Source organism: Cajanus cajan, chromosome 11 (assembly GCF_000230855.2).
Source record: "Cajanus cajan strain Asha chromosome 11, NIPB_CcT2T_4, whole genome shotgun sequence".
NCBI lineage: Eukaryota > Viridiplantae > Streptophyta > Magnoliopsida > Fabales > Fabaceae > Cajanus > Cajanus cajan.
The window spans coordinates 18,969,763-19,041,851 of NC_138527.1; the positions used below are offsets into that span (position 1 = coordinate 18,969,763).

At 34.7% G+C, this 72,089-nt stretch overlaps 5 protein-coding genes across 6 annotated transcripts; 2 read left to right on the top strand and 3 right to left on the bottom strand.

The window, feature by feature from the left end:
* Positions 1-7,402: 7,402 nt before the first annotated feature.
* Positions 7,403-7,882, bottom strand: LOC109793645 (secreted RxLR effector protein 161-like). The gene has a single exon (XM_020353105.1). The coding sequence runs from the start codon at positions 7,880-7,882 to the stop codon at positions 7,403-7,405; it is 480 nt and encodes a 159-aa protein (XP_020208694.1).
* A 2,695-nt stretch (positions 7,883-10,577) lies between these two features.
* Positions 10,578-11,693, bottom strand: LOC145953413 (uncharacterized). The gene has a single exon (XM_083067363.1). The coding sequence runs from the start codon at positions 11,691-11,693 to the stop codon at positions 10,578-10,580; it is 1,116 nt and encodes a 371-aa protein (XP_082923489.1).
* A 17,839-nt stretch (positions 11,694-29,532) lies between these two features.
* On the top strand, positions 29,533-32,917 carry LOC109793112 (Regulator of Vps4 activity in the MVB pathway protein). 2 transcript variants are annotated; one of them, XR_003803534.2, is made up of 6 exons: positions 29,533-30,047; positions 30,430-30,533; positions 30,619-30,790; positions 31,187-31,306; positions 31,403-32,129; positions 32,301-32,917. XR_003803534.2 is itself a non-coding variant. In XM_020352583.3 (5 exons), exons 1-5 carry the CDS (start codon positions 29,862-29,864, stop codon positions 32,057-32,059), a joined length of 1,239 nt encoding a protein of 412 aa, XP_020208172.1. In that variant the 5' UTR covers positions 29,534-29,861; the 3' UTR covers positions 32,060-32,254. The 2 variants fall into 2 exon arrangements, 1 of the variants encoding a protein (XP_020208172.1); XM_020352583.3 differs by lacking the exon at positions 32,301-32,917 and having other exon boundaries at positions 29,534-30,047; positions 31,403-32,254.
* LOC145953050 (uncharacterized) lies at positions 32,313-34,097 on the top strand. The gene is made up of 3 exons (XM_083066581.1): positions 32,313-32,446; positions 33,247-33,419; positions 33,521-34,097. Exons 1-3 carry the CDS (start codon positions 32,314-32,316, stop codon positions 33,587-33,589), a joined length of 375 nt encoding a protein of 124 aa, XP_082922707.1. The 5' UTR covers position 32,313; the 3' UTR covers positions 33,590-34,097.
* Positions 34,098-64,146: 30,049 nt separating this feature from the next.
* On the bottom strand, positions 64,147-67,154 carry AHP2 (Tat-binding protein 1(Tbp-1)-interacting protein (TBPIP)). The gene is made up of 6 exons (XM_020353466.3): positions 67,022-67,154; positions 66,898-66,923; positions 66,545-66,812; positions 64,848-64,918; positions 64,549-64,737; positions 64,147-64,458 (listed from the first exon to the last, which is right to left on the bottom strand). The coding sequence occupies exons 1-6, from the start codon at positions 67,047-67,049 to the stop codon at positions 64,360-64,362; spliced, it is 681 nt and encodes a 226-aa protein (XP_020209055.1). The 5' UTR covers positions 67,050-67,154; the 3' UTR covers positions 64,147-64,359.
* Positions 67,155-72,089: the final 4,935 nt, after the last annotated feature.

Here is a 72,089-nt window from a genome sequence, read left to right on the forward strand (position 1 = left end):
CATGGACGAAATTCACAAGCCAAATGCACACCAAATAAAATGCAAATGAACCCTAGATGCAACTTGGTGGCCAAGGATGGAATCTTTGGGATTAGTTAGGCTACATCTAGGTGCATGATAAGACCATGCAACCTTTGCCCTCCACTTGGGCCTAAGCCTTTCTAACACCAAAAATAGGTCCAAGAGCCACAAAAAATATGTCTAGGTTTTGTTCCCACCCTAATCAAATACCTTAGCCCAAAAATAAAAACCTATGATCTAAAGCACCCCATAATACAAGGGTAAAATGGGAAATATAAAAGAAAATAAATCCTATGACTAAAATACCCCAAAATACAAGGGTAAAATTGGAAATACAAGTAAAATAGATCCTATGTCTAAGATACCCCAAAATACAAGGGTAAAAATGGAAAATCAAAGACAAGGGCAAAATAGGCATAAAGATAAATTCTAGGCTATCAAAGCTTAGGAGAGTGATTAGTGTATTTTAATCTTGAGAAGCATGTCTTCTAAGGTTTTGACTTCCCTATCCTCTTCCTCTCTCCTAGCCATTGGCTTAGTGATGGGTCTCACATGAAGCTCCATGGATGGTCCTCCATCAAGTAATACTATACCTCAACCCTTCCTGGCCATTGTGTTATTTCATTATTTTATATATTGAAAATGGAACATGCATAAAAATTTAAATACATTGCAATTATCTTAAAATTATAGGAAATAAGGTGAATCTTTAGTCCACTCTAACAAGGATAAAAAAAACCAATTATTGATTAAAGCATAAATGACGTGGCCATAGTGCACGACATTGTTAGTATACTTTCAAGAGATACAAAAAACTTAATAGACTTGCTTAGGTTTCTCATTGAGTCTTAGGATACAAATAACTATAAAGGCGTCAAAAAACAAAAAGTAAACAAATAAGGAAAAATTTAGTCAAACATCTCACATAACACTTACATTATCTAAATAATTATTTTCTAACTATTAGTATTGCATCATATATTTTGGGTTATAACACCCATTGCATTTGATATTTAGGGTTATCACACCCATTGCATTTCAATTCTAGGTTAAAACACCCATCACATTTTGGGCTACTACACCAATCACATTTTATATTTTGGGTTACGACACCCATTACATTTTGTATTTTACATATCAGGTTAGGACACCCACTGCATTTTGCATTCTGGATTCAGGTTTTGACAATTATTGCATTTGACATTTAGGGTTACTACACCCATTACATTTTACATTATGGGTTATGACATACATCACACTTTACATTTTGGGTTACTACACCCATTGCATTTTACATTTTGGGTTATGACACCCATCACATTTTACATTCATGGTTACTACACCCATTGCATTTTATATTTTGGGTATGACACTTACTACATGCCACATTCTGGGTTACAACACGCAGTTTACTACATTATGGGTTACGACACTCATTGCATTTTACATTCCGGTTATGATACCTATTGTATTTCACATTTTGGGTTCCCACACTCGCTACATTTTACATTTTTGGTGATGACACCCACTGAATGTTTTATTGAGTTATGACTACTTGTTTACAATTAGTGTCTTCATGCTCATGGTTTTTCTGTTGTGGATCTTTTGCATTTGGATTTTGCATTCAATGTTTCCATTAGGTTCTCACACCAAATTGTAGTTGGTCTTTGTGTTTCATCTAAACTTATTTCTTGACTTATGTACTAATTATCTTCCTTTTTCAGGCTAAAGTTTAAGTTCACAGCGTTTCTTTAATCTAAATTAAGGTTTTATGACGCAATTTGTGATAAATTGATGTTTTAAAATCCTTTTCAAAAGCAAACTTTCTCAGCCTAATAGAATAATTCTTATCTTTTCAACATTAGTTTACTTGTAAGTCGTGGAACAACATTGAGGTTCATATCTTTACTTACATTTTATTACGATAATATGAAAACTTTAGTTTTTCATATTATATAGTAAAATTAAGTAAAAAGAGGGGTAATTGTGAACACTCAATTTCGTCCAACTCATATATCTAATAAATATTTAAATTACAATAAATCAAAGTTATTAATATGTGTAATGTGAAGTTAGGTGAAAAACACACAGAAGAGGAGGGGGCGGAGGTTGAATGTGTGTGAACAAAGGGTTTTTAAAACGTTTTCGCAAAGGTGTTATTTTCCGTTGGAAAATAATATTTCAATTGTGTAAGGAAAGTGCAAGATTTATTGAAAAGAACTTTGCGTCTGAAGATCTATCATCTGTTCAAAAATGGTTTTCTCAGTCAAACAAATGAAAGTTCATCCAAATATTGTTTTAGAAAACAAGTAGTAGTAGACGAAGTTTTCCAGTGTAAATGTGAGTAAGGTAGTATTTCTAAATCAAATAATGATACACAGAGTTTTTATACTGGTTCACTCATTCTGCACTATGTCCAGTCTCCTTCAACTGAAGGGTTCCACTAATCACAACAGATTACAAGTATTCTTAACCACTTCTGGTTCGTCAACCTCACTTGTTGACGCAAGTATTCTTAAACCACTTCTGGTTTTCCAAGTGTTCTCAACCACTCCTGGTTCGTCAACTTTACTTGTTGACGCTAGTATTCTTAAACCACTTTTGGTTCTCGAAGTATTCTTTTGCTAGCCTCTTCAGGCTTTACAGACGATGAGTGTTTTGAGTGTGTTTGTAACTCTCACAGAGAGGATGGAATGGTTTCAACACTCAATAAGGTTTTCAACCTTAGTTTTACAAAGATGTGTTTAGAGTGTGTATGTGACTCTCACAGAGAGAATAAAATGTTTTCTACACTCACTAAGATAAATTATCTTAGTTTTACATAGATATTCAATTTTTGGACAAGAAGAGAGGTGAGATTGTTTTCGACGCTTCTTCTTGTTTATTGCATGTTGCTTCTCTCTTCTACTTCTTTTCTTCTCGGAACTTGCTCTTTATAGCCTTGTGATGGATCTGGCCATTATTTGAATTTGAATATGTCCGTTGAGGCGGAGCTTTCTGTTGGTGCAGATGAACGTTTGTTTATGGCTACTCATATCTTGTTCATTTAATGCGTTTGATTTTGCATTAAATGTTTTTCTTTCTCAATCTATATTGTGTGTGAAGTCTTTTGCATAAATTGTTCCCTTTTCTTTCTGACTTCAATCATGACCTAGGTATGTTTGTCCTTTTTCCGTCATTGTAGCTAAGGATGGGTTGCCTTTTTCTGAAAAGCAGTTGTACTTGTCCTGACACACATAGCTTTGACTTGCGGATTTGCCCTCTTGTATTTTTCTTCTTTCTTTTCATAACTTTGATAACTTCGTGCGCTTTTCTTATAAATAAAGATGATGTATGATCTTCCTCGTTGTGACTAGTAGACTCTAGAAGCTTTTCATTATGCATCGTTTGCGTTTGAAAGATTGAGTCTTCGTCTAAGAATTAGACTTTGACATTTTCATCTTGTCTGATCAGTCTTGAGGATGAATAACTTTTATTCCGTCTAGAATATTTCTTTGTCTTGTGTTATCCAGCGACTGATGATTGTCTTGTTGACTTAGATATATATACTTGATCCTTGAACTTCGTCTGATGTTTATTTGGTGCTTGAGCAAACTTTGTCTTGATCTTGCTTTGCTTTGTTTCTGATCTCATATATTGTGCTCTGGATTGTTCTTGGCGTATCTTCGTTTTGATATTCATTATCATCAGATACGCAAGGCATGATCTTTCTATTATTTGGCTTGTTTTGTTGGATCCTTGCTTTGCTCGACCCTGCTTCATGCTTTGGTTTTGCCTATTCTTATACATATTTGAAACACTACTACACAAATTAGTAATAACAATATGTATTATATTTTTCATATTCAAAACCTTGCTGGTAATTGCTTCGTCTGACTTAACAATTGAAGTTAGCAGAAAAACACATAGAAGGGGGGGTTGAATATGTGTGTATTAGTACGAAGAAGTTTTAGAAACGTTTTCACAAGAGTAATGCTCTTCGTCTAATGCACTTTCGAATGTCGGACGGTTACACAGAATTTGGTTAACATACTATCATTGCATTTGAAGAATTCATGGTCTACTGAGAAAAATGTTTTATAATGATAATTATTGAAGTTCTAACATTTTCCTTTTCAAGATAGTTTCATTTGAAGACAAGTAGAGGATAAGGCGTGTTTGTTAAAAAAAAATTTGCGTCTTCGTCTGAAAACGGTTTTAATGAAGAATAGATAGTAGACGAATATTTTTTGTGATTTGACAATTGAAAATAATCTGCGTTTGAAATATAGATAGAGTAGTGCAATCACTTTTATACTGGTTCGCTCATCTGAGCTACGTCTAGTCTCCTTCAACTTGAAGGGTTCCACTAGATATGAAATGAAGTACACAAGTATTGTTGACCACTTCTGGCCCGTTGACTTCACTCATCAATGCTAGTATATTCTTCTCAGCTTCTTCAGACTAGCAGTGAATATTATGAACCCCCCAGGTTAGAACCACTCCTAGTCCAAGTATTCTCGACCACTCTTGGCCCGTCGGCTTCACTCACCAACGCTAGTATTTTTAAACCACTTTTAGTTCAAGTATTATCAACCACTTCTGGCCCGCTAGCTTCACTCACCAATACTAGTATTCTTAAACCACTTCTAGTTCTCCAAGTATTCTCAACCACTCCTGGCCCGTCGGCTTCACTCACCAACGCTAGTATTTTCTTATCAGCCACTTCTAGCTAGCAGTGAGTATTCTTTGACAAGCCCCTCTGGGCTTTACAAGTATTCTTTCCCTAGCCTCTTCAGGCTTTACAACTGATAAATGTAGAGTCAGATTTGAGTGTTTTGGGTTACTCTCACTAAGAGGATATATATATGATCTACACTCACTAAGGTTTTACTCTAAGATGTACACATTCAGAATTCCTTAGTTTACAGAGAGAATTACACTATGATACATTTGACTCTATTTACTTTGTCTCTGATCTTGTTCCTATATGGGCTGAATATAGCTTTTCTTCATGCTCGCACCAATTTTTGGACAGGAACAACCAACTTTTAAGGTTTGAAGTTGATGGAATCATGCCTAGGAAGGCAAGAGGTGACATATTGAAGGAGCCAAGAGGAGTTGGCTAGACATGAAGGTTTGGGCCAGTCAGGGCCCAATGGGCCTGGGAAGGCCCAAGTTGAACTTTTCATGGGCCATATTTTGTTATAGCTATTTTCATATGTTTTGTATACATCATGTTAGTATAGGTATCATATATTTTGGTCTTGTATTTTGGACCACATAGAGTATCATTTTAGGTTTTAGGCTTGTTGGGCCTAGTTTTGGGCTTCATGGGCCTTTGGGCTTTTGGTACCCAATATTGGGCTCATTTTCATTCTTGTAATTTTTCCTTTCCATTGTATTTGTTTGACCATTGTATTTAGGTCATTAGATTAGGAATATACAAGAATTACTTAAATAGGTAAAATGGGTTAAACTAGGTTTAATTTGGAAGTCATTTAAGTTACATTTGAGTCACATGTTTAGCACCATGGGTGGCTGAACATGTGCCACTCAAATTAACCCTAAATAACTCTCAAATCAAACCTAAATGCATCTAGGCACCTAAATTTTCGGACTAGCACATGGGAGCCAAAATTTGAATTCAAATTTCAAGTTTGAATTCAAATTTTGGGCGCCACATGTAGCCTTGGATTTAGGCGCCCAAAGTTGCACACTTGGAACCCTACTTAAGTGATTATTCCACTCTTTGTATTCACTTTTGAGAATAATGAAATTTGAGAGCTTATTCAGCCAAATTTCGTTCAAGAGTCACCATGAGAGAAAGCTTCACCTTAGGAACCCTTCTAGGATTTCCTCCTCTTTGAAGTGAGCTTTCCCTTGCACCTTAAGCTTGGATGCTTCCATCCAAGGCTTAAGCCTTCTTCCTATCCGAGAATCTCCTCCATCTAGTGTTCATCACGTTGGTTTCTATTTCCTTGAAGAAGATCCATGCATAAGGAGAGCTAAGGAGAAGAACATTCATCACTCCTCCTTACCATTTCTATCAGAAGTTGAGGCTTATATAGTCTTGTGATTTCTGCTCGTTGTAGTTTCTCGTTGAAGCAAATCTAGTCGTCCATGACTAGTTTGATCTTCGCATTTAATGCTCAGATTTTTTGCATTAAATGCGGCTTCCCGTTTATAGACAATGCGTGAAGTTTTCTCGCTCAGTTAGTAGCTGTATCTGATTATAGCAGAGTCCTAAGAAACTTCTGTTCTTTTCTGACCCTATAATTGTGGAGCTTTTGCCTTGCCTGAAAAAGTGATGTACTTTTTCTGACATATGCATGTTTTAGGGTTTGAGCATGTTCTTCTTCTTTCTTTTTTTCTTCTAATAATTTAAATTACTTCGTGTGTTCTTCTGTGAGTGTAGATGATATTCAAATTCTCCTTTGAGGATTGATTTCTCAGATGATTGCGTGACATTCTTCGTCTGCGTCTGGTAGTCGCTATTTAGTTTAATACTTCGACCTTTGTTTGATCATCAGTGTTTTGACTTTTCCTTTTGTCTTGGTCAGCCTTGTATATGGTCAGACTTTCCATTTCTTTTGGAGTTTCTTCTTGGTCGTTTGACCATCTTCCGCTGAGTCTTTATGTGTTGCCTTAGATTGTGCTTGACATGGTTTTGTTCCTGATTTGACTTGTTGACCTTTCATTTTGTAGCATCTGATGCTTACGCCTCTTCATCATTTTACTTGTTCTTAGGTCTTTCTGAAACACTAACTCACTTGTTAGGGATAACAACATGTATTGTATTTGTCTCACTCAAAACCTTTTTGGGAATTTCTTCGTCTGACTTATCAACAATCTCCCCCTTTTTGATGATGACAAATATAATCTATCAACTCGTTTCAGATATAATATAGTTTCAAGCAGTTTATGCAATTCATACATTAGTTTGACATCTAAGTTTTCTAAATGATCAAGACAAGGGTAGTGTACTAAGGCTCTCCCCTTTAGTATGTACTCTCCCCCTTACTAGATTATTCCAATTTCTTTCTTAGTAAGGTTTTGATAGACTCATTCCTACTTCTCCCTTTTTGTAATCATCAAAAGGAACAAGGGTTTCCAAACATCAAATTTATTGTTCACCTATCAGTTCCATTCCTAGCCTATCTCTTAGCCAGATATATCTATCTTCTTGAAGAGGTTTGGTAAAAATGTCAGCTAGTTGTTCCTCTTTTTTAACATATACTAGATCGAAGGTTCCTTTTTGCACATGAACTCTAATGAAATGATGTTTAATCTCAATATGTTTAGTCCTAGAATGCAAAATAGGGTTTTTAGATATATTAATTGCAGTAGTGTTATCACAGAGTACAAGAATACTACTTTCATAAATGTCGTAGTCTTCCAGCTAATGTTTGATCCAAAGAAGCTGCGCAAGGCATTGTCCTGCAACAATGTACTCAGCTTCGCAAGTTGATAATGCAATCGTGCTTTGCCTTTTTCTAGTCCATGAAACTAAGCAGCGACCAAGAAAGTGACATCCTCCGTTAGTGCTTTTTCTCTTCCATTTGTCTCGTGCGTAATCTGCATCACAATATCCTGATAGAGAGAAATTCTGGCTTCTATAGAAGTTGATTCCTAGGTTAACTGTTCCTTTAAGATATCTTGGAATATGTTTAACAGCTTGTAAATGTACCTCCTTAGGTCTTACTTGAAATTTGGCACAGACGCAGACGCTAAACATGATGTCAGGTCTGGATGTCGTTAGGTACAAGAGTGAGCCTACCATTCCTTGGTACATGGTGCTATCTACGTCTGGTGAGTCTTCATCCAGACCCAAAGTTGTAGATGGATGCATTGAAGTCTTCATTGATTTTGCATCATCCATCTTATACTTCTTTAGTAGTTCTTTTGGGTATTTCGTCTGATGAATTTTGATTCCTTCGTCTGACTAGACCATTTGGAGTCCTAGAAAGAACTTCAGTTCTCCCATCATGCTCATCTCAAATTCATCATGCATAAGCTTAGAGAACTCTTGACAGAGATTATCATTAATAGCTCCAAATATTATGTCATCTACATAAATTTGAACTATTATGAAATCATCTTTTTGTTCTTTCCTAAACAGGGTGCTTTCAATTTTTCCTCTTATGAAATTATTGCTTGTTAGAAAATAGCTTATTTTTTCATACCACGCTCGTGGTGCTTGTTTAAGTCCATACAAAGCTTTGTTTAATTTGAAAACATAAGATGGAAGTAAATTGTTCCATTTAGAAATGCGCTTTTAACATCCATTTGATACAATTTCATGCCAGTACATGCAACAAAAGCAAGTAATATTCTAACAGCTTCTATTCTAGCAACATTAGCAAAGGTTTCAGTAAAGACTATACCTTCCTATTGTGAGTATCCTTTTGCAACTAACCTTGCATTGTTTCTTACCACATTTCCGGATTCGTCTAGTTTGTTTTTGTATACCCATTTTGTGCCGATAATTGACCTATCTTTTGGTGCTTGCACAAGCTTCCAGACGTCATTCTTTTGGAACTAGGTGAGTTCCTCTTGCATACCTTGGACTCAGGTTTCTTCTGATAAGGCTTTGTTAGTGGTTTTTGGTTCAATTTGAGATAATAGTGCAATTTGTGCTTGGGTTTTGAATGAACTTCTCGTTCTTACTGCATCTTTTTTTTTGCCAATGATCTGTTCTTGAGGATGATGTGCCTTCATCTGCCAGTTTCAATTTACAAGCTCTCTTTCCTCTTTATCGTCTTCAGTTTCTCCAGACACATCTTCTTTCGACTGATTTTTATTTACCTGCATATTTTCAAAGAAGGTTCCTAGCTTTGATATTTCTTTATCAGGCTTGTTTTCGTCAAACTTAACGTGAATGGCTTCTTCAACAATTTTAGTTCTGTTGTTGAAGACTCCGTGGGCTCTTGACCTTTCAGAGTATCCAAGTAGAAAACCCTTATCGGTTTTTGAGTCAAATTTGCCTAGATTATCTTTAGTGTTTAAGATGAAACATTTGCAACCAAATGGATGAAAGTATGATATGATGGGTGCTCATCCTTTCCACAATTCATAGGGATTTTTCTTAAAAATAGGTCTAAGATATATTCTATTTTGTATATAGCAGGAAGTATTAATTGCTTCTGCCCAGAAGTGCTTAGGAGTTAAAAAATCATTTAATAAAGTTCTTGTCATTTCTTGTAAAGACCGATTCTTTCTTTCTACAACTCCATTTTGTTGTGGGGTTCTAAGAGTTAAAAAATTGTGTTTGATTCCATTTTCTTCACAAAAATCTTGAAATTGATCATTTTCAAATTCCCCCCCATGATCACTTTTTATAGATGCAATTGATATTCCTTTTTCATTTTGAACTCTTTTACAGAATACATGGAATACCTTGAAAGACTCATCCTTGTGGGTTATGAACATCACCCATGTCCATCTAGTATAGTCATCAACTATGACTAGTCCGTATCTCTTACCACTAACAGATGTAGTTCTAGTGGGACCAAATAGATCTATGTGGAGCAGTTCAAGAGGTCTTGAGGTGGAAACATGATTTTTACTTTCAAACAAACTTTTAACTTGCTTCCCCTTTTGACATGCTTCACATAGGCTATTTGACTGGTATACAAGACTTGGTAGACCTATTACGAGGTTATGCTTTTTCAGTTTTGAGATTAATCTCAAACTTGCATGACCAAGCTTCTTGTGCCACAACCAGTGGTTTTCATAAGATACTAGACAATCAATATTTTGATTCTCTAGTTAATTAAGCATTATTTTGTATAAGTTATTGCATTTATTAGCTATAAATAATATAGACGAATCGATTTGACTGATAGTACATTTATTTTTGTTGAAGGAAACTTCGCAACCGCTGTCGCATAATTGACTTATACTCAATAGGTTATGTGTTAATTCGTTAACGTATAGGACGTTATTAATGGTGATAGAGGAATTTATACCGATTTTACCTATTCTCATGATTTGTCCTTTCTGTCTTCCTCCGAATGTGACTAGGCCTCCTTTCTTGGACCTGAGGTCTAGGAACATAGACTTTTTTCCCATCATGTATCGCGAGTAGCCATTGTCTAGGTACCATGACTGGACACTTCTTTTTCTTGTTGAACAAATCTGCAACAGGTATTATCTCAGTCTTTGGTACCCAAATGGATTTGGGTCCATAAATGTTAGTGTTCGAGGTTTTGGAATGCCCCTTCTTGTGCAGGTGACTGCATTTAGACGTGAAATGTCCAGTATATGTGGGATATGCAGATGTACTTGTTTTTTTTGCTGATTTAGAATCAACATACCCTAATATAGACTTATCATTTTTACTCTTCGAGTATTTCAAGAGATTTTCAAGGTTTTTAGTTCCTAGAGTAAATTTTGATAAATCAGTTTTTAATATTTCAATTTCTTTAAGCCCTTTTTTCTGATTCTTCTGATAGTTTTGCACTTTCATTCTTGAGAAAAGGATTTTCTTCAAGTAGTTCAAAAAAAAATTTCTTTTGTTCCTTATATGTAGTAGAGATCTTAGTAGAGTCAATTAGAAGCTGATTATATGCATGTTAAAGATCTTTGAAATTAGATTCACTTACCTCTTCATCATCAAATTCAGCTAATGAGTCTGCATCTGCCATTAGACATATGTTCGCCTGTTCATCATCTTCAGATGATGTCATGTCTTGATCTTCCCAAGTGGCCATCATGGCTTTCTTCTTGTGGGGAGTTGACTTCTTCTTTTCTTTCTCCTTTTCTTTCTCTAACTCTGGACATTCTATTTTGTAGTGTCTAGGTTTCTTGCATTCATAGCATAGTGGTTGTGCCTTTTCTCTTGGGGTTCTGTTGTATTTTCTCCAACGTGATCCTCCCTTTTTCTTCATCATAGAATATATTTTTCTAGACAATAGAGATATCTCATCGTCTAAGTCACACGTCTCTTCGTCACAGCTTTCGTCAGATGCTTCTTCTGCCTTTAATGCTTTTGACGATGATGATATAGGTTTATTCTTTTGCACACTTAGTGCAATGGACTTTTGTTTTCGTCCTGCTTCATCTTGTTGTAGCTCCATCTCATGGACTTTGAGTAGTCCAACTAGTTCTTCTAGTGAGAGCTTTTCAAGATCCTTGGATGCTCTCAAGGCAGTGACTTGGGGTCTCCACTTCCTGGGTAGACTACGAAGTAATTTGTCAATGTGATCAAAATTATCATAAGTCCTACCTAGAAAAGAGAGTTCATTTACAATAGTTTGAAATCTTCCAAACATAGTTTGGATAGATTCGTTTTCTTCCATTTCTAAGAGTTCATACTTACAGACCAAAAAGCTTAACTCGTTGCATTTTACCTCCAAGGATCCCTCATAAGTTATGGCTAGGGTATCCCACATTTGTTTGGTGCTCCTAAAGCTGTGTACTTTGGTATATTCTTCTTCTGTTAGAGCACACATGAGTGCGTTTATGGCTTTGGAGTTTAGCATAAATCGTTGCTTTTGATTTTCATTCCAACGTCCTTTTGGTATCTCCCTACCAGCATCATGAAGTGGAATGTAATCTCCTTGTTCTACAACCTCCCACATGTCTATATGACAAGCATCAAAGAACACAATCATTTTTTGTCTCCAGTAGTCGTAGTTGGTTCCTCTGAAGAGCGATGGGTGATTTACCGCCTGTCCTTCATTTTCCATGATCGTTCCCCTGCAGTGTTAGATGCTCGACCCTAGGGGTCAGGCTCTAATACCAATTGAAGTTAGGTGAAAAACACATAGAAGGGGGGGTTGAATGTGTGTGAACAAAGGGTTTTTAAAACGTTTTCGCAAAGGTGCTACTTTTCGTTGGAAAATAATATTTCAACTGCATAAGGAAAATGCAAGATTTATTGAAAAGAACTTTGCGTCTGAAGATCTATCATCTGTTCAAAAATGGTTTTCTCAGTCAAAAAAATGAAAGTTTGTCCAAATATTGTTTTAGAAAACAAGTAGTTGTAGACGAAGTTTTCTACTGTAAATATGAGAAAGGCAGTATTTATGAATCAAATAATGATACACATAGTTTTTATATTGGTTTATTTGTTCTGAGCTACGTCCAGTCTTCTTCAACTGAAAGGTTCCACTAATCACAACAGATTACAAGTATTCTTAACCACTTCTAGTTCGTCAACCTCACTTGCTGACGCTAGTTTTCTTAAACCACTTCTGGTTCTCAAAGTATTCTTTTGCTAGCCTCTTCAGGCTTTACAGACGATGAGTGTTTTAAGTGTGTTTGTAAGTCTCACATAGAGGATGGAATGATTTCAACACTCGCTAAGGTTTTTAACCTTAATTTTACAAAGATGTGTTTAGAGCGTGTATGTGACTCTCACAGAGAGAATAAAATGTTTTCTACACTCACTAAGATAAACTATCTTAGTTTTACACAGATATTCAATTTTTGGACAAGAAGAGAGGTGAGATTGTTTTCGACGTTTACTCTTGTTTATTACTTCTCTCTTCTACTTCTTTTCTTCTCGGAACTTGCTCTTTATAGCCTTGTGATGGATCTGCCCATTATTTGAATTTGAATATGTTCATTGAGGCGTGGCTTTCCATTGGTGCAGATGAACGTTCGTTTATGGCTACTCATATCTTGTTCATTTAATGCGTTTGTTTTTACATTAAATGCTTTGCTTGCTCAATCTGTATTTCGTGTGAAGTCTTTTGCATAAATTACTCCCTTTTCTTTCTGACTTCAATCATGACCTAGGTATGTTTGTCATTTTTTTGTCATTGTAGCTGTGGAGGGGTTGCCTTTTTCTGAAAAGTAGTTGTACTTGTCCTGACACATACAACTTTGACTTGCGGATTCGCCCTCTTGTATTTTTCTTGTTTATTTTCATGACTTTGATAACTTCGTGCACTTTTCTTATAAATGGAGATGATGTATGATCTTCCTCGTTGTGACTAGTGGACTCTAGACACTTTTCATCATGCTTCATTTGTGTCTGGAAGATTGAGTCTCCGTCTAAGAATTAGACTTTGACATTTTCATCTTGTCTGATCAGTCTTGAGGATGAATAACTTTTATTTCATCTGGAATGTTTCTTCGTCTTGTGTTATCCAGCGACTAATGATTGTCTTGTTGACTTAGATATATATGCTTGATCCTTGAACTTCGTCTGATGTTTATTTGGTGCTTGAGCCAACTTTGTCTTGATCTTTCTTTGCTCTTGTTTCTAATCTCATATATTGTGCTCTGGATTATTCTTGGCGTATCTTCGTTTTGATATTCATTATCGTCAGATACGCAAGGCATGATCCTTCTATTATTTGGCTTGTTTTGTTGGATCCTTACTTTGCTCGACCCTGGTTCATGCTTTGTTTTTTCCTGTTCTTATACATATCTGAAAGACTACTACACAGATTAGTAATAACAATATGTATTATATTTGTCATATTCAAAATCTTGTTGGGAATTGCTTCGTCTGACTTAACAATCTACCCCTTTTTGATGATGACAAATATAATCTATCAAATCGTTAAAGATATAATACAGTTTCAAGTAGTTTATCCAATAATACAGTTTCAAGCAGTTTCACCCAATCTCGTCCGGGGTACCCAAACCAAGGATAAAAGCCTACTAGAGCGAGGCAAACAACCCTCGAGGGTACAACCGCATTGGGCAGTAGTTTGGTTATGATAACATCTCTCATTACAGAATTAATTTTCACAATCCAACTGTTGATATTAAAGATCAATGTATTGAGAAAATATTATCAAAATTACAGCATGATCCAACGGTTCAGAAGTTTTCTATAAGCCTCGCACTGCAGCTGGAAAAAAGTAGTATGTATGGCCCCTAAGGGCCCAATAGAGCACCAAAATGGACCAAGATGGCTCCTAAAGACCCAAAAAACTCAAGAAAACTGATATGGAGCACGGAACGTCCATTTACAAATTGGAATGGCCTGTTCCCAATGTTGGAACAACCCGTTCCAAAATCGAAACAGCCTATTCTGAAACCGGAACAGCCTGTTCAGCTTTTCAGAAAAATTTTGCGTTAGGTAGCGTTTTTGTTTTGATAATATATTCCCCTAAAGACCTAATATTCAGAATCCAATCATTGAAGTTAAAGATCAATTTCTTAAGAAGATATTATTAAATTTTTAGCATGATCCAACGGTTAATGATTTATCTAGGGGCGTCGCATTGCAGCTGGAAAATATGAATGCTACACTAGACAACGTTTTTGTTTTGATAGTATCTCTCACTACAAACCTAATTTCAAAAATCCAACCGTTGAAATTGAAGATCAATATATTGTGAAGATATCATAAAAGAACTAGCATGATCTAACGTTTATTGAGGTCTCTAGAAGTTCTACATGGTGCCTAGGAAAATATGGTATTATTATAAAATTTAGTCCCACATCGGATAACTCTCTTATTCTTTTGTATCCTAGTTGGCTATATAATAAACCCTCTGGACAAGGGATTAGGAAAGGAAAGAACTGGATAGCTTCCCCCATATTTAGGTAAGCCTTTGAGGGATAGTGAGGTTTTCCTAGAGCGAAGTGTTTCCAAAACGCGCCTGCACGCATTTGGCAAGTTTCCTTTATAAAAAGCTTGCTTAACAAGTTCTAAATTCTTCTCTTTTATTTATTCTATATATTATTTATTGTTTTATTTCTTTTTATTTATTTTATTTATAATTCTTATATACAATAAATAATCATGTAGATAATAGATATTTTTTTGTCATGTAAATAATATTAAATAATAAAAGGGGATAAAATGTTTAAAATGTTATTTATTATTATGTTAATTTCATCATAAGGGTACCGATTTAGGGCGCTATAGGGGTGTTAATACCTTCCCTACACGTAACCGACCCCCGAACCCAATTTTGGTTGTTAAGGCCATTATTGGATTTTTTTTAAAACCTTTTCTTTTTCTAATGTTTTGAGTAACACATTGGTGGCGATTCCATGAACTCATTTTTAAAACTATTAATGAAGGATTAGTCTGGTCTCCGGGCCTTCCCTAATTGATGAGATTTTTCAAAAAAGGTAGTCTAAACCGTTGGTCGTAAGATCAGAAATTTTCAAGTTATGACAAGACTCACCGTCTTCTTTCTTCACTTCACAAATTAGGATTCCTCATGCTCACTTAGTTAATTTTGATTAATTTAGGGTGAGATAATATTTTTTAAATTATAAATAATTTATTTGATTAATTAAAGAAAAATTCCTTAGGACAAATGTAGTAAGGTGCTAATACCTTCCTTACACGTAACCGACTCTCAAACTCGACATCTGACTTTCATAGACCATTTTCTTTTTTGTGGTTTTTTCAATATTTTTCTCGAAAAATAAACATTGGTGGCGACTCCATATTATTTATTAAAAAAATTATTTTTTTGTCCCATGGTGACCGAGGTTACTATAGTGGAAAAGTTCATATATGCACGATCGTTGTCAATACACATATACGACTATGCTTAAGCATGCACAACTATGGTGAGTGAGTGTGCACAATCGTGCTTTTGCGTGCACGATCGTGGTAAAGGAACATGCATGATTGTGCTTTCAACATGCATGGTCGTGCTTCCACTATCTAGTATGGTTGTGCTTCCACTATCGAGTATGGTTATGCTTGTGGCCATGTTGTTGGTAAACCTTCTATAGTACAACCATTGATGCATGCTAACAAGAAAGCAATCACAAAAAACATCAACAACAAGTAAGAATGCAATTAACTTAATGATAAATAGGGACAAAAAATGAAAAGAGAAATAGTAGAGTTTTGAGAGGGAGAAAAATAATAGTGTGGAGGAAGAAAAAATGAGAGATAAGGTTTTGGGTGTTTTACATGCACCCCCGTGGTTACTTAAAAGAAAAATGCCGCATGGTATAAGTACAATTGTGCATATGGTGTTGCACAACATTTGTTCAAGTATGCATGACAGTGTTATTAGGGAGCATGATTATGATTTTGTCTATTTTTCTTAAATAGAAGAAATTCATAAACAAATTTACAAATTTTCACTGGTTACCTCTTGGAAACACTTGTTTAATGTCCTCAACTTGATGTTAATCGGAAGAATTTAATTTGTGAATGGAGTGAGAACTTTCTCCACTCCATTGAGAGTGCATGAGGTCCTCTTCTCTAGGTCTCCTATTATACTTATTACCTTTTCCACCTTATAGAAAGTGGAAGGGAGTTGCCTATTAGAGTCAAAGACCTAGAAGGTGATTGCCTCATCCTCTAATCTTATCGCCGGTTTGCCTCTAGAGACGTCTATTAGGGTTCGTGAGGCATGCAAAAATGGCCATCCCAAGATGATAGAGACTTCCTTATACTCCTCCATATCAAGGACCACAAAATCAATTGGGAAAATAAACTTATGTACTTTCACAAGGATGTCCTTTATTATCCCTTCTAGATATGTAATTGTCTTGTCAACAAGCCGAAGGGAGATATTAGTAGGTTGGGGTTTACACATCCCTAACCTTTTAAAAAACAGATAGAGGCATTAAATTAATATTTGCCCCCACAAAGTGCCTTTCTAGAATGATGATTGCCAATTGTATAAGGAATAGTTAATTTACTAGGATCCTTATACTTAGGGGGAAATTTGTTAAGGATTACAATAGAATAATTTTCATTAAGGATAATTACCTCAAACTACCAATTTCTTTTTTATTTGAAATCAATTCTTTTAAAAACTTGACGTATTTAAGCATTTGGGCAATGGCTTCAACGAAAGGAATGTTAGCATGCAATTTTTTTTAACAATTCCATAAATTTCAAATTTTGTTCATCTTTTTTGCTTATCCTTTATTCTGTGTGTAAATGGGACACTTACCTTTATCTGTTCAGGAATTATTTTACCTTGAACCTCTATCTCAAGGGTATCCTTCTTAGTAAGGACTTCATCATGTTTAGCTTCAAGGGTTGGTTTCTCTTTCTCGAGAGTTGGAGTCAACTTCGTTCCACTTATCAAAGTAATGGTTTTAAGCTCCTCTCTTGGGTTATGCTTTATTTGAGTGGGAAGTATGCTTGGAGTTATTTGAGACATTAGATTTGTCAAGTTGGTGATGGCTGCTTCTCGTGAGTTAAACTTGTCATTAGTTTTTGCCATGAATTGGCTCACTATGTCTTATAGGCTTGGTCTCCTATCCTCATGTCGCTGTCCTTGATTAAAATTTTGTCCCTATTGTTGCATGAGCTCACCTATAGAGTCCTTGGTTTTGAGTTTGACTTCTTTGTTGACCTCCCCATGAAAAATCAAGGTGATTTCTAGTTGTAGGGTTTCTCACTCCCTTTCCTTTTGTGATGTCTTCTCGTGATTTTTATAGGTAATCACCAACAAGTTGTTGAGGATGCCAATGATGAGGCTTAATCTTCAATGTTGGGTTGTTTTTTGATAGGACATGTGACACAGGGGACTTAGTTAGGACTAATTAAGATTTGATTCTTTCCATTTACTTTGAGTAGTTTGATTTCTATTTTTGTTGTAATTTGTTATTTATGCTAAGTTTAGTTTATGTTAAAATATGATTCTTTCTACATGTATGGATTTTGAGTTTTTTTTTTATAATGGGGTATTTCAGTTTTATATTATAATGTATTATGGCATGCGGGATAGATAGCGTCACATTTTGAACCTAAAATTAAGAACTCAAATTGGCTTGACCTAATAGGCCAATGAACTAGCCCTTCGTGTCGAGCCAATTTTGACAATTTTACTAGTTAATGAATAACATAAATTTGAACCTTTTGTTCAAATACAATAGCATAAATGAGAAAATATGAATGCATGAAGGGTTAAGTGTGTTGGGATGCAAGCAAAGTCCCACATCATTCAAACAAGAGGATGGACATGAGTTTATATACACACAGTTGTCTCCATTAGTATTGAGGCCTTTTAGGTGGTATCCAAAAGCAAAACCGTGAGAGCTGGGTCCAAAGTGGACAATATTTTACCAATGTGGAGACATGTGTATGTGTGTGGTAACCCCAGTGCACAACAAAGTGTAGAGAAATGTTGCTTAGAGGATATGAAGCTAGATCAATTGTTTATTAAAAAATTGTATTGATTTTATTTTTATTTATTCAAACCTTATTATTTATGTTATTTTGTATTATTGTATTATTTCTTAAAATCCATATTATCCTTTGAAATCTCATAAAATCCTTTAAAATTTGTAGTTTAGGGTTTAGGGTTTTAATTATAAAATCCATTTAAATCTTGTGATATAAATTCATTAAATTCATATTACAAAATTTTGATTATAAAAGATTAGAAGTCTTTTTAAAAATAGTAAAAGTTCATTATATTCAAACAAAGTCTTTTAAAAAAAATTTAAAATTCATTACATTCTTACAAAGTCTTTTAAAATTAAAAAAAAAATTAACCCTTATATATTAAACATGAACATCTATCTTACAAAGTGTTTTTAAGATTTTTCTTCAATGATAGATATTTTAAGGATTTTTTTTAACTTCTTTTTAATTCAGATTTTATTTATCGTCATTATTTATAAGTTAAATTTTAATATTTTTAAAATAAATTATCAATAAATAAAAATAATATTATGCTATAATATCAATTATTTATCAAAAATGTAAAATATAATTTATATTTTAAAATATCTATTTATACAAATTTTAAATATAATTTATATATTTAAATATAATATTATATATATAATTTATTATAAATTTTTAAACTATATATAATAAATATTTAGCCTGCATATTACTCATGCTAAAATACTAAAATTCTTATAAAATTTCAATCTAATTCGCTCTGTTTGGTGTCTGAAAAGAATTTCTTACACTAAATTGACTTGATCAACTCCAACATGCTTCAGAAAAAGTAATTTTGAAGAAATTAATCGGACATGATAATGGATCATTGAGCCCAATCACCATATCGTGAAACCTAGTTATATAAACTCAAGGCCTCAAGCTGTAATGGAGCTGGCAAAACTGTATTCACATTAAAACTACACAACGTGAAAACAGTTCCATCACCTAACGTTTATTGATCTACTGAAAAATAATGGGAAAAGAATATTAATTGCGTGTGCGACAATTAACAAACATAAGTAATTAAATGTTACTATTTCTTTTATGTTTCTAGCTATGCGCAGGATTTGAAACATAAGTTGCTTTTTCTTAACTGCTCAATTATTGGTGACATATTAATAGTGTAATAGCTGCATTAGGTAGCCTTTCAATAAAAGCACCCTACATTAATATTATCATATCGAGTCTTTCATGCTTCAGAAATTGACAGTTGGTTAATTATTCTTATTGGTCATTAGTCACCACAATGCACGAAACAGTGCTATTGCTGACCCCTTTGGATTTCTTAGTGTTCCTACCGTAAGTCTGTTGTCATCGTTAGGGTCACCGCATCCGAGGTATTGTCCGCTTTGGCGCTCGTTGGGCCGTCACGGTTTTATCCTTGAAAAGGCGTCTCGGTGGGTTAAGGAGGAAGGATATTTATAAACTACCCTTAAGATTTCCTTCTTCACTTGGGTTTGGGTTTGAGAGGGTTTTATTGGGATGTTTACAGTTTATTTATCATCGAAAATTATTTATTGGTGATTACTGATCAGTTAGTTGGGTGTCAAAGTGATGGCCCCGCTATAGTTTCTTTAATAAAGAATGCTTGATTTTAAACACTTTGATTAATTATATTAAGACTTTATTTTTCATATTGATAGTAGTAAATACTACTTTATAGACTCGGTAAAACGCATTTATACCTTTTTTTTTCAAATAAAATAAAAATTGTTATTTTTACTGAGAATAAATTACTAACTTTTGTCATAAGGCACTTATATTAAAATGAAACAAACCAATATAAGGAGTTATTTTTTAGTTGATTTTATTGATTTTATAAAATAAAATTATGATTGTGTAAATTTTACATTTTTTATTTATCATTAAATTGTTATAAAAAAAGTGAAGATAAATATTATTCTATATCAAAACTTATATATCAATACCAATTGACAAACGGCAATAAGAGGGTATAGAAAATGAAAGAGAACATTTATTTTTCAATTTATTAACAAAAAGCATGTATAGTCATAATCTTTAATAAAAATAAAAGATGAAAAGTAAAATTAATATTTTATAAAAATTATTTTATCTTATAAAAAAAATCTTTTTTAAAAAAATTGTGTCTAATAATAAAGACGGATTGGAATATGTTAAATAGTTAAAAATCACTCTAGATATAATTTTAAAATAATTATTTAAAAAAATGATATGATAATCTATAATTGAATGACAATGTTAAAAAATACATTGCCATTGTATTAGGAAAAAATAATTTTATATATTTTTAGAGAGAAGATTTTTATATTTTTTATTAATTAGAAATTATTTTAGAATTTATAATTTATAATAATATATAAAAACGATAGTCAAAATATACACAAATTTTTAAACTATTTTGTCTTTATAAACTACTTTCAAATCACTCTTTTCTATTATTCCTCTCTCTTACTATTTTTTTTATTTAATTTCTATTTTTTTCTACTTCCTATAAATCTCTAAATAATAACTTATTTCATTATTATTTTTAAATAAAAGAGGCTCACAGTGCCTCTCTCCCATTAAATAATTATTACATTCTAGTGCCTTACGATCATAGATTTAAGCAGAAATGTGGGTTATCTATCATAGATTTAAGCTCATGATCATGAGAGATAATCTCAATGTCTTTTTGTTTTCATTAAACAAAAAGATTTATTAACCAATGTCTGGTTTTTAGTATATAACTTTTTTTTTTATTATTTATAGTTGTCAATCTTACTAAGTGTGTTAAAAAAAATCATTATTTTAAAAGGACTTTCATTAAATAACATCCAGAAGCCAATTCTACCACCAACTATTATTAAAAAAATGATGTGTATGATGAATTATGGAGCAAATAATGAATAGAAAATGTCTGGACTCAGCTTACAAGATTAATGGACTATACGTACCTAGGAATTACTAGGGTAGTTTCTTGTCAAATTCCAGAATATTCACGATGAAGCCAACCATGGAAGACTACCAAATTCGTACGTTCCGACCAATTCATATTCTCTGGCGTGTTGTGTACTTTTGTTTGACAAAAAGGTTTATGTAGGAAGGAAAACTATGGCTAGCTAGATTGAAAACGACTTCATATTTTCCTTTATTAGTAGTATAAAGTAGGCCTTTATTATTATTATTATTATTATTATTATTATTATTATTATTATTATTATTATTATTATTATTATTATTCAAAAGATTCTTTAAACGACATACTGTATCCTTTTAATTTTAGAAATTGTATTTTTGTACTAATGACTCATATCATATTATTTTAGTTTATTTAGTGTAAATCGAAAGTATTTTTATTAACACAAGTAATTCAACACTTGTTACTAAATATTAGAATTTGATTTTTGTCTTGAGCATGTAATCACAACTTAAAATATTACTTTACACTTTAAATGGGTTAATTCGATAGGATGGAGTTATACCTCCAAATTATATAGGAAAAAAATATTATATATTAGATGATGGATGCTACCTCCCAAAGGGTCTATCACAAAACAATGAACTTCGGTGACTAACTTTTGGATAAGTCATTTCTAGGAACATACGTCTAAGGCCTAAAATGAATGAAGACCTAAAATTATTTTTGTAATAACCTTTTGTACAATCATGTAAAATGAGAGAAGTGTAACATATAGTAAATAGGATAGATAGTGTATGCATCCAACATCCAATATGTCATGACGAGCATATGCATCCTATAGGTGTTCAGAAATCTAAAGCTTGTTTGAATGTTTCACAGCCTTAAAAGTATTATTCAATCCTTCAAAAGCTCTAAATGATAAGCTCTTTGAAATGTGTGCATGTTATAAATGTTATTATACTTTATTTACTATTTTGTGTTAGCGCGCAAAATAGTACAGTGCATCTGAACTAAGTGTAGCGTCCAAAAAAGGAAAGTTAGTGACAAAGAGTATTATCAATGTTTGTGTAACACTATATGCTTTATTTCATTATTTTATGATATGTGTTGTTTAATTGTTGATATGTTGTGTTTGTAGTTGTTTTAAAATCCTAAAGGCCAAGGGATCTTTGATAATTAAGTTGTTTCTAAGGTTGTTTTAGTCAAGGTCAAGTTGACTAACTTTGGGAGAGGGTATTTAAGGTTTGTCTTAAGATATGAACTTCATAATTAAGTTCATATCCTAAGAAAAGTTAGAAAGAAGTTACAAAGATAGACTTTGGAGTTAGAGAGATCCTTTTTCTTTTTCTAATTTCATAATAACCTTCTAAATCCTTCCCTAAGCTGAGTAACAATAGTAGATTGGTGAATTCAAAACTTGGGAGCTGAGAATCTAAGGTCGAGTTGCCATGCAAAGAGTTCAAGATTCTCCTCTTTTCTTCCTTTCCTCTTCTCATTTCAGAGTAATTTGAGGCAAAGGAAGTTTATGAAAGGCATGAGGTTGTCTATACTTGATCTAGAGAAGATAGGTCAAACATTGTTATTCGATATGGTCAAACCACTTAGATTACTCACTTTAGTTATAGGAAATCTCCATAAGTTGATATATGTGATGATACATTAGTTGTTTAAGTTATGATTGAAGTTGCTTATGTTAAGAATATTATTCATGTTCTAAGTTGTGATTGCTTGAAGTTGTTACTTTTGTATTCTATTGTTATGTTGTCTTTCACAAACTTACCTTGCTTTTTCCATGTTGTTGGATTGCGATGATCATACTTGGCATGGGAGTAAGATAGGATTAGGTTGGAGGACTTTGCTTGGTGGATGATCATGTTGGAGATAACCTAATTTTGGTCGTACTATTCTAATATAATATTTGTATAGAGATGCTTGATCAGCTAATGGAGGACCATCAGAGGAGACCACACATTTGAAGACCATTGGGCCTTTAACTAGATCCATGGTTAGGAGACTAGAAGAGGCTTCTACAGAGAAGGTGTTTCATAGACCTATGTTATTCATGAGCATTGAGTATGATTCCTCTTATTAGTTCCTTAGCTTCCATTGTATATACATTGTATAATATTTGTATATAGTAGTACTTGTATAGGTTTATTTTTTCTATTTATATTTGTGAGGCACCTTTTTCCTTTTCTTATAGGTCATCCCTTTAGGATTTTAAGGTATGTTGTTTGGAGACTTTTGCTCCATTTGAACTTGTATTAAGGGTCATTATTTTTCATATTTTTAGTCGTAGAAGTTGCGTGACAAATAGTAAAGTGTGTAGGTGAAGCTAGCAATTGGGCTTGTAGTGGACCTAGGCTAATTTTTACATACTGGGTTTGTTTTGCTCATTTAATCCAAGGAATTGATTTAGCTAGGTCTCACTTTCATTAGGTGAACCTAACTAAGCCAATTCCAACATTTTTGGATTGGATTAAGTGGGGAAATACAAGCTTGGCCGCCTAGCTCTCTATGGTCGATTTTCCTTCTCCTAGCTTCTCCCACACACTTGGTTATCTTGTGCTACAAGCTTCTAGCTTGGCTTGCTCCACAAGCTTCAAAGCTTAGCTTGTTCTACAAGCTTCCAAGTGACTAGGACAGTTAGCTTGAGTGCAAGGAGGCTAACCATGGTTCTCCTTGAACTTTGGTTAGACTAGCTTGCACCACAAGCTACCTCCTCCCTATATTAGTCTTCTCTTACATTTTGTAAACACTTTTTGATGATATTAGAGAACATTGTTGAGATTTGACTCTGAATTATCTCTTTCAAAAAGTTCAAAACCTATTTGATTTCAATCCATTTCTCTTATACTCTTCATACAAGAATGTGGTGGGTTTTAAAGTGATTCATCTTCTTCCAAGAAGTGGCATCACTTGAAGAGTATTCTTCACCATTCAAGGTGAGATTCGAGGTCTCTTCTACCTTAGGAGACTTTGGAAAAACTTGAGGAGATCCAAGGAGACAAAGGTCTAGGGAGGAGCTTGGAGGATAAGCCATATCCAACCGGTTCTTCAACAAGTTTTCCATCATCAGCACTAGGGTTATTTTGTATTTAGTATTGCACTTTTGATGTATATTGTGTATATGCACAAGGTTTTATTGTAACGTTATAAAGGGATTTATGTTTTATGCATCATATACATATATCTATTGCATAAATGTATAGGTATTATTGCATAAGAACCCTAGTGTAGTTGAATCCTTTATGTTTTCCATTGTGTAGTGTTGTGTTATACTAAGTGCAACGACCTGCTAGGTCATTACAGTTTAAAGCAAAACATTTAGAAGTCCATGGTTTATACTTCATTCATTATCTATCTAAAGCATTTATGAAGTCTTCAAGTATTTGAGAACAAGTTGAGAATGACCACATTATGAAGATCGAAAATCATCTTTCTCAACGACCAAAAACAAAGTCTTTCTCTCTCTCTAACAACTATTTTTGTCTAAAGTGTATAAATACTAGAACTCTTGAAGAAGTAGTAATGTGTGAATATTGTAAAAACACTTTAAGTTGTGCTAAAATTGTTGAATTCTCTCCAAGTCTACATCTCTTGTATTTAGTCATCCAGTAGACAATTAGAGAAAAGCTTACGTTATTAGATTGAGTTTTGAGTGTTCTAAAAATTACATATCCTCTCTGTGAAAGCTTATTACAAATACTGTAACCTTGATTGATTATAATCCTGAAAAGGCTAGCTAAAGAATACTACAACGTTTTGTTGCATGAAAACCAATAGTGGCATGAAGAATATTTGTTGTATCCATGAGTGAAAATAAAGAATACTTGTTTGTAAAAGTTCCCAAGTTAGTGGAGTCAAATACGACTAATAGATGCAGAGGATGATAGTCTTCTTTTATGCATGTCAAATAGATATGTGAGACATAGTTGACAATGGGAACTATATTCTTTTGAATGAACTTACAAGAAGATCCCTATTGCTAGATGGAACAACGAGCAAAGACAATGTTTCATCCTAAAAACTCCAAGTATCTTAACTTTATCATGTGAGCACTTTCTAAAAAGGAATACACAAAGGTTCATAGCTTTAAAAGTGCAAAACTAACGTGGGACACTCTTACTCTTACCTACGAAGGGTCCATAGAGGTAAAATGCAAAAAGCTTAGCTTATTGTCTTGTAAGTATGAATTGTTTAGCATGAAAGAAAATGAAAATATTCAAACCATGTTTTGATAGTTTCAAATCATTATTAATGAACTTTTATTTCTATGTAGAACTTATGATAATTTTGATTACATTGATAAATTATTGATAGTTTCCCAAACAATGGAGACTATAGGTGACAATAAAGACAAACAAAATATCACTCGTAGAATTGATAAGTTAGCTAAAAGTTCATGAGCTTGAGCTTCAATAGGATGAGGCAAGAAGAAAAACCAAATCTTTAGGCCTCAACATCTAGAAGCCTAGACGGGTCATATCGTCCTAAGCCACGACATCTAGAAGCCTAGACATGTCACATTGTCCTAAGCCACAAAGGCTAAAGATTCCTCATATGAAGCTTCTGAAGAGGAAGGGGGAGATTCCAAGGATGAGATATCTTTATTCTCTTGGAAAAAGTTAATTTGATTTCATCAACACAAATTAACCTCATTAAAACATCTTTAATGCAGAGTGTTTGTAGACTATCTTACTAATAAACAATTATACTTAACTAATGAATTAGATACAAATGGTTAATGTACTAAACCTAAGGTCGAATCATTTAGGTAATGTTTGAATTCGATCTTTGGTGGAAACAATCATTGGACAAGTTTTACTTACCTCTTGGCTTAGCTAATTGCTTATAACACAAATCACTCTCACATATGAAAAATATTATTTATTATGTTTAATTAAATTAATATTTAATAATTATATTAAAATTTTAATTTTTCAAAAAATAAAGTGTAAATAAAAAAATATAAAAGTCTAGGTTACTTATAAGATAATATATATATATATTCATTGAATTACTTAAGAATGATGTAGCATGATAAATCTCATTTAAAGTAAAATAAGAATCAACATTGTACCATTACAATTTCTTATATTAATGTGTTGTTATATTGTATAATTACATAACATAATTTTATTTTTATTTGACTAAATTTATATATGAAAATATGTTTGAGCATGAGGAAGGGAAAAATAGTTGAGGAAGAAATTATTTCCTTTATATATGTTAATTTATATTTTATATGTGAATTTTTTATTTACTTTTATTTTAAAATTAAAATAATTAATAATTAATATTTTTGTTGTTGTTGCAATTTACTATAATAATGTGTTATTATTTTATTTTATAAAAATATTGTTTTGAATGAAAATCTTTCGATTTTGTGTATTTTACTTTTAAAATATTTACATAAAGAAATATTAATATTAATATTTTTCTTGTGAAATTATGTTTAATCACATTTTCTATATTAAACATAATAACATATGTAAATATTAATTTTTATAATTATATATTTTTTTATATTTTGGAGAAAAAGAATTATTACAATAGTTGTTCACTTTGCATGTTATTTTTTCGCTAATATACATTAATTTTTTAGTATATAATAATAAATATTTTTAATAATTATGTTTATGTGAGTTTTATAATTATTTTTACTTTAAAATTGTTTGATTTAAAATTAATGTAATTAACATTTTATTATATTGTTACAGTTTGTTAAATTAATGCATTATTATATTATATAATTGTATAAATAATAGAATTTTAATTTTATTTAATAAAATTTTTATATAGAAATATGTTGGACGAAAGTTTTGGAGAAAAATAATCACTGCAAAGTTATTCCATATATATATATATATATATATATATTATAGATATTCAGTTGCAAATATTATTTCTGGTGTTTAGTTTATTATTTAAAAAATTATTAATGTAAAAAAAAACATTGTTGTTTTTAATATATTTTGCATAAGTTTCTTACAAAATTATTTTATATGTGATGAAAATATAATATTCTCGAGATAAAAAGTTCCATTACATTTAAAATATCACATCATCTTTATTTACTTATTTCACAGTAAAAATATTTTATTCTTAATTAACACATATAAGTATTTTTAAAATACATTTATGTTTTTAATTGATCTTTGTAATCATATTTTTCCAAATTTATGATTACTAGGAATCACGATTTTTAGACATGAAATATTTATCTTCTATCAAACATGTCTATAAAGTTTAGGTGTCTACATACTAGTATGTGTCACATGTAAACGTGATTTTATAAGCATGAAGTCACCTTTTTTAAGTTAGAAATATTGATACAAAATATTGTGGGTATCATCTAGAATAACCACTTCACCTTCTAATTAATAAACTAAACACATAAGTAATTAATAAATATAAAATAATAATTAAAAAAGATTAAATTACACTTTTGATTCTCTATTTTTATTAATTTTCAATTTTGGTCTCTGTATTTTAAATAATATGATATTAAGTGATATGACATAAAGAGATAAAAATTAAAAAAAATAACAAATTATTTTTTTCATTTATAATTATTTTAACGAGCAATTGATATTTATTTTATTAATAAAAAATTTATTTATATCTTTTTATTTTAAATATTATGCTATGAAATGTCACATCACTTAAGTATGAGTAAATATTAAAATTTAATAATTAATAAATGTTAATTTGTTGAGAATATCAAAATTTTATATATATATTTTTTTTTAAATTAGAGAGACTAAATGTCTCTATTATAAAATAGAGGAACCAAAATTATAAATTGATGAAAAAAAAAGACTAAAATTATAATTTAATTTAATAAAAATTAAACACAATAATTTGAATTTTAGAGGATATGAAAAAAAGTACATGAACAAAATCAAAAGTTATTTATTTTATAAGATTTAAAACGTATTTAAATAGTTTAAAAAAATCAATGAAAGAAAATGAATGAAATTCTTTTTCATAAACTTTCCCGTTTAACTTTCCTATAAATATTTATAAACTGAAATCTGACTTTATTAATTAATAGAAATAAAATTCTGATCGCTAAATTACGCGGTTTGGCTCAAAACTGGTAATTAATTAACAAAAAAATAATGACATATACGTATTATATATATATATATATATATATATATTAATTTTTAATAACAATGCTTATTATCATTTAATAAATTTTTAATAACTTAAATATTTCTAGTCTAGTAAAATAAGTTACTTTTGATTTTTAGTTCCTATACTTTTTTTTTTTATCCTCTGAAATTGAAATTTTTGTTTTTAGTTTCACTATTATGTAATCATTTAAAATTATTTTTGGATTTATTATAATTTCAATTGATCATCTCTAGTAACATTCACATATGTAATTGATATTGTATTAGCAATGCTTTAAAAATTGGACTAGTTGTTAAATTAGTCTAAACACCGATTTAAGGTTTAATGGTTCAACCATGATTAAATCATGATCAAACTGGTATTAATATAATAATAATAATAAATATAAAAATAATATTAAATAAATATAATACCATAATTTTATAACATTAAAAATCAAAATAAAACGCTATTTATAAGTTTTTAATATTTAATGTATATGTAAAATTTTAAATTAAGTATAATATAATATTTAAAATATTTATTAATAATAACAAGTTTATATTCAAAATAAAAAAATGTTAAATTAATATAATATAAGTTACTAGAGATAATAATATTAAAAGTTACAAATTAATATTAATGATTAAATTATATTTATAAGATAACTATTAAAAATAATTTTTTTAATTTTTAATTTTTATTAAATGTATTATTAAATTATTTAAATTAAATTTTTAGATAAAAATACTTTTTAATTCGACATAATTAAACCAGTTTGACCGAAAAAAATTTTCAACTCTGACTAGTTTTAAATGGGTTCTATTACTTTTTTTATTGGTTTATTGCAAAATAGTTTTATGGGCCAACCAAATTAATTTAGGACTGATTTGATTTGGTTTTGATAATTATGCATGTATCTACAAATTTTTATAAATTTTCAAAATAATAATATTATTTTTTTGAAGGGAAAAATAATATTATTTATTTATCTTAAAATAGGAACATTAAGAAAAATAATCACTTTAAATTTTACATAAATAAAAATTAAAAAAAAAGTATTTTATTAGAACTAAAATTAAAATTTGTTCATTTCTTATAAATTTTAAAATAATGATCTCAAATTTTAGAGAAATGAAAAATAAAGAAATTTTGTTGTAGTGTGATTAAAATCAAGACACTTATTTCATGGAAACCAAAAATATGTTTAAGTCATTTTAAATATATACAATAAATAAATAAAAAAGTAATAAATGTAGTAATTGACCTAAGAAAAGGATCTGAGTGTGACCATAGGATTTCCGTCTTATGCATCTAACCAAATGGTCACAACAAAACAATGATTTTTTGGGTTCGCTTTCCACTATTTCGTTCATGTAATTTTCCTAGAAGGTGGCAACTGAGAAGCCGCATTTCATCTTCCTTGAAACGTTCACACGCCAACCGCGTTGAAGACTTGGTTCCTCTTCGTGCCCCCACCGCTGGACTCTTCTTTCCTAAGAAAACTCTTGCAATCAACAACACCCCAAAAGGAAAAACATTGAAACAAAAAATCCTTCTACAGAGGACATATTAGTCAATTTGCCAACTTGCCCATGTTCTCAAATCACCATATAAAACCTCCATTCTCTCTCACTCTCTCTCTCTATCTCATTTCATGAAAGTTTGAGCCTGCTTCTTTGTTCCATAAGTTCGTACCTTACATTGCCATCAACCACACTTGGTGTTGGTGTGTTGTTTTGGTCTTTTATCGTTTAGAACTAATTAAGGTACGTGCAAATGGGTAAGAAGCTTGATGCTCTCCTTGGTAGAACCTTCAAGGCTTCAAAGTTCAAGGCAACTGTTAACCTTGCCACCTCACGCATAGCTGTTCTCAAGAACCAGCGCCATGCTCGCCTTAGACATGCACGTTCTGATGTGCTTGAACTCCTCCAACTTGGTCACCAAGAACGAGCCTCACTTAGAGTAAGATATTATCATACACTTGTCCCACCAACCTATTTTTTTTTAATATTTTTATTTGGATAAAACTTATATACAGTATCATATGCGGTGCAGTTGATACTGTTTTCCAATTAGAATTGGATCTACATACACGTAAATTCCAGTTATGAGAACAACATCTATGATACTCAGTCTAAGTTTTATCTTTGTGTTGTTCAATTTTGATGTATCGTTAAAAAAAATTATAATGTTAACCAATCCAAATCATGGTAAGCATCACTTTTAAGGTATACATGACGATTTGTGATCAGATAATATTCTGCGAATTTTTTTCTCAATTGGTTTTTTTATCACATATATAACTAACTTCTTTTGGGTTTGAAAAACTGGGTTGTTTTGATAGGCTGAGCATGTGATAAAGGATCAGAACATGTTGGATGTGTATGACATGATTGAGGGATACTGCAACCTCTTGATTGAAAGGGTCCACCTCATTGAACAAGAAAGGTTGGTTTACTTGTGATTGTGTTGAGTGAAAAATTTTGGTTTTGTTTTCCTTTTTGAAATGATGGATCTGGTCTTGTTGTTATAGAGAATGTCCCGAGGAACTGAAGGAGGCAGCATCTGGATTACTCTATGCAGCTTCTAGGTGTGGAGATTTCCCAGAAATTCAAGAGATTCGCGGTGTTCTGACCACGCGGTTTGGCAAGGAATTTGCTGCTCGTGCTATCGAGTTGAGGAATAACTGTGGAGTTCATCCTCAGGTATACATGTCCACCTTCCTTCTCTTAAAATGTGGATTTTACCTTAACTCAATCTTACAAATTGGTTTAAAGGGGAGGGTTATCCCTCATTTATATATTTCCTGTTTGTGTTATCTTTGAATGTGAGATTTGGATTTTTTTCAATACATTTACTCAAACTCAACACTATTAAATTTGGTGTGTACACAAAATGGTTGATAACCCTTTAAAATGATCTAGGATAGGCTTTGGGACTTGAATTTTTCCAAATACCTACCCACAATTTTATTTTTCCAGTTGGACTTGTTAGGAGCCAGGATTTATGTACAAGCTAGAATGTGTGCAGAGAGCATACTAATTTTGATTAATTTTTATGTGGAAACTGTAATGTTACCTATTTTATATGGTTGTTAATAGATTATACAAAAGATGTCAACAAGGATGCCAAGCTTGGAGATCAGAATGAAGGCACTCAAAGACATTGCTTCTGAGAATGGTATTGTTCTGCAGCTTGAAGAAACTTCTGTGTCGGTTGAGGTATAGAATAATCCAAGGCAGAAAAAAATTGCAATTCCTTGTTTATGTTTACATTTGAAAAACAACTAATTATGGCATCTGATGTGAACTGTTTAGGAACACTTCAATTTGGAAAAGCAAAACCTGCATGAACCTGAGAAAAAGGAAGAGAATGCAAGCATTTTGCCTAGTAGAGGGAAAGATGAGGAGTTAACTGATTCCTTTAAGGGCAGGCAAAAGTACAAGGACGTGGCTGATGCAGCACAAGCAGCTTTTGAGTCAGCAGCATATGCTGCAGCTGCTGCAAGAGCAGCACTGGAACTCTCCCGATCTGAATCACATGATCCTGATGATCATGATAGTCCAAGCCCCCAACCAAGAAAAGTAGAGGATGATGGACATGATAATGTGAGGCCTCCACCGGAAGAAAATGAAATCCTCAGTGAAACAGAAGAAGAATTTGACAAGGATATAGATGACATAAAAAGGCCAAAAGACATTATAAGTTGCAATTCAACCGATGAGATTTTGAAGGGGGCTGAAATTGATGCTGATCCTTTGGAAAAGGAAATAGTTTTTGATGAAACTGATGAAGAGACTGATAATGAACATAAAAGAAATCAATCTTCTAAGACTTCTTCAGAGTATGGTGCTGGAATTGAGGTTGGTTCAGGTTCTAGGAAACTAGTATTAAATACAGTGGCAGGATCCGAGATGCAGAGCGTGCCTCAGTTGGATTTGCAGAAGAGGCCAATTTCAGTGAGGACAAGATGAATGCAAAATTACTGAGTAATGGGTGCAAGTAGCACGCAATGTTGCATTGCATATGATTGAAGTTTTGCTGGTAACTTAGCTAAGTGTGCTGTTGCTTTGTTCTTTAAATTTTGTAATATGGATTTGCCATCAGAATGTCAATATGTTTTTCTTTATTTAAATGATTAATTTAATTAGTTGGATGCAAAAATATAATCAGGGATTCTCACTCTTCTTTATTGCAATTACGACATAAAAATAGGTACCTTCTGGACATGGACATGGACATGGGAAACAGGCTGATATTTGATCATACACGGAAATATATGACTGTAGAAGAAACCTTAAAAAATAAGAGAATTCGAAGTTACAAATTGATCTTCAATGGGATCTCCTATTTGACATCAGGTTAAACCAATTGTTAACTGATAAGAACCTTGGGACTTGGGAGAACTATACCACAAAAACTAGCTACAGTAACTGGAGAGGCCAAGGCCTTATATATTTCATACTATAATCTTATACTTCCAATGTGGTATTCAACTCTCAAGAACTTTGAGAGAACCATGCTATAAAAACTAGTTGTTGTAATTGAACAGTCCAAACCAAAGCCTCAAACCCCACGCTAAAATCCCACATACTTTCAATTTCAAAATGTGAAACTCAAGCCTCATACTTTGGATTGGATCCCAACATTAACCTTCTTATATTATTTCTCATATCAGATTGTCAATTTGAAGCATAATACTAGACTAGGTTATCAAATGCAGATTCTAAATAAAAATAAAAATAGCTGGTTAATTTTTGAACAGTGAATTATAATTTACATTGAATCATAAGATTAGAGGTAATGAAGAACAACTTCAAATATCGGAGTTATATATAGTATTCAATGTTGTAATTTTAATCTAGATTTTAATAAAACAACATTGTTAGTCATATCGGAGTTTGACAAGTAAAAACAAGTCAATGAAATAACCAAAGTGTATGTCTCTGTTAGTGTACATATATGTAAAATAGTGAATTCTGTTTTAAGTTTGTTAGAGTTTATTAAAAAACTCTTTTTGTGCAGTTTTGTAGATAGTTATAAATATCTCATGTAGTCTTGTCTTTTTAGTAGTTAATAAAAAATATCTCTCTTGTTCAGTTTCTTTCAAATGGTACCTAGAGTCAATTTTTTAAAACCTCTTCCTCTTCGCGTATTCTAGGGTTTTCTTCCTCTCAAAGTGCGTCTATGGCTTCCGCATCTCAGTTCTCTATCTCTCAATCGTTTCTGAACTCCATTGCTGAGAAGCTTGATGATTCGAACTATCTCCACTGGAAGCAATATGGTGAACCAGTTGAACCAGTGATCAAATCGCACAAGTTACAACAATTTGTGGTAAATCTGGTGGTTCTGCATGCGAAGTTCAAGATCAAACGTTACTTGTTTAGCTTCAATCTACTCTTTCTTAGTCAGTTTTTTCTCGTGTTCTTGGATAGACTCACTCCTATCAAGTTTGGGAGAAGACTCACGAGTATTTTGGTCTTCAAACAAAATCTTGTGCGTGACAGTTGCTCTCTGCCATGCCTATTGTTCGTCTCGAAAACAAATCGATGGAAGAGTATCTTCATAAGATCAAAAGCTTTATTGATGAACTTGCAGGAGTTGGAGTTCATGATGGAAATCAATATCCAAGGATGCCTTTGGAAGAGGTAAGATCAAGAAGGGTGAAGGTTAATTCATAGGAGAGCTCACACTTGAAGACCATTAGGCCTTTAACTAGATTCATGGTTAGGAAAGGAGACTTCTATAGAGGAGGTGCTTCTTAAAGCTTTACTCAATATGAGCATTGAGTATGATTCTTCTTTTTAGTCTCATAGTCTCTTTGTACATATCTTGTATAGTTTGAGTTCTTGTACCTTGTATATAGTAGATACTTGTATAGGTGTATTTTTCCTTTATATTTGTAAGGTACCTTTTCCTTTTCTTATAGGTCATCCTTTTAGGATTTTAGGGTATAATGTTTGAAGACTTTTGATCCATTTGACTTTGTATTAAGGTTCATTGATTTTCATATTTTTAGTAGTAGAAGTGGGGTGACAAATAGTAAAATGTGTAGGTGAAGCTAGCAATTGGGTCTGTAGTGGGCCTAGGCTAATTTTTACATATTGGGCTTAGTTTGCTCCATTTAATACAAGGAATTGATTTAGCTAGGTCACCCTCATTAGGTGAACCCAACTAAACCAATTCTAACATTTTTGGATTGAATTAAGTGAAGGAAAACAAGATTAGCTGCCTAGCTCTTCTAGCTTCTCCCACACACTTGGATAATTTGTGCTACAAGCTTCTAGCTTAGCTTACTCCCCAAGCTTCTAAGTTAGAAGCTTGTTTCACAAGATTTCAAGTTACTAGATCGATTAGCTTGACTGTAAGAAGGCTAACCATGGTTCTCCTTGAACAATAGTTAGCCTAGCTTGCACCACAAGCCATTCCCTCACTATATAAGTCTTTTCCTTCACTTTGTAAACACTTTTGAAGCATATATTGAGAGATTTCCAAAATTTGTTCAAAATTTTCTCTCTTCCAAAAGTCTCAAACTCTTTGATATTCATCCAATTCTCTTATCCTTTTCAAGCAAGAGTGTGGTGAGGATTGAAGTGGCTTATCTCTTCCAAGGAGTGGCGCCTCTTGAAGAGTGTTTCTCACCGATCTTTGGTGAAATCTGAAGCTCATCCATCATTGGAGGCTTTGGAAAAGTTTAAGGAGAACCAAGGAGCCAAAGGTCTAGGGAAAAGCTTGAAGAGGAATCAATATCAATCTGGTTCCAAAGCAAGTTTCCATAAGTTCCGGTGCGTCATGAAGAATACGTCGACGCAATTTTGGAAAGACTTCCATCTGATTATGCACCATTTGTCTCAGTCATTGAAAGCAAGAAGCGCATGCCTTCCATTGCTAAAATTGAAGCTCTTCTCTTCAGTCAAGAAACTCGTCTCGTTCACTATATTAAAGAGACACAAGGTTTGGTATGTCCATCAATGAACTATACTTAAGGCTACTCTAGTTCATATGCTCATGGAAGTGGTAATCGTGGTGGTGGTTCTAGTGGTGGTGCTGGTCGTCGTGGTGGTAACTTCAGTCATGATCGTGGTGGTGGCAAGTTTGCTAATTTTAAATGTCAAATTTGTCTAAAGTATGGTCACACAATGAATGTCTTCCATTTTAAGTCTGACACGTCCTATTAACCTCCAGAGTTTCTCTCATTTGTTGATCTAGCCACACAACAATTCATTCCTTACTTTGTTGGATCCTTCAAATCCTCAAACACTTGGGTTAATCCAAACACTAATTCAGGGAACACTACTCAACAAAGTGCATTGTTGACAAATTCCAACTCTCAAGGAAATGGCAACACCTCTTGGATTCCAAATTCAGGGGCTAGCTTTCATGTGACTGGTGAGCCACAAAACATCAAGCAACTTAGCCATTTTGATGGTCCAAATCAAATCTTCATAGGGAATGGTGAAGTTTTAAGTATTTTTGGTGTTGGTTTCTCTTCGTTTGTGTCACCTAATGATTCACACATTACTTTTAAACTTAACAACTTGTTACATGTTCCCTCCATTACTAAAAATTTGTTAAGTGCTAACCAATTTGCCAAAAATAACTTAGTCTTCATTGAATTTCATCCCCACATGTGTCTTGTCAAATCTCAGGGGACGAATAGAGTTCTTCTTCAAGGAGTTGTTAGAGCTGATGGTCTTTATTCCTTCAATAATCTCCAACTTCAATATCATTCATCTACATCATTGTCCTCTTCTAGTGGTTTAGCCACAATTATCTCTTTGTTTAGTGTTGTTAGAGTTGATGTAAACGCAAATTCTGATGTAAATTCTGGTCACCCAAATAGTCATGTAATGAAACTTGTCATGAATCATTGTAAAATTTCTCCATCCAATAAAATTGACTCTCACTTTTGTTCTTCTTGTTGTATGGGCAAATCACATAAACTACCCTCTTATACTTCTAATTCTGTCTATTCTCCTTTAGAACTAATCTTTACTAATATATGGGGACCTTCTCACATTACCTCTTATGCTAGATATAAATATTATGTGTCTTTTATTGATGCCTATTCAAGGTTCACTTGGATTTTTCCTATAAAGTCTAAAGTTGAAACATTGTCTAACTTTCAAACCTTTAAATCCATGGTTGAATTGCAGCTTAATACTAAAATAAAACAGGTTCAACCTGATTAGGGTGGAGAATATCGACCCTTCACTACCTTTTTAGCTAGTCATGGTATTTCTCATAGACTCATTTGTCCACATACACATCACCAAAATTGTTTGGTTGAGAGAAAACATAGGCATATAGTTGACTTAGGCCTCACCTTACTTCACCATGCTTCTCTTCCTTTACAGTTTTGGGATTATGCTTTTACCGCTATTGTATATCTCATTAATAGGTTGCTTACTGCATCTCTCAAGTTTGTTATTCCTTATACTACTCTTTTTCATAAGAATCCTGATTTTCACTTCCTCAAATCTTTTGGTTGTGCTTGTTTTCCTCTATTAAGACCTTACCACTCACACAAACTTAATTTCATATCTGAAGAGTGTTTGTTTTTAGGGTACTCTCTCTCACACAAGGGCTATAAATGTCTTTCATCTATTGGAAGAGTATAGATCTCAAAAGATGTTTTGTTTAATGAACATCGATTTCCTTATGCTAATCTATTTCCTAGTGCTCCTAACACTGTAAAAGATCTATATTCTTATTTCAATTTAAACTCCAATCTTAATCCCCTTCCCACTCCTCAAGCCTCTTCACCGCCTCATTTTACAACTAGTGGTCCTTTAATTACTCATACTACATCTTCTATCACACCTAAGGTTTGCAACACACCAAATATTACTTCTATTCACCCTATTCAATCTCCCTCTACTTATCTACAGTCTTCTTTTGAGTTTGTTTCTGTTTCTATTTCAACCCCTACTACAAACACTCATCTTATGCAAACTCGCTCTAAATTTGATATTCATAAGCCTAGAATTTGTCCCTCCCTACTTCTTACTCATTATGAACCTAAAACAATTAAGCAAGCTCTTGGGGATACTATTTGGCTAGCTACAATGCAACAAGAATATGCATTTTTGAAGAACAAGACATGGAATTTAGTCTCTTTACCATCTAATAGACATGTTGTTGGGTGCAAATAGGTTTTTTGAGTCAAGGAAAATGTTGATGGCTCCATTAATAAATACAAAGCTCCGTTGGTAGCCAAGGGTTTTCATCAAATACATGGTTTTGATTTTCATGAGACCCTCCAGTGGTGAAACCAATCACAAAAAGGATTGTACTTACTCTTGCTCCCTTACATGGTTGGGAACTATTTCAATTGGATGTTAATAATTCTTTCTTGAATGGCTTACTTGAAGAAACTATGTATATGACATAGCCTCCTAGTTTTGAAGTTGGAGACAAATCCCTTTTTTGTAAATTGAACAAGGCACTTTATGGATTAAAACAAGCCCCAAGACAATGATTTGATAGGTTAAAATCCACACTCATCCAGTTTGGTTTTTTGTGTAGTAAATGTGACTCATCTTTGTTTATCTACAAAAAGCAGTGTCATGTTGCCTATTTACTAGTATATGTTGATGATATCACCATCATCAAAAGCTCCAATACTTTGATTCAACAACTCACAACCAAACTCAATGCAGCATTCTCTCTCAAACAACTTGGTCATCTAGATTATTTTCTTGGTCTTGAAATAAAGTACTTACCTGATTCATCTATAGTCATGACTCAAAGCAAATACATTCGCGACTTGCTTCATAAAACACGTATGGCTGAAGCTCATTCCATCTCCTATCCTATGATCTCTAATTGCAAATTGTCTAAATTTGGGGCTAATCTCTTTTCAGATCCTATTCTATATCATTTAGTGGTTGGTGCTCTGCAATATGTCACTCTAACTAGACCAGAAATCAAATTTGTAGTAAAAAAAGTCTGCCAATTTATATATGGCCAAGCCTCTAGAATCTCACTGGGTTGTGGTTGAATTTTATGGTACCTTAAAGGTACTTTGTTTCATGGACTACATCTTCATCCTACTTCTCTTGATGTCCCTATGTCTCTAAAAGCTTTATGTGATGTTGATTGGGCATCTGATGTTGATGATAGAAGATCTACTTCAGGGGAAGCTATCTACCTTGGTCCAAATTTGATTTCTTGGTGGTCCAGAAAGCAAAAAGTCACTGCTCGCTCCAACACTGAAGCTGAGTACAGAAGTTTAGCTCAAACCACTATAAAACTGACGGATTTTTACTTTTCTCACTAAGTTGCAAGTTCCTTTTACTACTCCAATTCTTCTATGTGAGAACCAGAGTGTTGTATCCATTGCTCACAATCTGGTGTTCCATAGTCGTACCAAACACATGGAGATTGATGTTTTCTTTGTGCATGAAAAAGTTCTAGCAAAGAAACTCTGTGTTTTTCACATTCCAGCCCTAGATCAATAGGCAGATGTACTGAAAAATCCTCTCTCTAAAGCTCATTTTGAATTTCTTAGGTGAAAACCCAATGTGCAGAGTTTTTCCTCTGAAAAATGTTCCCCTTGAGTTTGAGGGGGGTATTAGTGTACATATCTGTAATATAGTGAATTCTGTTTTAAGTTTGTTAGGGTTTATTAAAAACTCTTTTCATGGCAGTTTTGTAGATAGCTAAAATATCTCATGTACTTTTTAGTAGTTAATTAAAAATATCTCTCTTGTTCAGTTTCTTTCAAAGTCTCCAATGAGTAACTAATAAAGTAGTGAATATCAAAGCATCACAAATCTCTATAAGTCAACATCAGAGCATCATCGACAATCACCCTATCAATCACAATGACGTTGAAACAAAGACATTTAACAGATTCCATTTCCTTTGATGCTAGAACCAAACTCAATAACAACAACATAAAGATTTGAGCTTGTGAGTTCCTCGTCGTTATCACCCATTTCCCATCAAGTAAAAGTGAAACATTGTGTTGTTTAAAGTCGTTGAGAGTCTTTCACGACAATATGATGGTGGAAGGGTTCCACGATGACAACAAATTTGGTGGAGGGGCTCTATGGTAGTGACAAATCTGGTGATGTCCTATAGTCATCAACAAAAGTCAAATTTGATGAGGTTTCATCATTAATGATGGCGAAGGGACTCTAGCAAAAGGCTTCTTAGTAAATAGATCTAGGAAGAAGTATTGGGAAAAGGTTTTATTATTCATCAAATGGGTACAAATATGATTACTAAATTTCACAAGTATTGGGGTGTGATGAATGGGGTGATGATTATAGGTACTATATTAGACCCCAAGTACAACATTGACTTGTTAAATTATTTTTTCCCTCAAATTTATGGAGAGGATTTTGAATATGAAATTGAGAGTGTAATACCTATATGTCAAGATTTGGTAAGAGAGTATGCCATTAAAGTCAAGGGTAAAGAGTTGTCTTCTTCATCTCTAAGTTCAAACCCAAATGTAGTAGATGTGGGTGTTCTTGGAAGAAAAGAAAGTTGGAGGTCAAATTTTTCAAAACATAAGATTGCAAAGAGAAGTGACATACCAAATTTCAAGTTAGAATTGGATCATTATTTAGAAGAGACAACACTGCCTGATTTAGATGAACAATTTGATATCTTAGCTTGGTGGAAGACTAATGGGTTAAAATACCCAACCTTGCAAATGTTAGCAAGAGACTTTCTAGCAATTCTCATCTCAACCATTACTTTTGAGTCTTCATTTAGTACTAGTGGTCGATTTCTTACTCCACATCGTAGTAGATTACTGATGGAGGACCATCCTTGGTACTTCACTTCATGTGAGACCCATCACATGGTTCATGACCAATTTGAGTAGTATAGAATTTTATTACTTTATTCCAAATTTACCCTTGTACTTTGGGGTATTTTAGTCATAGAATTTATTTTCTTGTATTTCCAATTGTACCCTTGTATTTTGGGGTGTTTAGGACTTAGAATTTATTTTCCCTTGTATTTCCTATTTTACCCTTGTATTATGGGGTACTTTAGATGATTAGGGTTTTTAATTTTGGGCTAGGGTGTTACATGAGGAGGTGACGCATTTTTTTGGTGATCTTGGACCTATTTTTGGTGTTAGAAAGGCTTAGGCCCAAGTGGAGGGCAAAGGTTGCATGGTCTTATCATGCACCTAGATATAGTCAATCTAAACCCATAGATTCCATCCTTGGCCACCAAGTAGCATCTAGGGTTCATTTGGCATTTCATTTGGACTGCATTAGCCTTGTGAATTTCGGCCATGCACACTCCAAATGCAACCCTAGATGCCTCCCCTCCTATAAATACCCAACACCCCACACCTTGTAAATACTTTGGAATATATGAATTTGAGTGAGCCTTTTTGTGCCTCAAATCCTCTCCTTAGTCACTAGGTTACCTTTGGCTAACCTTCTCCTATCTCCACCATTGGAGAGTGAGAACCCTAGAGTGGCCTCCATTTACCTTTGGAGTGAGCCAACCGTGAGCAACCAAACACCTTTCACCATATGCTTCCGCCACCCTAAACACTATCTCTCGCCTAGCTTCCTTTTTCCACCATAGACCTCCCTTTGTCCTACCTTTGATGAGCCTAGATCAAGGGCAAGGAGTCTTCTTTCAACCATTGTCATCACCCATGGAAGGAACTACTCCATCAAGTGGTATCTAGAGCCAAGGTTCATCAAGGGTAATATCTTGTCTCTCTTGTCTTCTTGGTTGTCTTTTTTCTATTCGGTCATTTTCTTCTCCTTGTCTTCTCTTGTGTGGCCGAATAGTTTTGGGTTCACACCTTGTTCCTTGTGAGCCTTCCTTGCCATTTTAGGTTTCCATTATTAGGTGTTGCCATGCTTTTTCATTTTTAGGTTTGAGTCTCATATGAATATGCTCTTTGATTTTTGAATCTTTTAAGTTTTGTCAAAGTTTTGTTTCCTATATTTTGTCAAAAAAATTCCATGTATGTATGCCAAACACTTTGCATGAATGCATGAATCAAAAATATATGATAGTGGGCGTGACACATAGAAGCTTTCTAGGGGTCATTCATGCATGCTACTTAGTCCTAGCATGTTCTTTGTATTTTTGAGTTTCCATGTGTGAAATGCTTCCTTGCACATGCATCTAACTTGCTGCCCACTTTTCCCTTGCATTCCACTTGCTATGGTCTTTATTTGATGCTTAATAACCCTAAAAGAATCTAAGAGGTGTGCTGGAAATTTAGTACAAAACAACTTGTCCTAAATAGTACAAGACCAATTCCACTAAAAAGATTCTCTAAAACCCTCTAAGAACTTGCCACTTGTCTCCTTTCTCTTTCTCCTAAATTTGACCTAATTTTTCCACCCACAAGTGCAAAACCTAAGCAACAAATGGGCTGAACATTTAAAAAAAAAATTTGGACCCAAGGAATATTAAAAAAAAAATTGACGTGAAAGAAAAGGAAGAAAAGAAAGAACAAAAAAAAATTTGACCAAAAAAGGACTTGTTGCTAGACTTGTGGACTTGGACTTTTACCTATGCATTTGGGAGTTGGACTTAAGACCTTATTGACCTTATTGAACCTATTTTGAGACCTTAAGAGTGGCTGGACCGAAACACTTAAAGGACTTAAGCAAGTGGACTAAACACTAACCCATTCTAGTGCCATTCTAGGATTACTCTTTTGTGTGCTTCCTTTTTAATTGTGTCTTAATTTTAGTTTGTCTTTTCTTTGGCCTCTTTTGTTTTGTCTCAATCAATTCTCTCTGAGTTTAGCCTTTCCTAATTGTGCTTTTTCAGTTTTTATTTCTTGGACTCTTGCTCTTTGGGTTGGTTTCATTTTGAATGTAGGTGAAGAACCTATCTAGCAAACTAGCAAACTTTTGGTGGATTTGAGTGGAGGAGTGAACCGAATCCAAACCTAGCCTTTGGAGGGATTTCAACCACACAAAAAGAGTGATTAAACACTTGGAGAGGACTAACAAGTTTGCTCTTTGTGAAGGAACCCCAAGTGGAGGAGTTTGAAGACCAAGACTTTTGTTTTTCATAATTTTTGCTTGAATTGTTATTTTCGGCCTCTTGTGTTCTTTGGCCTTGTTTTCATTCTTTTGGTTTGTAATTGGCCATTTTTAAACCTCTTCATTTTGGTTTTGTTTCGTGTAGTTGAAGGTGATTTGAAAACCTTCACCTAGGACCTCGACTAGAATATGTTTTAAGTGCTTTTCTTTTGCATGCTTTATAGCTTTTGGTAGTATAATTGTTTAGGCTTTTATCTTTGTCTCCAAATCCGTTTAGAAGGCTTGCTTTTGCCTACTAGGAGTAACGTGCACACACACACTTTATTGTTGTGCCAAATTGTTTTGTAAGAAAAGTAGAAAAGGCTTAGTGATTTTTACTTGATAGGGCTTGGTTATTAAGTGATTCTTCGTAGTCCACCTCCCCTTGAAAGTTCACTTTGTACACTTAGGCCTTTTCCTACCTATCTTGCACCTTGAAAACCTTTTGTGAAAACTCTTTTATCACTCACTCTTTGTGAAAACCTTTTCAAACCTTTTTTTTAAAACACTTTGTGAAAACCTTTTGGGATCAGAGATGAGTGATCATTCTAGTGTCCAAGGTCAAAATTCTTGTAGTACTAGGTCTAGTGTTAGGGATGAACTTAGGAAACTAAAAGAGTACCTAAGAAAAAAAGAAGAGGAAAATATAAAAAGAGAGGAAGAATTAAGAAGAAAAGAAAAAGAGTTTGAAAGAAATAATGAAGAAATAAAAAGATTGCTTGAAAGACTAGTTGTGGGAGGAGAGGCTAGTGGTTCAAGACCAAGAGTCACTTCCCCTCAACCCTCAAGAGGAAAGGGGCATATGCATGTAAGTGTTCATGAGGAGGAAGGGCATCATACCCAACCTCCAAGTGAAACCTTCTTTAGTAGTCATCACAATGATGATTACTATCAAAGACCCCCAAGGCAACATAGACATAGGGAGTCTTCCAATAGGGAACCCCACATCCCTCTTCCCCCATTTCATGGCAAAGATAATGTTGAAACTTATTTGAATTGGGAAATGAAAGTCGAACAACTATTTTCTTGCCATGGAGTGAGTGAAGAGAGAAAGGTTTCTTTGGAAACCCTTAGCTTCTAAGGGCATGCCATGTATTGGTGGACCTCCTTAGAAAAAGAAAGAAGAATAAACCATGAGCCTCCAATCCAATATTGGAATGAGCTCTGTAGTGCCTTGAGAAGGAGGCATATTCCTCCATACTATGACCAAGAGCTTATGGATAAGCTTCAAAGATTGAAACAAGGGTCATCTAGTGTGGAAGAATATAGGCAATCTATGGAGTTGCTAATGATGAGGGCTGGGATTAGGGAGGAAGAGAGGACCACAATCTCAAGATTTCAAAGTGGTTTAAACCTTGAAATAAGAGACAAAGTTGAACTTTTACCTTATAGAGATTTAAATGAACTTGTTCAACTTTGTTCAAGGGTGGAGCATCAACTTAAAAGGAAAACTTTTCAAAAAGACTCCACTTCATCTTATTCCAAGAGTTTCAAGAAGGAGGGCCACTCTTCCCAACCTTCTCCAAAGGAAGAAAAAGAAAAAGAAAAAGAAACATCATCTTTTAAAGCATCTTCCAAAGACACTAAAACAAGTGACATTAAGTGTTTCAAGTGTCTTGGCCGAGGGCACATTGCTTCACAATGTCCCACCAAGAAAACCATGCTTTTAAAGGGCCAAGATCACTATAGTAGCCTTGATGAAGCTACTTCCTCATCTTCAAGTGATGAAGAAGGAGTTTTAGAATCCGAGGAAGAAATCTTACCTTGTGAAGGAGACCTATTGTTGGTTAGAAGGCTCCTTAACAACCAACCTAGTGAAATTGACCAATCACAAAGAGAGAACTTGTTTCAAACAAAATGCAAAGTCTTAGAAAGCACTTGTTCTCTCATTGTCGATAGTGGGTCTACTTCTAATTGTTGTAGTGCTAGATTGGTTGATAAGCTAGCATTAACTACAAATCCTCATCCTAAACCTTACAAAATGCAATGGATCAATGAGGAAAGAGGTGTTGTAGTTAACCAACAAGCAAGCATACCAATCTCTATTGGCAAGTATAAAGAAGAAGTTTTGTGTGACATAGTGCCATTAGAGGTTAGTCATGTCTTGCTTGGGAGGCCATGGCAATTTGACAAGCAAACAGTCCATGATGGCTCACAAATAAAATAAGTTTCCAACACTTAGGTAAGAAGTTTGTGTGGTGTCCTCTATCACCCTCTCAAGTGAATGAGGACCAACTCAAACTAAAGGCTAAGAAAGATGAAGAAGAGAAAAGTAAAAACAAAAACAAAAAGAAAAGAAAAGAAAAAAAGAATTTTTCATTTGAAGAAAAAGGGCTAGGTTCAAGAGAACCTGATGAGGTTCCACTTGGTGAATCCTCAATGAACACATTCAAATCCTTCTCGGTTCCTTGGAAATATGGCAAGGAAGGAAGTTCCAAGAAGCATCAATGTTACCTAAGCTTGACCATGCCAAGTCCGGAAGAAGAAAGGGATAACCTAGCTCTACAAAGAGAGGAGCTCAAGGAGGGTAGAGGTAGGCTATGAGTGACTTTCGGAGGGAGAGAGTTCAATGTGAGAAATCTCATTCATAAATCCAAAAGTGAGGTACATGGCTCGGTCATATGAATTTATAAGAGTAAATTAGGTTTAGGTAACCATGGGTTAGCCTAAGGTTAAGTGAAACCATGGTATGGTTCACTTAACTTTAGGCGCCCAAAATTTGAATTCAAAATTCAAATTTTGGTGCCTTAAACCGGATCACCCATGTGCAAGCTCATTTGAAATGTAATTAGAGTTCCATTTGAGTTGCATTTCGGATCACACCATGTGCATGTGTTGCACATGGCCGAAATGCACACCAAATGTGATTCTAGTTACATTCTAATGTAACTACACATGTAACCTAAATAACCCTAAATTCAAATGACCTCTAAATGAAAAAAACTAAGCTACATGGCCGGAAATACAAGGCCCAAAAGAAATACAAGGCACTAAGGCCCAATCCTATACTAACCCTAATCTAATGGGCTTGAGACAAAGCCCAACAAAATAAAGTGGTGGGCTTTCCTTGGGCTTGGGCCCACTCTTCATGTATCATCCTTGCCATAGCCCTAGTAGTTGGGCCCTTAGCCCATAGGCCTCCTCCATCATCCCCTCCCTCTTGAAGAGGATTTGTCCTCAAATCCAAAGCATCCTCCTCTTGGGTAGCTAGTCCTGTAAAAAGAGACAAGTCAGAAACATTGAAACTAGAACTAACACCATACTCAGAAGGGAGATCTAGGACATAGGCATTATTATTGATTTTCTTAAGGATTTGGAAAGGACCATCCCCTCTAGGACTAAGTTTTGACTTTCTTTTGGAAGGAAACCTATCCTTCCTAAGGTGTAGCCAAACCTAGTCACCTTCCTTGAAGATAACCTCTTTCCTACCCTTATTATTATATTTTTGGTATTTGTCTGTTTGGGATTGAATATGATCTCTAACCCTCTCATGTAATTTCTTGACAAACTCAGCCCTAGATGTGCCTTCTTTATGAATAAAGGAAACAACATCGGGAAGAGGTAATAAATCCAATGGAGTAAGAGGATTAAAGCCATAAACAATCTCAAATGGAGACATGTTAGTGGTCTTGTGAACCACCCTATTGTAGGCAAACTCTACATGAGGAAGATAGTCATCCCATGACTTCTTATTGCCTTTGAGGATTGCCCTCAACATAGTCCCTAGAGACCTATTTACTACCTCAGTTTGCCCATCAGTTTGGGGATGACATGTGGTAGAAAATAGTAGTTTAGTTCCTAACCTGGCCCAAAGAGTTTTCCAAAAATGGCTTAGGAACTTAACATCTCTATCTGAGACTATAGTTTTAGGTAACCCATGTAGTCTCACAATTTCTTGAAAGAATAATTTAGCAATGTTACTTGCATCATCCACTTTGTGGCAGGGAATGAAGTGTGCCATTTTGCTAAAACGGTCCACAACCACAAAGATGGAATCCTTTCCTCTTTGGGTTCTAGGCAATCCAAGGATAAAATCCATGGAAATGTCTACCCAAGGAGAAGAGGATATGGGTAAGGGGGTGTAGAGCCCATGAGGTTTTGTGGTAGACTTTGCTTGTAAACAAGCAATGCAACTACTACAAAACCTTTGGACATCTCGTTTCATATGAGGCCAAAAGAATTTCTCTCTCAAAAGTGAAAGAGTTTTCTCAATTCCAAAATGCCCCATGAGCCCACCCTCATGGCTCTCCCTAACCAAAAGTTTGCTAATAGATCCTTGGGGTATACAAAGTTTGTTTTCTTTAAAAAGAAACCCCTTAGAAATATAGTAACCTTGGTAAGGTTTTTGAATACATAAAGAATAAAAGTTAGCAAAATCAATGTACTTCTCATACAACTCCTTGATGTCATCAAACCCTAGTATTTGAGAAAAGCATCAGCTACTACATTTATAGAGCCCTTTTTATATTTTGATGACATAAGGAAATTGTTCTAAATACTCAACCCATTTTGCATGCCTCTTATTTAATTTATGTTGACCCTTCAAATATTTAAGTGATTCATGATCACTATGTATGACAAATTCCTTGGTCACAAGATAATGTTCCCAAGTTTGAAGGGCACGAACTAAAGCATATAACTCCTTGTCATAGGTAGGGTAGTTCAAGGCAGCCCCATGAAGTTTTTTACTGAAATAAGTTATAGGGTGGCCACCTTGTAACAACACAGCTCCTATGCCAAGTCCTGAAGCATCACATTCTAGCTCAAAGGTTTTAGAAAAATCAGGCAAAGCTAGAACAGGTGCTTGAGTAAGTTTATGCTTTAGATCTTGAAAAGCTAAGTTATGTTTTTCCTTCCATTCAAAGACCACATCCTTCTTCACCAACTCATTGAGAGGTGAAGCTAATGTAGAGAAGTTAGGAACAAATCTCCTATAAAAGCTTGCCAAACCATGGAAGCTCCTAACTGTCGCCACCGGCCCGAAACGGGCTTTCGGCATTCGCGAAGGATGGTTGGACTCTTTTATTTGTTTAAAAATATGGATTGCTAGAATGACTTATTCTCAAACTGAGACCTTGTCAAACGAGCAATTTTATTAAAAGGCTCACCAATCCATGTTAATCCCAAGCGGGACCCTCCATGGATTAGCGGTTTTCATAAAAGGAAGGGTTCATGGAGTCGCCACCAATGTTTTACTCAAAACATTGGAAAAAGAAGTTTAAGGCAATCGATTCAAAAATCGACTTCGGCCATGACAACCAGAGTCGGGTAAGGGAGTCGGTTACGCGTGGGGAAGGTGTTAGCACCCCACAGCGCCCCTTTCGGGTTCCCTATGACAGATTATTTAAAAATAATAGTGCAAAATTACTAAATTACCCCTATTTATTCTAAGCAATTATAAATTAACTATCTACATGATGACAGTTTAAATATGTACACACAGAAAGCGGTAAAAGAAGGGACTTTAAAGATATAAACCTTTGAAGCGTGCTTTCTTATATATCTTGACAGAAATTGGGAAGCGTTTTGGCGTTCCCTCCCTCTACAAGACCGCTCGCTCCCTCCTATAAAATTTTAACTATAGAAATCCGGAGGATTTCCCTTCGACTAGGTTCGAGACTCAAGCAAATGGCTCGTGACTCAAGAACTTCGTCGGATCAACTCTCCGAGTGATTTCTAGGCAGAGCACTGCTCAAAAAAACCCAGAATACTCAAGAAGAGGGTTAAAACTGTGTGTAAAAGTGTGAAATGACGTCCCATTGACGTCATATTTATAGGGAAGAGGCTCAATACGGTTTATGAGGGTCAATACGGTCAACATTGAAATTTTGAACTAATACGGCCGTATTGAATTCAATACGGCCGTATTGAAGTTCAAAAAACCTCAATACGGCCGTATTGAAGTTCAGTGCGGCCGTATTGAAGTTCAGTGCAGCCGTATTGAATTCAATGCAGCCGTATTGAAGTCTAGAAACTTCAATACGGCCGTATTGAGTTCAGTGCGGCCGTATTGAAGTTCAAAATGTTCAATACGGCCGTACTGAACCTCTGGGAGGCCGTATTGGGCTTCATTCCTCCCACTTTTCTTATTTTAGCTATCCTAAGACCTCTAGACCTATAGAGAACCCTCCTTGGGCCTTCTGGAAGTCCTTCTGGCTGATCTTCCTTCAGTCTTCGAGAGTCTTCAAGCTTTATTTCCGACCCGGACAATTTTAGGGGTCTACAGCTGCCCCCCCTTTACTTAGTCGGACGGCCTTTTGGTGTACCGACTGACAAGTAAAGGAGTTGACCCAATTGTCCGGGTGATGTGCCAACCTTCTGACTTGTAGCGTCTTCCGGTGGAAAATTGTTGAGTAGCCTCTCCAGGTTGTTGCATACCTTGGCGTTTCTGACAACCTCGGTAGCTAAGTTTACCCTCTCCAGGGTCAACTTCACTCGACGCCCGAGCCGGAAGTTGAACACCAACGTGCCTCTGACGACGCTGATGGTTGAGTACCGCCTCTCCAGGCCTAGCGTCACTCGACACCCGAGCCGGAAGCTAGACACCAGTGTTAACATCACCGATGATTGAGTACTGCCTCTCCAGGCTCTGCTTCGGTTGTTTCTGACGACCTAGGCAGCTAAGTTTACCCTCTCCAGGGTCAACTTCACTCGACGCCCGAGCCGGAAGTTGATCACCAACGTGCCTCTGACGACGCTGATGGTTGAGTACCGCCTCTCCAGGCCTAGCCTCACTCGACGCCCGAGCCGGAAGCTAGACACCAGTGTTAACATCACCGATGATTGAGTACTGCCTCTCCAGGCTCTGCTTCGGTTGTTTCTGACGACCTAGGCAACTAAGTTTACCCTCTCCAGGGTCAACTTCACTCGACGCCCGAGCCGGAAGTTGAACACCAATGTGCCTCTGACGACGCTGATGGTTGAGTACCGCCTCTCCAGGCCTAGCCTCACTCGACGCCCGAGCCGGAAGCTAGACACCAGTGTTAACATCACCGATGATTGAGTACTGCCTCTCCAGGCTCTGCTTCGGTTGTTTCTGACGACCTAGGCAGCTAAGTTTACCCTCTCCAGGGTCAACTTCACTCGACGCCCGAGCCGGAAGTTGAACACCAACGTGCCTTTGACGACGCTGATGGTTGAGTACCGCCTCTCCAGGCCCTGCCTCTCAACATGAGGTAGTTGAGTATCGCCTCTCCAGGCCCTGCCTCTTAACATTCAGCGGTTGAGTATTGCCTCTCCAGGCCTAGCCTCACTCGACGCCCGAGCCGGAAGCTAGACATCAGTGTTAACATCACTGATGATTGAGTACCGCCTCTCCAGGCTCTGCTTCGGTTGTTTCTGACGACCTAGGCAGCTAAGTTTACCCTCTCCAGGGTTTTGAGATGATTTTTGTCTCCACAGTCCACGATGCTGCTTCGACGGTTTTTCTGATTTTGTGCCGCTGAGGGCTGGATAACGCAGGGATCTGTCTAGGGGATGTGCAGTCATTCATAGGTTCCTGTGCCCCAACTTGCATTGCATTGTTGGTACCCATGGGGAATTTCTGACTCCTTGGGGTGTAGACACAGATGCTCTCTCTCTGAGTTGAGCGATGCCTTATGTTTAGCTGACGTCCTTTGACGTTGTGGAGTATCCCGGTTATCTTTATTCGGGTGTCTCTCTTTGATTTTTCTGATTTTGTAGCCTCTGTGTAGGCTATTATCCACTGAGGGTTCTGGATGTTGATTTTGATTTTGTCTCCACAGTCCACGATGCTGCTTTGACGATTGTTTTTGATTTTTGTGCCACTGAGGGCTGGATAACGCAGGGATCCGTCTAGGGGATGTGCAGTTACTCATAGGTTCTTGTGTCCCAACTTTCCTTTGCATAGTTGGTGCCCATTGAGGAATTTCTGTTTCCCTGGGGTGTAGACACGAAGATGCTCTTTCTGAGATGAGCGGTGCCTTATGATTGTCGCCTCTGTGTAGGCTGTTATCCGCTGGGGGATTTTGTCATTGATTGTGATTAGCCTCTTCTGTTAGGCAGATCATCTTGACGCTTGATGTTTGGCCAAGAGCCGGATTCCACTTGGGGAATGATTATTGATCTTTTGATTTTTTTCTTTTTGTAGGAATGCCTCTTGAGTAGGCGACTGGGGATTTGGGGATCTTATGTATCCCAGAGTATTATTTAGGAAGCCTCTACAGGCTTAGCCTCACTCAACGCCTGAGTTGGAGAGCTATCTTCCACTGAGGAAGTTTTAAGTCCTTTGACTAGATATACTGCTTGGGTGATCGTGTTTCCATTGGGAATTTTGTCGATCTTGCTTTGATAGCTCTCGCTGGGGATTTGTTCCGTGAGCTTGAGTTGAGATATCTCTGGGGAGTATTATTTCTGCGAGCCTCTCCAGGCTCAATTATTCTGTATGATGAATTGGTTTTTTGTTCAGCCCGAGAATGCGAGCTGAGACGTCTTTTGGAGAGTATTATTTCGGCAAGCCTCTCCAGGCTCAGTTATTCTGTATAATTTGTTGGATTTTCTGTATTTTGCCTTTTTGTTGATTTTGGCTTTTTCTGTGTGTTTGCCTTTTTTGTTGATTTTGGCTTTTTCTGTGTTTTTGCCTTTTTGTTGATTTCGGCTTTTTCTGTATTTTTTGTTGATTTTGGCTTTTTCTGTACAGAAATGGCTCTGAGGAGTATTATTTTGGCAAGCCTCTTCAGGCTCAGTTATTATGAGAGAGTATTATTTCGGCGAGCCTCTCCAGGCTCAATTATTCTGAGAGAGTATTATTTCGGCGAGCCTCTCCAGGCTCAATTATTCTGAGAGAGTATTATTTCGGCAAGCCTCTCCAGGCTCAGTTATTCTGAGAGTATTATTTCGGCAAGCCTCTCCAGGCTCAATTATTCTGTGGGAGTATTATTTCGGCAAGCCTCTCCAGGCTCAGTTATTCTGAGGAAGTATTTTTTCAGCAAGCCTCTCCAGGCTCAATCATTCTGTACAAACTGAGGAGTATTGTTTGTATCCTTGCCTTTTTTCGTTTTCGGCTTTTGTTGACTGCTGTCATACACAAGCAATTTTCTATTTTTTCTATTTTATGCAATTGCCTCATGATGAGGTCTTTGAATGTGCAATTAATGTGCGCGATGCACAAAATGCAAGTTTAATTATTTTATTTTTGGAAAAAATGAATGGCTCCCCCTATCCTCTTCTTCTTGGAGGAATTTTGTCATTGATGTGAGGGAGGATTTCTGTTATTGCCAATACGGCCGTTATTCATTTCAGTATGCCCGTATTGAATTGAAAATTTGTTCATAACCCTAATTTTGGTACGGGCATACTGAACATGATACGGGCGTATTATTTTTCTGAAGTTTATATATATATATATATATATATATATATATTTTTTTTTTTTTTTTTGTTTTTTTTTGTTTTTTTTCAATAAACAGAGAATAAGTGATCTTCCATTACACCTATCATCTGTATGCATGTATGCAGTATGATGCACCTAATTCTATTTGATTCACTTTTCAAAAGAATTAACCGTTGCGTTTCTCTGTTTGGATTTTTGCCATTCCTCTAGACGGGCTGTGTGCTGCCGATTTCTGTAACCGAGGAATGATGCATGTTATATTGAGATTTGGTGTCATCAACCAAATGATTTTCCTTTCCTTTAGAAGATGTGTCAACCCTCCTATTGACTACTATATCTCCATGTTTCCACTAGATTATTCAAAAATCGTTTGGGACAAGAGAGAAAAGAAGGAAAGGATATATTTTCAAAAGTTTGTGTTTTAGAAGGGATTATTTATTTTTTGAAAAATGGATTTTGTAAGAATGGCTTGGCCAATGGTAGGCTTAAGTGTTTAGGCTTGTTTGATTAAACACTTATGAAGTTAAGCACATCTTGGTTATTAACGTTTGTGATTTGACAACTTGGATAGCTTTTCTTGAGCCCCTTTGTTGAATTCAGTTGGTGGTACCATCATGGATTTATTCTGTTTTTCGATTGCCCTAACTTTTGCCTAAAACACCCATTTGTGGAGTTTTAGCGGGCTTTTGTTTTTGTTCCCTAATTTTTGCCTAGGTCACCCTTTTGTGGGATTCCTAGCGGGTCTTTTGCTCTTATTTTTGCGCAGTCCCCTTTTTGGGTTTCCTGCCGAGCTTTTTGTTTTTTTAGGATTTTTGTCCTGAATGGATTTCTTTTTATCCATGACGGCACTTATTGAGGCCAAGGAAAGGTGCTCCAAGTTGTCACACACTTCCACATAAAAAAGATGCGGGTTTATTTTTATTAAGACGATTTTAACCTCATTCATGCTTATTCAAACAGGGTTAAAATAATGTGGTTTAGAATTTTATTGTAAGCAAGAAAAGAAGCAATAAGAAATAATAAAGAATGATTTTATTATAATCATAATGGAAACATGTGCCCTATCGAGGCTCGGGGGTTGGGCTGTCCCCGAGGAGTAATCTCTAATAGTCATCAGGCCTATACATCTCTATCGGAAGGAGAAGAGCACTTGATGACGACGACCGGCCTTGACGCTTGTGAACCGGCCTTCCTGAAGATCTGGCTTAAAGAACGTCGAGAAGGATCTTGATTCCTCTTCGTTCTTTGATCTTTGTTAGGGTTGTATCCTAACCCTTGTTTCCCCGGATTATCCTTGATGATGGGTAGCTCGGGAATTCCTTGGGAATCCTTGCCAAGTCCTTGTCCTGGCAAGTATCCATTCTTGGTGAGCATGGAGGCTACCTTCTTCATTTCTCGGGGAAACGTTTCGACATTGGCGATTTCCAATGCTTGGAAGGCAGTTTCTAAAGCTTCCTCCGCTGCATCCACGTAAGGTATGGTGGATGGCTTACTGATGAGTATATCATCTTCAGCTTGTACAGTCACCAGCTTGTCACCCACAATGAATTTGACTTTCTGGTGGAGCGTAGAAGGTACAACTTTCGCATCATGAATCCAAGGTCGGCCGAGGAGACAGCTGTATGCGGGAGTAATGTCCATCACTTGGAATTCGACATTAAAGATAGTGGGTCCAATTTGGATTGGAAGATTGATCTCTCCCACCACTTCTCTTTTAGAACCATCGAAGGCTCGAACGATCATGTTGCTCGGGCGCATTTGGACTCCCTTGATTGCCAATTGCTTGAGCGTTCTTTTTGGCATCACATTCAAGGAAGATCCATTATCTACCAAGACTTTAGCGATGTGATACTCCTTGCACTTTACAGAGATGTGCAAGGGCTTGTTATGATTCGGTCCCCCAGCGGGGATTTCTTCATCGGTGAAGGTGAGGTGATCACTAGCCGTGATGTGACTAACAATCCCCTCAAACTTGTCTTGGGAGATAGTGTGCGACACATATGCCTCGTTCAAGACTTTCAACAGAGCTTGTCGATGCGGTTCGGAGCATAGGATCAACGACAACAGAGTGATCTTTGCTGGCGTCTTATGAAGTTGATCCACAATGGAGTACTCGCTCTGTCGGATATATTTTAACAGCTCGTCTGTCTCCTCCTCGGATTCTTTTTCCTCGGTTTTCTTTTCTTCTTTTTCTTTATTCTTGGGGGCTTTATCGTGCAGATCTTCGGGAGTGTAGATCCTGCCACTCCTAGTCATGCCCCCAAGTCCAGCGATGTTGGAGATATCGCTGTCGGCAGAAGAATGGATGTCGTATATCCACAGCACAGCCTTATTTGATTCGTAGGGGAAAGGTCTTGGAGCAGTGATCCTTAATGGTGTTGGACCTTCCCCTTTATTCGTCTTGATTACCAACAACGGAGTTGATGTGCGCTCGCTTGGCGCGGTTGTTGGCTTACACTTAATAATGAACGGCGTGCGATCCATCTTGAACATACGCATCGATTATTTCTTTCTTTTTATTAATGTTTATTAATGATTTATTGGGAGGGATGTATGAAATGTAAATCTAGATCCCTCCATGATCTTTGATAAGAATGCATGATATGAGATGATGGCGATGAATATGCATGCATTGTGTTTATTCAACTAAGCATTATCATGTTTTTAGGATGTCCCTAAGATGATGCATGATATTGCTTGGTTTGGATAAATAACCCTTTTTTTCCTTTTTTTGGGTATTTTGTTTTTTGTATATTTTTTTTGGGTGAAAAGGGAAACTACCTACATGAATGTGATGAAGGTAGATGTTAACACCATGCAATGGAAGATCCTTATTCCTATTTATTTTTATTTTAAAAGAATAGGAATGTTGTATGTTTAAAGAAATGCAATGTATGCTCAAACAATTTCACATAAACAATGCACAAACAATTCACTCATCCACGAACAATCACGAGCGAATCACGAGGTAGGGGTATCCTGCAGAAAAGTGCATATTCAAGGTGGATCTAACTGTTCTCACCGGTCTGAGGCCCCCAAGGTGCCCCCATTATAGGGACCCAATTCCTCTCGTCGTAAGCCGATGGAAAGCTCCAACGCACTGTCGGACTCGAGTTCATGGTTATCACCTTGAGTGATGCTTTCCGACAACGGTCTACGGGCACCTATAGACCCATTCGACAACCGGCCGTACTAACATCCACTCCCTATGGCTTACCACTCATGCCCCCGGGTATAGAGGGAACTGTTGTGTGCAAAGGTTTGTGTGCAGTTTTTATTTCAAACAATTGCAGAAAATTAAACAAACAACAGTTATTAAAGCCATATAAATAAACATGTTATCATACAAGCAAGGGGTAATGAAGTAATTTTAACTATTATTTGTTAAAAATAATCTGTCACTAAATGGGACTGACTCTCGAGGCTTCCCCAGTGGAGTCGCCATCTGTCGCCACCGGCCCGAAACGGGCTTTCGGCATTCGCGAAGGATGGTTGGACTCTTTTATTTGTTTAAAAATATGGATTGCTAGAATGACTTATTCTCAAACTGAGACCTTGTCAAACGAGCAATTTTATTAAAAGGCTCACCAATCCATGTTAATCCCAAGCGGGACCCTCCATGGATTAGCGGTTTTCATAAAAGGAAGGGTTCGTGGAGTCGCCACCAATGTTTTACTCAAAACATTGGAAAAAGAAGTTTAAGGCAATCGATTCAAAAATCGACTTCGGCCATGACAACCAGAGTCGGGTAAGGGAGTCGGTTACGCGTGGGGAAGGTGTTAGCACCCCACAGCGCCCCTTTCGGGTTCCCTATGACAGATTATTTAAAAATAATAGTGCAAAATTACTAAATTACCCCTATTTATTCTAAGCAATTATAAATTAACTATCTACATGATGACAGTTTAAATATGTACACACAGAAAGCGGTAAAAGAAGGGACTTTAAAGATATAAACCTTTGAAGCGTGCTTTCTTATATATCTTGACAGAAATTGGGAAGCGTTTTGGCGTTCCCTCCCTCTACAAGACCGCTCGCTCCCTCCTATAAAATTTTAACTATGGAAATCCGGAGGATTTCCCTTCGACTAGGTTCGAGACTCAAGCAAATGGCTCGTGACTCAAGAACTTCGTCGGATCAACTCTCCGAGTGATTTCTAGGCAGAGCACTGCTCAAAAAAACCCAGAATACTCAAGAAGAGGGTTAAAACTGTGTGTAAAAGTGTGAAATGACGTCCCATTGACGTCATATTTATAGGGAAGAGGCTCAATACGGTTTATGAGGGTCAATACGGTCAACATTGAAATTTTGAACTAATACGGCCGTATTGAATTCAATACGGCCGTATTGAAGTTCAAAAAACCTCAATACGGCCGTATTGAAGTTCAGTGCAGCCGTATTGAATTCAATGCAGCCGTATTGAAGTCCAGAAACTTCAATACGGCCGTATTGAGTTCAGTGCGGCCGTATTGAAGTTCAAAATGTTCAATACGGCCGTACTGAACCTCTGGGAGGCCGTATTGGGCTTCATTCCTCCCACTTTTCTTATTTTAGCTATCCTAAGACCTCTAGACCTATAGAGAACCCTCCTTAGGCCTTCTGGAAGTCCTTCTGGCTGATCTTCCTTCAGTCTTCGAGAGTCTTCAAGCTTTATTTCCGACCCGGACAATTTTAGGGGTCTACACTAACTTCACTTACATTAGTAGGAATAAGCCATTCTTGGATGGCTTTGATTTTCTCGGGGTCGACATGAACCCCATTTTTGCTTACCACAAACCCTAGAAAAATAACATTATCTACACAAAAAGTGCACTTGTCCACATTGGCAAACAAGTGATTGTCTCTAAGGACAAAAAAGACTTGCCTTAGGTGATCCACATGATCACTTAGACATTTGCTATAGATTAAGATATCATCGAAATAAACAACTACAAACCTACCAATGCAATCCCTAAGGGCATGATTCATCAACCTCATGAATGTGCTAGGTGCATTAGTAAGCCCAAATGGCATTACTAACCATTCATATAATCCAAACTTAGTCTTAAAAGCGGTTTTCCACTCATCACCTTCTTTGATTCTAATTTGGTGATATCCACTCTTAAGATCTACCTTGGAAAATATGGATGACCCATGCAATTCGTCAAGCATGTCATCAAGCCTAGGAATTGGGTGCCTATATTTTATGGTGATGTTGTTGATGGCTCTACAGTCACAACACATCCTCCATTTTCCATCTTTTTTTGGCACCAAGATGACAGGTACAACACAAGGACTTAAACTCTTTTGAATCCAGCCCTTCTCCAACAATTCTTGTACTTGCTTCTCTATCTCCTTGGTTTCTTGTGGATTAGTCCTATAGGCTGGTCTATTCGGAAGACTAGCCCCAGGCACAAGATCTATTTGATGTTCTATTCCCCGAAAAGGAGGAAGTCCTATTGGGCCTTCCTTTGGAAATATATCATCAAATTCTTTTAAAAGATTTTTAACCACAAGAGGTAGAGAAATTTCCAAAGAAGATGTGGCAGTGCAAGTTAATGTTCCTCTACACATGAGGATATGAGAAGATGGTTCAATAGAGAGAGAAGTTTTGTGTAAAGGTTTTGGTTGAAAACTCTCTTCTTGAACTATCTCTAGAGAGGGAACATTAATCTCTCTAGAATCCTCTTTTTCATCAATTTTTAGAAGTTTTTTTTTTTCAACCTTTTTTTGTTTTCCTTTTTCTTGCTCACGTTTGGCCTTCATTTGTACTTGATCTTCTATCACTTGTGAAGGTGACAAAGGATAAAGCACAAACTTTTTACCCTTATGAGTGAAAGTTATTTTATTAGTTAGGCCATCATGATAAGTTTGTTTATCAAATTGCCATGGCCTACCCAATAAAATATGACAAGCCTCCATAGGAACTACATCACATTTAACTTTATCTTGATAGTTCCCTATAGAAAACTCTACTTCCACTTGTTGGTTGACCACCATATCCCCATCATCATTAAGCCAATGAAGTTGATAAGGTTTTGGGTGGGGAGTGGTAGTCAAACCCATCTTTTCAACCATCCTAGTGCTACAACAATTGCACCAAGATCCACTATCCACTATGAGAGAACAAGCTTTGTTTGAAATATTACATCTTGTATGAAAGATGTTCTCTCTTTGGGATTGTGTATCACTAGGTTGGTTATTGAGGACCCTTCTCATCATAAGAAGTTCTCCATTATAAGGATAAGTGACCTCACATGATTCTCCTTCACTTGCTTCTTCTTCATCCTCACTTGAAGATGAAGAAGCAGTAGCTTCATCTTGGCTACTATAAATGTCTTGGCCCCTTAAAATCATCACTTTTTTGTTAGGGCATTGAGAAGCAATGTGACCTCTCCCAAGACACTTAAAGCATTTTATGTCACTAGACTTGGTGCTAGTGTATGAGGTGTTTGTTTTTTTATCTTTTTCTTTACCTTTATCTAGATTTTTGGAGGAAGAAGTATTTTTCTTGTCAAAATCATTTTTCTTACCCTCCCTCTTGTAGTTATCCTTAGAAAAAGAAGATGAGTATGAGCTTACTTTAAAACCTTTTCGTAAATTTTGTTGTTCAACCTTTATGCAAAGTTGAACCAAATCATCCAAATCCCTATAAGGGAGAAGCTCAACCTTATCTCTTATTTCATAGGATAATCCACTCAAAAACCTAGCAATGGTAATATTTTCCTCTTCTCTAATGCCAGCCCTCATGATGTATAACTCCATCGTTTGTCTATATTCTTCCACAGTCATATTTTTTTGATGGAGTCTTTGGAGCTTGTTGATAAGCTCCCTAGTGTAGTAAGAGGGTATATGCCTCCTCCTCAAGGCACTCCTTAATTCATTCCAATATTGAATTGGAGGTTCATTATGGAGACGCCTATCTCTCACAAGAGAGGTCCACCAATACATGGCATGACCTTGAAAACTTAAAGTGGCTAGGGAAACTTTTCTTTCTTCACTTACTTGGTGGCAAGCGAAGATTTGTTCTACTTTCATTTCCCAGTCTAGGTAACCCTCCACATCATCTTTTCCATGAAAATAAGGGAGATCTACCCTAGATTCCCTTGTCTTGGAGTTCCTATGGATTCTCCTAGGAGGTGGTTGATAATGATCTCCTAAAGCTAGGCTGTTATGTATTGACTCTCCTAGTGTGGAACTATGAGCGTAGGAACTATGTTGACCATGGTGATGTTTTCTTTTATCTTTCTCCTTTAATAAACGAATTTCCTCCTCCATTAGAGCAAATTGAGCTTCTTTTTCAAGTTTTTGTTGTAATTCTTGCTCTTTCCATAGTTTTAGTGATCTTAATTCACGTGACAATTTAGTAAAACTTTTGTTGTCACTTGAATTAGTATCACTATGAGGACTAGAAAATTCTTCCATTATAGGTGAAAGATTATTTTTTATGAATGAACTTTGAAAAGCAATTGTTTTTATGCAAGGTTAAGACTAAATACTTAGAGGATTATGTATACAAATTGAACTTTGGAGGGAGGTGAGCTACTAAGAGCCACTTAAAAACCAAGCCTCTTCAAGTAAAAATTACTAATCCCCTTTGTAGTTAATCTCTACCAAATTCTTTTCAATGAAAATGATTTTTGATGTTTTTTTGTGATTTATGACAAACTAGACGTATGAAAGCAAATAAAAACAAGTATTAAGCCACAAATTAAACTACCTAAACGTGTCCTAGGGTGAGAGCTTGAGAGATACCAAAGATCAATCAAGGACCACTCCCACCAAGTACTAACGAAAATTGACTAACTAAGGAGAGATGGTTGTGTACCAAAGACACTTCCAAGACACTCCTTGAAATGGCCAAATACAAGGTAATTACAAAGCTAAACAACAATGAAACAAGTGGCTTTAAAGAGAAATTAAAACAGCCACCAAAAATTAGTGAGGAATTAGTGACCAAATTTTGCAACAAAATTCAAATTAGTAAGGAAAAAGTGGTCTCTAATCCGTCACTAATGCTCTGTTTTTTTTTAAATTCAAATACAATTTCCAATTGATTCTCCAAGAGGTCTTCACGGAAATTCTGGTCCAGCAACTTCAAGAATTTCAGCCACAAGTGTTTGGTGTTTGATCTTTTGAATTTTGATAGCCAAATCCGAGAGTCTCCTTTTTTTTCCTTTCCTCCTCCTTTTCTTAGTCCTCTTTTGATGACCCTTGTAGAACTAGCTTCTAAGGAGATAGGCTAGGTCAAGCATAGGTCACATTTGAGTTTCATAATGAATACAAATAGCAAAGGTATTTAAGAGTTAAAGAAAACAAGATTAGAGTAGGAGAAGATAATATGGATGACAATAGACAAGATTAGGCTAGGTCAAGGAAGAATAACCCTAAGAAAAAGGTTCTAGAATTGATTTATAAAACCAAAACACTCAAGAAGAATGTGAGCTGAAAATTTTAAGGTGCAATTTCACATCCAAACCGAGAAGACAACAATGTAGATTCAACTCCTTAATTGGCTTTTTCCTTTCAAATTTAGGTTTAGCACTTTTTTTTTTTTTAATCAAATTTCTTTTGCATATTTTTTTTTAATCCTAGGAGTTGCCTTTTTTTTATTTTAATCAAAAAGTCACACAAGTCTCGGTCACACCTTAATTGAAGCTCCAAAACCGGATTCAAATTGTAATTCAAATGCCACTCAAATTAGGTTAAAATGTAATGAACATGTGACATGCTTTTGATGCTTGGTTGTTTTATGTAGCACATGCACGGTTTTGGCTCCAATTTTAAAATTCAAATTGCAATTTAAACACAATTTTCCAGCACACACCAATGAAACAAGATCAAACCTCACGGATTTAAAATTTTTGTGTAAGACATTTCAAGATTTTAGAAACCTAAAAAATTTCTAAGAAAACTACTAATGATCTAGTAGTAGTTTATGAACTCAAACAAAACCAAAATGATGAGCTTATACCAAAGAAAAATAGATCTCGGTCAAATCCAGAAAATGATTCAAAATTCACTCAAAACAAATTTCAAATGTATTACTCAACATAACTAGGAAATATGAACATAATAAGAACTACACATGACTACTAAACATTGATTCAAAATAAAAATGACTCAAATACACATGGACCGAATAAAATTTCAAATATGACTCAAAGAAAACAAAAAGATCATAGGCAGAATTTTCCTAATAAGCACAAAGAATTGGAGCATGATTCATGGAGCATATAATCAAAGACGCATATATGAACCATTCAAGCACAAGAAACTAGATCCATCAAATTTTCAAGGCAAAATTAGATCTAGGAAGGAATCAACTCAATAGTGACAAAAACTCAAGATGAACAATATGAACATAAGATGAACACAAGAACAAGTTGAACCACGGATCAAAATTCAAGAAGATGAACTTATCTCTTGAAGACCGAAGCTCTTGATACCACTTGATGAGGTTCCACTTGGTGAATCCTCAATGAACACATTCAAATCCTTCTCGGTTCCTTGGAAATATGGCAAGGAAGGAAGTTCCAAGAAGCATCAATGTTACCTAAGCTTGACCATGCCAAGTCCGGAAGAAGAAAGGGATAACCTAGCTCTACAAAGAGAGGAGCTCAAGGAGGGTAGAGGTAGGCTATGAGTGACTTTCGGAGGGAGAGAGTTCAATGTGAGAAATCTCATTCATAAATCCAAAAGTGAGGTACATGGCTCGGTCATATGAATTTATAAGAGTAAATTAGGTTTAGGTAACCATGGGTTAGCCTAAGGTTAAGTGAAACCATGGTATGGTTCACTTAACTTTAGGCGCCCAAAATTTGAATTCAAAATTCAAATTTTGGTGCCTTAAACTGGATCACCCATGTGCAAGCTCATTTGAAATGTAATTAGAGTTCCATTTGAGTTGCATTTCGGATCACACCATGTGCATGTGTTGCACATGGCCGAAATGCACACCAAATGTGATTCTAATTACATTCTAATGTAACTACACATGTAACCTAAATAACCCTAAATTCAAATGACCTCTAAATGAAAAAAACTAAGCTACATGGCCGGAAATACAAGGCCCAAAAGAAATACAAGGCACTAAGGCCCAATCCTATACTAACCCTAATCTAATGGGCTTGAGACAAAGCCCAACAAAATAAAGTGGTGGGCTTTCCTTGGGCTTGGACCCACTCTTCATGTATCATCCTTGCCATAGCCCTAGTAGTTGGGCCCTTAGCCCATGGGCCTCCTCCATCAGAACCTTAACCCTTGTGTCATCCTCTTTCTTTTGGTGCCAAAGAAAGATGGCAATAGAGGATGTGCACCAATTTAGAAAGCCATCATTGCATAAAAGGCACCCAATCCCTAAGATAGATGATTTGGTGAATGAATTGCATGGGGCCAATAATTTTTTAAATGGTGATGCCTCTTTGGCTCTCTCCTTTCCCTAGCACTTTCATTCAACAAATTGTGTACTTAAGGATTGCATAGCTAAAGTTTTAGTATTTTTACTTCCCTAATTGTGGTTTCACATCTTTTGAAGGATCAATGGAATGGAAGAGCTTAAAGATTTGAGGTCAAATCCTTCTCAAGAAGGAGGGGATGATGGAGGACCATCCTTGGTACTTCACTTCATGTGAGACCCATCACATGGTTCATGACCAATTTGAGTAGTATAGAATTTTATTACTTTATTCCAAATTTACCCTTGTACTTTGGGTTATTTTAGTCATAGAATTTATTTTCTTGTATTTCCAATTTTACCCTTGTATTTTGGGGTGTTTAGGACTTAGAATTTATTTTCCCTTGTATTTCCTATTTTACTGTTGTATTATGGGGTGCTTTAGATGATTAGGGTTTTTCTAGGGTGTTACATGAGGAGGTGACGCATTTTTTGGTGATCTTGGACCTATTTTTGGTGTTAGAAAGGCTTAGGCCCAAGTGGAGGGCAAAGGCTACATGGTCTTATCATGCACCTAGATATAGCCAATCTAAACCCATAGATTCCATCCTTGGCCACCAAGTAGCATCTAGGGTTCATTTGACATTTCATTTGGAGTGCATTAGCCTTGTGAATTTTGGCCATGCACACTCCAAATGCAACCCTAGATGCCTCCCCTCCTATAAATACCCAACACCCCACACCTTGTAAATACTTTGGAATATATGAATTTGAGTGAGCCTTTTTGTGCCTCAAATCCTCTCCTTAGTCACTAGGTTACCTTTGGCTAACCTTCTCCTATCTCCACCATTGGAGAGTGAGAACCCTAGAGTGGCCTCCATTTACCTTTGGAGTGAGCCAACCGTGAGCAACCAAACACCTTTCACCATATGCTTCCGCCACCCTAAACACTATCTCTCGCCTAGCTTCCTTTTTCCACCATAAACCTCCCTTTGTCCTACCTTTGATGAGCCTAGATCAAGGGCAAGGAGTCTCCTTTCAACCATTGTCATCACCCATGGAAGGAACTACTCCATCAATTACTTTCAGAGAGGCGTAGATGTGTGTCCAAGACTAATTATGGACTAACATGGAAGGTAATGAAAACAACACTTTATTAGATATTTATATTGAGTGATTGTTATAAATTTTTAATGAACTTGTTCTCTTTTTCAAGCTCTTCAAAATTTAAATTGGAGAACATAGAACTTTATACAATGTTGCAAGATATGGACATTGATGAAGTTGGTAATTTCTTTCATATTTCATTCAAAAATAAAATTGTTAGTGATTTTTATTTGATTGTTTTTTAGGAATCAACCGGACAAAGTAGGGTTGTTGATTTGAACATTAATTAAAAAACTAATTCTTAAGATACTTTTGAGATTCTTTTGAATGTGATTTTATTGACTTTTGTAATTTTATTTAGATTTGTATAAATTTGATTTTATTTAGACTTATAATAGTGAAATATTATATTTTTTGTTATATTTGATTGAATATTTAAAATTTAATTTCTAAATTCACTTATTGTTACTAATATAATTGTGAAAAAATATTTGAATTTTAATTTTATAATTTTCAAACATGATTTCATTTGAATTTTAGTTATCATATTCAAACTTTTATGTTATACAAATTTTATTTTGCAGATTTTTATAACTTTAAAAAAAACACTATTACAAATAACTAAAATACATAATTTTAAATATTTTTAAGATATTTTTTTTTAGTATATACTCATGAGTATCCTTGAATATTTACAAATATTAAAAAAAGATGCAAATACCCATTTAACAATACCTATACAAATATAAGAACAAGTATGTGAAAAATATTTACTCAACAGAAAGAGTAACAAAGAACTTCTAGTCTTACTCATACACTCATACCCACACTGTCCGATTGGCACCCCTAATTGTGATTCACCATAAACCACATTAAACAGTTATTCACGGTAGCTTGCGTCGTAAATCGTAAGATTCTAATAACTAGCATAAACCACATTAAACAGTTGTTCATGGTAGCTTGCGTCGTAAATCGTAAGATTCTAATAACTAGAGTATACCAAGAAAAGTATCAATAAGATTCTTGGGGGGGGGGGGGGGGAACTAGCCAGTTTGGGAAAATGGAATATAGTAATTATAGCTTACAGTTAGTTTTGTAACTAGTCTGTCCGATGTCAAGCATTCTTCGATAGATATGAAGTTTAAAATTTAAAATAATGTTTTATGTTCATGAAACATGTGCACTAGAATAGTATGCCATGAAAAGAGAACAATGCCTATTAACAATATATTGCATTTTGACAATCCTCCAGTCATGAGATAGATTTGTAATTTTAGGGAATCAACCCAAACTAGGTCTAAATTGTAAAAACTTAATACATAAGGTATATGTAATTTGCAGTGATGTTCACTGAGGTGAGAACACCAAACAATCTGTACTCCTAATCTGTTGATTCCAATAAATACATCACTTCCCCCTAGGCCTCTTCTTACCATGTTGAATCAGGTCATTGTATGACTGCAAACTCACCCCAACATCTTCATCATATTCTATTCCAAGCTCCTCCTGCAAAATGCACACAGGAATAAATATGATAACAGAAATATTATAAATAACTAAATAAGATCTATGGTTTTGACAGGCCAAGAAAGAAACCTTAAATTCTTTGGGATCCTTAGGTGAATTCTCAGTGAGGGTATCCCATAAATCCTTGAACATTCTTTTACGCTTTCTCCACTGACTTATGGTCTCTGACAACATATCTTCAACTACCTTGCGTTCTTCTGGCTTCACCAGAGTAACACCTCCACGTAACTTGGTCAATTTCTCCTCCATTTCTTGAACCTGCAGCAGAACATAAAGATGCAAACCATCTAAGTTGTAACAGTGCAAGCACCAATATTCTTTCAAGAAATACAAAAAAAAAAAAGAGCAAAAGGATCCACGTCAGCTACCTCCAATCTCAGATTTACTTCTCTTTCAAAGATCTGGTCCAGTGTCAAATTTGATTGCAATGACTTAATTTCTGCACCAACAAGTTATATCCATAAATCGCAAGATCACGAGGCTTGTCCTCAATCTCAAATTCCAATGGTTCCAAATGCACGAAAACTTGTATCCATAACCAAATCTTTAATATTAACTATTAAGCAATGTGATAGTTATATTAAGATCATCGCATAGGAGTGCTCTAATGACCTGTTTAGTCACAGAAAAAAAAGAAATTTTCCCATTCTATTTTCTTTTACACAAACAATTACAAAATGTCACATTAATTTTATTTCACTTCTTGTTTGTAAGGATTTATATGAAAAACACTAACATGGTTATCAAAGTTCTCATAGTTTTTATACAAGTCTTTAAAGTTTAAACCCAACAAACCCTTATCTTTTCACATCATAATATTACTTCCTAGGCATCCTGATTGCGTCCAAATTCGCTACAGTCAGCAATTTCACACATTCACACGGTCAGTGCATTAGAACCATTTCACATAGATCAAACTACTTAAATCTTGAATGTCTATTTTAAGTCCAATTTACCAAGACAAAATAAGTTGTCTGATCTCAATTCAATCACTTTAATTCGCTAACTGCATGAATGCGTGAAATCATTGACTGCACCAAATGATTTTTTCTGTAACATGAAAAAATGAAATGAGTTTCTCTCTAAACTAAATTGGCTTTTACATAACTTCAAAAAACACATTTTGGAGATGCTAATATGAGATCATTTGTACAAATTAGTTTATACATAAATTTTAACTTTGAAAGAAGTATATTTCATTTTTTTCCTTTTTTATTTTCTTCTCCAATAAATGTCTATGTTTATACAGAAGTTTATCCAACCAGACCCTAAATAATTCAAGTAGCTGGTACCATCACTAAATCAAAACCATTAGATGAAGATCAGACAAGACAAACTAAACCAATTGAAACCAATTCTCAAATGCATTTTTGAAGTCCAATTTACTAGCATAAAAAATGAGTCATCCGATTTTCATTCAATGGTTCCAATTTGCTAACTGCCTGAATGCCTGAAATTGCTAATCACAGCAAATAACCTGGACTTGATTCACTCAATAACTAATGCAAGAGTAAATTACATATACATCCCTTGAGGTTTTGTGAAATTGCACATACACTCCCTTACTTTCTTTACCCCTACACTAACTTGTTAATTGTTTGAAAAACATTAAACTGACACCCCTTAAACATCACATGAAGCCCATAATTGTTTGAAAAGCAATCCCCTATAAAGAAGTTATTGTAAACAACATAAATTATAGAAGAAAACTTAGGTACAATTTCTTGAATATAGTTGATAAAGTTTACCAATCAAAATTAAAGTTTTAACTCGATAATATGTGTAAAAAAATGTAGATTACAGAGATCTGCATTAAAAATAAATGCATGTTACCAAGATAGAGAATTGCACCTAAGTTTTCACCAAAATCAAAATGGGTGGGTCCAATTTCATAAGAATATAGTGTAATTCACTCTCAATGCAATTGATACGGTCAACAAATGGAAACCATCGGATGAAGATCAAACAACTCAAAGACTCAAAACCAAAAGACGAACTCAAAATGAGCAATTCAGCCCATTGACAAACAACACGAATCCGGGTGGATTACTTCATGTGAGCGTACCTGCTTCAACCTCAGCAATAGCCTTCTTCTGATCCTCTAGCAGCTTCTGCAGTTGAGCATTGTGGTCCTTCATCTGATTAAGCTCTTCGCTGTTGGGAATCTGGAACTGGTCTTGGCGCGCGAGGTAAATCTTCTGCTTGCCGTACTCCTTGAACGAAATGCGCCCTCCATCCGCCAGGCTGTCCAACGCCTTCTGAATCGCCGCTTTCTTCAGGTTGAACTTCTGCAGCGCATCCGCCACGTTCTGCGCGTTCAGCGGCCGGTTTTGCTGATAAAAGAAACCAACCAAGGTGAGGGTGTCACGTGACGTAAGGGGTGAAGCACGTGACTGGGGAAAGGGGATGTTATGTTACCTCGTTCACGAAGTTCAACACGATCGCTGACAAAGGGAAAAACCAAAAAAGGATGAGTCAGGTGTAATCGAATCGTTAGGTTCTTAGATGGAAAGTGAGAGAGAGATGATGATGACGACGATACCTTCGGCGCTATCCGATTTTGGTGCCATTGTTTGGAATGCAGGAAAATGAGCGGGAAAATTCTGGATCGCCCCTTTCTTCTTTCCGCCAACGAGGATTGCCTCACACGGAAAATGAAATTGTCCATCAACGACACCGTTTTGATGTTTGTGATCAAAGAAAAATAAAATACTACTCCCCCCTCAGAATTGTTTACTATTATAAAAAGAAATACCAAATTACAGTCCCAAATTATTTATGCAGATAGAACTAAATACTTAACGTTCAAAATTTGATTTCCGGAAAATCAAATTCTGAATGGAATGTATATTTTTTTTTGTTTTTTTATGAAAACTTATTTTTTTAATTATATAAATTTATAGAAAATAATTTATAATTATAATAAATTATATATTAATAATTTATAATATTATAAAGTAATAAATTTAATAATTTATAATTTTAATAAATTATAATTTTAATAAGTTATAAATTTAATAAGTTATAAATTTATATGTAAAATAATTTATAATTATAAAAATTAATATATTAATAATTTATACTTTTATAAAGTAATAAATTTAATAATTTATAATTTTAATAAATTATAATTTTAATAAGTTATAATTTAAATAATAAATAATCTTAAAAATTTATAATTTCAATAAGTTATACTTTTAATAAATTTTAGGTTTAGGGTTTAATAAGTTATAATTTATAACTTTTAATTTTAATAAGTTATGATATTAATAATTTATAAATTTAAAAAAAGGGTCTTGTTTTTTTTATTTTATAAAAAATAAAAAATTATATTTTATTTATTATATAATTTTAAAATAAAATATTATTATTATAAATAAATAAAAGTTTCTATATAAAATAAGGTATAATTAGTGAAGTTAGGATTATAATAAGTTATAATTTGAATAAATTAGAATTTGAATAAGTTAAAATTTTAATGGATGCTTGGTTGGTATGAGTTGTGATAGTAATGGATGAACAAATTTATAGAGAAAGTTTGGTTCGAAGGAGGAGGACCAAGTAGCATTGGATTCTTGAGGCGTGGGCCCCCACATGAAATCAATGTTTTGCTCCTATAATGTGCACCTGAGGCGTGAGTCCCACAGGGAATCAATGCTTTAAAGGCGTGATCAACATGTCCTTAGAGGTGGGATCCCCATGGAATCAATGTTTTGCTCCTATAACGTGCACCTGAGGCATGGGTCCCACGGGAATCAATGCTTTGAAAGCATGATCGACATGTCCTTATCGTTGACAGAGGTAGAACCCACATGGAATCAATGCTTTGGTCCTGTAATGTGCACTTGAGGCGTGGGTCCCATAGGGAATCAATGCTTTGAAGGGGTGATTGATATGTTCTTATCGTTGACAGAGGTGGGACCCACATTATTAGGGTTTACGGGAATCAATTCCATCTTCGTACAATGTGCAACTAACACATGGGATCCACAGGAAATCCAATGCGACCATTATAAATAGGCCCTCATCCCTTCATTTTCTTCATTCACCTCACCTTCTAGGCTTGTTCCTTCGTTCTTCCCCTTCTAATCTCATCCTCTGAATCACGTTCTTCATTCTCTTTAAACCCTTCATAAAATGTCTTCTTCAATCTATGTTATTGTTCACTCAGATGGTTTCATTAACCAATGTCTTAATGAAGGAGTCACCTTCACCTCCCCATCAACAAAATTAGCTTGTATAAAGAGATGAGTTACTCTAGAAAGGCCCCAAAGAGTCATCTACACAAAACTATATTGACACGATAATGAAAGGGTGGCTTCCATACATTTTCGCTACCGTATTAAACTTGGCCCAGGGGTTAGTAACTACACCTATGTTGAGTTGACTGATGAAGAAGACATTGAGGGACTTTTCAATGTTCACGATTCTAATCAACTCCAATCATGTATTGAATTATATGCTACCTTTACCACAAATGAATCACATCCACCACAACTTTCACCTTCATCTTTACCTTACGAAATTTACCAAACTTACCAAAACACAAACCCATCTGGTCCTTCATATGATATCCTCTCCGAATACGACATTCATTCATACACATAACTTTTAACTGGTCCATTCATGGACCTTAATGAAATACCCTCCCAACCATTTGAACAAGTTATACCCTCTCCTGTTCAACCAAATGTACAAAACACCATTGAAGAGCATGTTGTTGTTGGTCTCCTAACAAAAAATCTCTTTGATCTTTTTAGTGAAGACGAAGATGAAATCCTCTCCTAACATGAAGATGATGATGAACAAGAAACCCTCTCAATTTCAAATATTCTACTAGTAGAACCATTACTCATATACAACCCACCTGCACATTAACAACGTATAGTTCTATCTCCCAACAAAAACAAAACAATATATTCCATTCAAAATTTGATTTCCCGAAAATCGAATTCTGAACGTTAACAGTATTTAGTTCTATCTGCCTAAATAATTTAGGGGTGTATTTTAGTATTTTTTTTAAAAAAATTATATCAGTAAAAAATTCTCCCCTCGCACATGAGAGATAAAAATAAAAAAAGATATATTTATAACTAGTTGTTTCACTTGTGTGTGTCTTATACAGTGACAATCTTTGACAATAATTTATTATTTTTTTTTTATAAATAATTATCTATTATATTAATATCAAAATATGTTTAAATATAAAAAAGATGAAATATCAATATGCTCGTATAAATGTAAATAAGTAAAATAAAATATACTATAATTTCTTTTTGTCATAAATATAAGTAAATTGTTTGATTTTTTTGGGAAAGTTTTTAATTCTAATTTATTAATGTGTTATTATTTATTTAATATTACATCAATATTTAATAATTAATATTTTTATGTAAATTTTATAGTTACTTTTACCTTAAAATTATAATAATTTAAAATTAATATAATTAATATTTTACGATCTCGCTACCGTTTCTTAAATTAATTTGTTATCACATCATATAATTAATTTAATTTCAATTTTAATTTATAAATTTGTATATGAAAATTTATTAGAAGATAATTTTTTGTAAAAATTGTTCCAATTATATATATTTATATATTTAAAGATATATATATATATATATATATATATATATATATATATATATATATATATATATTTCGTTTAATGTACTAAACGTAATATTTTTTTGAGAACGATGAAATTTATATTATTAAAAAATATATGTGCTGTGAAAAAAAAAAACATTAAAAAGGTTGAATAACACCAATTAAAAATTCACTTTTTAAAATCTATATTATTAATATATATATATATATACTAATTTAGTATGATGTTTTATTTAATCAGATCAAGTTCTATTATCTTATACAAGGATACAAATATTATCCGTTTTGAATTTAAGTTTTCGCAATTTTTCTTTTGGTCATCTCCAAAAAAGCCTATCAACCATTAGAGTATATGTATGTTTTATAAACTCTTATGTATTTTCTTATTTTATTTAATAATGTAATCAATTGTACGAGGTCTTGTTTATATTTCACAGTCGTACGAAACCTTGTTTGTATCTCAACAACCCTTCCCTTAAACAAAAAATCTAACCTCTCATTTAATGGAATTTGTCTTTGTATATTATTATATCATTTATCAGTTTTTGTTATAATTTGTTAATTGTCACCGAATCCAACCTACAATTTTGATACTACTGTTGAGAACAAAAAAGAACTTTTTCCCTTTTATGAGCAACAACGATGAGAAATACATTAAAAAAACCCTATAAATAAATAGAAAATGACAAAGTTTTATTTAACGTGATTAAGCCCTTCATGCTTACATCTATAAGGATGTTCATTATTTCAAATTGTATTATATGCATGTTCCTAAAAATCCTCCCTTCAATTTTTTATGGGCGAAACTTGAAAAATCTATCTTTATAAGTTTTATGGGTGTAACTTGGAAATTTCTCCCTCACAAGTTTTATGGTGAAACGTTAAAACCTTTTTTCATAAGTTTTCCGGCGAAACTTAGAAACCCCCTTCATATGATTGTTCTGTCATGTAAGATAGTGACCCCTCTACAAGTTGAGTGATTCTTCTCATCTGAAGAGTTTCTATTTATTGATATAACATCCTATAATATTAAAAGAAGAAACAAATCTCTAAAAAAAATATAATATATTTCAATTCTTAAATATTTGAATTTAGAAATTTGAATTATTTTCCCAACAATTGCTCCCTCAATTAAAATTTTTCAAACTTTTATCTTCTTGTTTCCTTGGATGCTCGTCACAATCATCTTCAATCATATTTTTGTTCTACAGATATTTATATCAAGAGGAGGGTTATAACTTTGTTGTTATTTAGTTTTTTCTTGTCAATTATTTCACACACAACTCCATAATGGTGAGATATTGTCCGTTTTGGGTCTAAGCCCTCATGGTTTTGTTTTTGGTCATCTCTCAAAAGGTCTTTCAACCATCGGAGTATGTATGTGTTTTATAAACTCTTATTTCTCTTCTTGTTTTAACAATGTGTGACCTTTTTCATATCTTGTCAAATCTATCAGGCCTTGTTTGTATCCCACAATTATATGGAACCTTGTTTGTATTCCAACAATATGAAATATGTTCAATAAAAATGGCCCATCTTTCTAAATCATCATGCTTCCTTATATTGGTGCTTCAATGAAAATGATTGTTGCGAATCCTTCAGAATCTTTCAAATGCTTATCTCATCTATCTTCATCTTTGTTCCTTGGGGAGAGAAGTATCTGTTGGGTATTAAATGCATTTAACCAAATTGTCAGTTCTTATCTAATTAAGAAAACTACTTATCACCTTTTAGGAACTAAACGAGTAAAACCATGCATGTGTCAAGTCATAGTAGTTTTAAACAACTTTATATGGCATTTTCGGTGATTCAGGGGATCTATTTGTCTTTTTCTAATGCTAAGCATGTCTTTTGTTCCTTTTAGTTGAATGTGAGTAAAAAATAAGTTTTTTCATTCAATTCATTAAGGAATCATACAAACACAAGCAATTTTATTATTAGAAACCATAAATGATATGAAATCAAAACGTGTGTCTTTTAGACTAAGTACTTCATCT

Excerpts from the sequence above, each read along its gene's own strand:
- AHP2 (XM_020353466.3), bottom strand. The coding sequence starts at position 67,049 with ATGGCACCAAAATCGGATAGCGCCGAAG. Across the intron at positions 64,738-64,847 it reads AAGTAAATCTGAGATTGGAG|GTTCAAGAAATGGAGGAGAA; the intron begins GTAGCTGACGTG and ends GTTCTGCTGCAG. Across the intron at positions 64,459-64,548 it reads AGGATCCCAAAGAATTTAAG|GAGGAGCTTGGAATAGAATA; the intron begins GTTTCTTTCTTG and ends TGCATTTTGCAG.
- LOC109793112 (XM_020352583.3), top strand. The coding sequence starts at position 29,862 with ATGGGTAAGAAGCTTGATGCTCTCCTTGGTAGAACCTTCAAGGCTTCA. Across the intron at positions 30,048-30,429 it reads AAGAACGAGCCTCACTTAGA|GCTGAGCATGTGATAAAGGA; the intron begins GTAAGATATTAT and ends TTGTTTTGATAG. Across the intron at positions 30,534-30,618 it reads CACCTCATTGAACAAGAAAG|AGAATGTCCCGAGGAACTGA; the intron begins GTTGGTTTACTT and ends TTGTTGTTATAG.
- LOC145953050 (XM_083066581.1), top strand. The coding sequence starts at position 32,314 with ATGGACATGGACATGGGAAACAGGCTGATATTTGATCATACACGGAAA. Across the intron at positions 32,447-33,246 it reads GATCTCCTATTTGACATCAG|GGTTTTCTTCCTCTCAAAGT; the intron begins GTTAAACCAATT and ends CGCGTATTCTAG. Across the intron at positions 33,420-33,520 it reads ACAAGTTACAACAATTTGTG|ACTCACTCCTATCAAGTTTG; the intron begins GTAAATCTGGTG and ends GTTCTTGGATAG.
- LOC109793645 (XM_020353105.1), bottom strand. The coding sequence starts at position 7,882 with ATGGATGATGCAAAATCAATGAAGACTTCAATGCATCCATCTACAACT.
- LOC145953413 (XM_083067363.1), bottom strand. The coding sequence starts at position 11,693 with ATGGAAAATGAAGGACAGGCGGTAAATCACCCATCGCTCTTCAGAGGA.